Below are 69,089 nucleotides of genomic sequence, written 5' to 3'. Positions count from 1 at the left end.
TAGGCTAATAATATACAACTCTAGTAGTCCAGTTTCCCTAGAAAATAGACGTCTGGGCAGAGCCCACATGTTTGTGCCTTACTGGGAGGTACAATCCCAAGGCAGCAAGAGCAGAGGGGATGAGATGTGATTAGGAAGGGAGGAAATACAAACACAGGGATGCACAATCCACTGGAGTTAATTGATAAACTTGCTAACTTTAGCAGGTCCACGGAGACAATGAAGGTAAACCTGGTGGCAGACTCGTTAACACAATCCTGGAGTTTCCTTTTTTTTTTTTTTTTTTAATCCTGGAGTTTCGATTTGTTTGTTTATTTTTTTTTTAATTTTTATTGATTTATGATAGTCACAGAGAGAGAAAGAGAGAGGCAGAGACACACGCAGACGGAGAAGCAGGCTCCATGCACCGGGAGCCCGACGTGGGATTCGATCCCGGGTCTCCAGGATCGAGCCCTGGGCCAAAGGCAGGCGCCAAACCGCTGCGCCACCCAGGGATCCCGATTTGTTTGTTTAAAAGAAGCTCTATGCCCAACGTGGGGCTTGAACTCACAACTCCAAGATCAAGAGTCACAATTCTTGGGGTTTCTAAGTCCCCTCAGACATTCATTCGTAGGCATTTGCCTCTCCAAGGATAAAGGACCGTTTATACAACAAAACACTCAGCAAAATGAGGCAATGGACAAAGATAGGAAAGAAGAGAGAGAGTATAGTTTGGTTAAAGCAAAACACGCATGCCATGAACACACTAGCCTACAAACTACTGCAATTCAGTAGTTCTCAAACACTTTGGTTTCAGGACCTATGTACAATCTTAAAAATTATTGAGGAAACCAGAATTTTTGTTTATTTGGACTCTATACTATAAATATTTACTGCCTTTGAAATTAAAACCCAGAAACACTTAAAATTACTTATTAATTCACTAAAAAAATCTGTTACAGGTTAATGTAAATAACATTTTTAATGAAAGATATTTTTTCAAAAAAATAGTGAAAGAATGACATTGTTTTAAAAGTGAAAAGAGCAGGGGAGCCTGGGTGACTTAGTGGTTAAGCATCTGCCTTTGGCTCAGGTCATGGGGAGCCTGATTTTCCTTCTGCCTCTCTCTCTCTCTGTGTCTCTCATGAATAAATAAATAAAATATTGGGGATCCCTGGGTGGCTCAGCGGTTTGGCACCTGCCTTTGGCCCAGGGCGGGATCCTGGAGTCCCGGGATCGAGTCCCACGTCGGGTTCCTGGCAAGGAGCCTGCTTTTCCCTCCTCCTGTGTCTCTGCCTCTCTCTCTCTCTCTCTCTCTCTCTCTCTCTCTCTATGTCTATCATAAGTAAATAAATAAATATTTTTTAAAAAGTAAATAAAATCTTTGAGAAAAAAAAGTGAAAAGAGACATTTTTGCAAACCTCGCTAGTGTCTGGATGAATAGACTACAGCTGGATTTCTCATATCTGCTTTTGCAGCCAGCCTTTTGAAATATCATTAGTCAAGTAGCCTTTTGAAACCTGTATTGTACACTTGACATCATGAAAATACTTTTGGCCTTAGGCACCCCTTAAAATGGTCTTGGGAACCGCTTCAGAAGTTCCCAGACCATATTTGAGAACTGCTGCTCTAAGACAACATTTTTTTTCTTTTTAAGTAAACTACATCCAATTTGGGTCTCAAACTCAAGCCCCTGAGATCAAGAGTCACATGCTCTATTGTTTTAGTCATTTCAGAAGCCCCTAAGACAATAATTCTTAGCCCTTTCTCCAACTCAGCAGACCTGAAAAATAGGGTTTGTTCCTTTAAGTATGTTGATGCAAAATGAACAAACCTTTCAGAATCCCTAAAAGTAAGAAAGATAATTTTATTTGAGCCCAAGTTAGGACAGCGGCTTGAGAAACACAGTCTTCACAGGGAAGAAAGTGCTCCAGAGAATGAACAGTTCTTACAGGGCTATATACTTTTTTACATCTTATAGAAGTCAAAAGATTATAGATTAATATATAGGCAGAAATCACAAGTTTTCATGTCAAGGAATTCAAGGAGTAGGAGCACTGACCATATCTTACGAGTAAGATGGCTTTCCTTTAGGCTACTCATTTACAAAGGAGGTGTTCTATTATGCTGTGTGGGCCATAAAATAGGCTTTTGTTTATTTGTGTTAATCTTTATAAAGATTTTATTTTTGAGTAATCTTTACACCCAACACAGGGTTCGAACTCACAACTCCAAAATCAAGAGTGATATGCTCAGGGTACCTGGGGGGTGGTTCAGTTGGTTGAGTGTCCAACTCTTGATTTCAGCTCGGGTCCCAATCTTGGGGTCATGAGATGGAGCCCTATGTAAGGCTCTGTGCTCAGTGAAGAGTCTGCTGAAGATTCTCTCTCCCACTTTCTTTTGCTCTCAAATAAATAAATCTTTTTCTTTTGTAAGATTTTATTTATTCATGAGAGACACAGAGAGAGGCAGAGACACAGGCAGAGGGAGAAGCAAGGAGTCTGTGGGGAGTCTGATGCAGGACTCAATGCCAGAACCCTGGGATCATGACCTGAGCTAAAGGCAGATTCTCAACCACTGAGCCACCCAGGTGTCCCAATAAATCTTTTTTTTTTTTTTTTAAAGATTAGTAAATCTTAAAAACAAACAAAAAAGAGTCTCATACTCTACCACCACCTGAGCCAGCCAAGTGCTCCTGGTTTTTGGTTTAAATAAAATTTATGTAGTCATGCTGACTTAGAAATCTAAAATGGCTTCCCTTATATATCAGGCCTTTAGAGAGTTTTATCTGTCATCAAATAGCACAATGGCTCACCAAAGCCATGGATCTTGTGAGAGTAAGGGGAACACTTTCCTCTAGGGAGACAGATTGAAATTTCTGAGGGGTGTAAGCTATAAGCACATTTTGCAGAAGCTGCCCAGAGAATTCTGGTAGTTATTCTAGCCCAAGATATGCTTGCTTGAGAATCATTGCTCTAAGCTTCCTAACAGCCAACAAAGAAAGACGGAAACCCAAGCAGAGTCTTTCTTCCAGATACTAGGACAGAAAATAATTTTCTGGGGTGCCTGGCTGGCTCAGTTGGTTGAGTGTCTGCCCTTAGCTCGGGTCCTGGTCTTGGGGTCTTGGGGTCCAGCCCCATATTGGGCTCAGCCAAGAGCCTGCTTCTTCCTTCCCTGCCTTCCACTTGTACTCTCTCTCTCTCTCAAATAAATAAATAAAAAATCTTTATTAAAAAGATAATTTTCTCCTGCAGGTTCAAATGGAGAGGAAACTGATGTAATGAAATCTTCCCCAACAACACCATTATGGCAAAAGCAACGGAGAGTTTCATGAAGCTGGTTTTCATAGTGCCACTTAATGGCAGCCAGTAACCCCATAATCAAACCACAAGTCAATAAAATAATTGTATGGTAGTTGCCTCTGGGTAAGAGGCGATACATAGACACATAACACAGTTCTCTGCTGGTCGGATCAGTGGAAGGGGAAATTACACATCAGCTAATATATTCATTTTCTATTGCCGAGGTAACAAATAACCATACAATTAGTGGCTTAAAGCTACGCAAGCTTGTTATCCTAATTCAGAGGATTAGGAATCTAACATGGAGCGGCGCCTGGGTGGCTCACTTGATTAAGCATCTGTCTTCGGTTTAGGTCATAGTCCCAGAGCCCTGGGATTGAGCCCTGCATCAGGCTTCCTGCTCAGCGGGGAGCCTGCTTCTCCCTTTGCCTCCCCCACCTCACCTATCATGCTTGCCCTCTCTCTCTCTGAAATAAATAATTAAAATCTTAAAAAAAAAAAATCTGACATGGATCTTGCTGGTCTAACATCACCCTAGGTGTTATCACGGCTGAGTTCCTTCCTGGAGGCACTAAGGGAGAATCCATTTCCTTGCCTTTTCAGCTTCTAGAGGCTGCTCTCGTTCATTGGCTCCTTGTTCCCTTTCTCTTTGGAGCCAACAAGGTTGCATCTCTCTGACCCTTTTTTATTTTTATTTATTAAAGATTTTATTTATTCATGAGAGACACACACACACACACACACAGAGACACAGAGAGAGAGAGAGAGAGAGAGAGAGAGAGAGAGAGAGAGAAGAGAGGCAGAGACACAGGCAGAGGGAGAAGCAGGCTCCATGCAGGGAGCCCGATGCAGGACTCGACCCCGGGACCCCAGGATCACACCCTGAGGCGAAGGCAGACAACCACAGAGCCACCCAAGGCGTTGTCCCTCTAACCTTTTTTTAAAAGTAGGCTCCAGGGACGCCTGGGTGGCTCAGGGGTTGAGTGTCTGCCTTGGGCTCAGGGCGTGATCTCAAAGTTCTGGGATCAAGTCCCGCATCGGGCTCCCTGCATGGAGCCTGGTTCTCCCTCTGCCTGTGTCTCTGCCTCTCTCTCTGTCTCTCATGAATAAGTAAGTAAAATTCTTAAAAAAAAAAAAAAAAAGGCTCCACATCCAAGGTGTGTTTTGAGTTCACAACCCTGAGATCAAGAGTCAGATGCTCTGCTGACTGAGACAGCCAGGTGTTCCTCTATGACCTTTCATTTGTCTTCACATCTTTCGGTTTGACCAAATCAGGAAGGGTTCTCTGAGTTTAAGGATTCACATGATTAATGGGCCCACCTGGATCCATACTCTCGGGACGCTTGGGTGGCTCAGTGCTTGAGCATCTGCCTTTGGCCCAGGGTGTGATCCTGGAGTTTTGGGATCGAGTCCCACATCAGGCTCCTGTGAGGAGTCTGCTTCTCCCTCTGCCTATGTCTCTGCCTTCTCTCTGTGTCTCTCATGAATAAATAAAATATTTAAAAATAAATAAAGATCCATATTCTCAATCACATTTGCAAAGACCTTTTTGCCATGTAAGGTAAAATATACTTTAGAAATAAATAAATAGGGGCAGCCCAGGTGGCTCGGCAGTTTGGCGCTGCCTTCAGCCTGGGGCATGATCCTGGAGACCTGGATCGAGTTCCACATCGGGCGCCCTGAATGGAGCCTGCTTTTCCCTCTGCCTGTGCTTCTTTCTCTGTGTGTGTGTGTCTCTCATGAATAAATAAATCAAATCACTTAAAAATATATAAATAAATAAATAATAAATAAATAGGGAAACCTGGGGTGGCTCAGTTGGTTGAGTGTCTGCCTTCAGCTCAGGTGGTGGTCTTGGGGTCCTGGGATTGAGCCCCACATTGGGGTCCCTGTTTCGCAGGGTGTCTGCTTCTCCCTCTGCCTCTCCTCCCCGCTCATGTGCTCTTTCAAATAAGTAAATAAAATGTTTTTTGATAATTAAAATAAATAAATAAAATGTAAAAAAAAGAAAGAAAAGTAGCAGTACTGGCTAAAGCTAAGTGCAAAGCTGTATTATGATCTCCAAATACTTCTATGATTACATACAAGAGAAATGAGTGCACCAAAAGACATGAGCATAGCATAGTGCCCATAGCATCTTTATTCACAAGAGCCCAAACCCAGAAACAACATAAATGTCTAGTAACAGGAAAATCGACAATTTATTATTGTGGTGCATTCATACAAAGGAATACTATGCAGCAATAAAAAAGAATTACTGATATGTGTGACAATATGAATGAATCTCACAGAAATTATGTTCACTGAAGAGAAGTATCATACTGTATGATTATATACAACTTAAGAAAAAGCAAAGCTAGGACACTTGGGTGGCTCAGTGGTTGGACGTCTGCCTTTGGCTCAGGATGTGGCCCTGGAGTCCTGGGATCGAGTCCCACATCAGGCTCCCCTTGAGGAGCCTGCTTCTCCCTCTGCCTGTGTCTCTGCCTCTCTTTCTCTGTATGTCTCTCCTGAATAAATAAATAAAATCTTTAAAGAGGAGGGGAAAAAAGGGGCAGCCTGGGTGGCTCAGGGGTTGAGTGTCTGCCTTGGGCTCAGGGTGTGATCCCGAAATTCTGGGATCAAGTCCCGCATCAGGCTCCCTGCATGAGTCTGCTTCTCCCTCTGCCTGTGTCTCTCATGAATAAATAAATAAATAATCTTAAAAAAATAAAGAGGGGGAAAAAAAGAAAAACTAGGGGCATCTGGGTGGCTCAGCCTGTTAAGCGTCTGTTTTCCGGCTCAGACCCTTATCCCAGGTACTGGGATTGAGCCCCAAATGGGGCTTCCTACTTAGTGGGGAATTTGCTTCCCTCTCTCTCTCTGTAACCCCCACTTCCGCTCTCTCTTCCTCACTCTCTCTCCATCTCGAAAAAATAAATAAAATCTCAAAAAACAAAAACGAAAGAACAAACAAAACTAATTGATATTGATAGAAGTCTGAATAGTGGTTACCTCCAGTGGAAGTATTGACCAGGAAGGAATATAAAGGAACTTGCTAGAGTGCATGAAAATTCTATATCTTGATCTGGGTGTTGGCTACACAGGTGTACACAAATGCAAAATTTCATTAAGCTGAACCTTTAAGATTAGTACACTTTATGCGCTTTACTGTCTGCTTATTAGGCCTGAATGAAAAGAGACAAAACACATTTTGCAAGTAAGTGAATTCCAAGATCAGTTAAGGATAAACTGAACCAGATCCAAAAGTGCTTTCCTAGACCACAAACTTTGGTAGAAGGTGGCACATTACATCAGATACACAGGGGAGTATGTTATATAGTTTCTGAAAGTTTAGCCAAAATCATGAGACCCTTTAGCAACTGGAGAAACAATAAAAGCATGTTCAAGCAAAATTGTTGCTATTACATTCTTGATAAAAAAAGATAATTTCTTTTTTTTTTTTTTTTTTTTTTTTAATTTTTTTTTTTTTTTTTTATTTATTTATAATAGTCACAGAGAGAGAGAGAGAGAGAGAGGCAGAGACATAGGCAGAGGGAGAAGCAGGCTCCATGCACCGGGAGCCTGATGTGGGATTCGATCCCGGGTCTCCAGGATCGCGCCCTGGGCCAAAGGCAAGCGCCAAACCACTGCGCCACCCAGGGATCCCAAAAAAAAAGATAATTTCTTTAAAAAAATTTGGTAACAGGTTACTTATTTTCTGAAATGGCTTTCTCATTAAGAAGGTTGTTATTATCACTGACCTAGAAAAAAAGAAAAGACCTTCTTCAGACAATCCTTTAAAAATATTGTTTCTCTTGTAGGTCAATCATTTCTCAATAAAACTGGAAGAAGAATATTCTTTCTCTCAGCCAAGCTTTTGAAAGGTGCTGAATGGAGGGAGCAGGAGACCATTTCACAGGCAGAACCACATCCAGGTCACATAAGCTAAGGTGGGCAACACTGCATCTCCTTGTGAAGAGAAGATGTGCACAAATTTGAAGTTATTCCACTTCTGGTCAGGGTTGCTCTGTGAAAATCCTGTGGGCAGGACCATATGACATATATCTTCTCAGAAAAGAATCTGGAATATCTGCTCCAATTAGTCCCAGAATGGGTGTCATTAGAGAGCAAGCCTACAAATATTCCAGTTTGGAAAATGTTAAAGCACATGTAACCCCTTGAAGGCTGCTAGATAAGATAGAGGATATTAAGGTAAACCTCAGGTAATCAATGAATAATTTTTTTTAAAGACTTTATTTATTCATGGGAGACACAGAGAGAGTCAGAAACATAGGCAGAGGGAGAAGCAGGCTCCCTGTAGGGAAGCCTGATGCAGAACTTGATCCCAGGACCCCATGATCACGCCCTGAGCCAAAAGCAGATGCTCCACGACTGAGCCACCCAGGTGTCCCTAGATGTAATTGTTGTTCTGTGTTTTTATTTGCTAAATCTGGCAATGCTATTACGTTGGCCATGATATTGTCATGCTGAGTTACTGTGTTGTCATTTCTGCTTGGAAGAATGAAACTTTCTGGAGTGGGCTCCAACATTGCTTGAGGTAGGGTCTAAAATGCACGGTCCAAGTCCATGTTCCTCGGTGGAGTGATCCTCTGAATGGGGATATTTGAAAAATTATTGATAAAGTTGACATATTGACTGTCCTCTGAAGCCTAGTTAGGAGCCTCCTCGTGCTCCCTCTTGTGGCAGGAAGAGTAACTACTACTTCCATTTCACTGTCAAACCAGCACCACCTGCCTCCATCACCTGGTCTCCAGGGATCTTGCTGGTACCACATCCCCACGAGTCTCCCAACCTTTCTCTCAATATAGCCCCTGAGCAGCTGAGGACTATTGAAGCCAGAAATTGCCCTAGGACTCAGCATTTTGGTCTCCAATGAGTTGCCCTACTTTAAGAGTACCTCACTTTGGGTCACCTGGGTGGCTCAGCGGTTGAGTATCTGCTTTGGGCTCAGGGTGTGATCCTGGGGTCCTGGGATAGAGTCTTGCATTGGGCTCCCTGCAGGGAGCCTGCTTCTCTGCCTCTCTCTGTGTCTCTTATGAAAAAATAAATAAAATCTTTAAAAAAAAGAGTACCTCATTTTATTTATTTTAAAAGATTTATTTACTTTAGAAAAGGGAGGAGAGGCAGAGGGAGCCAGAGAGAAAGGTTCTCCTGCACAAAAGGGATGAGTGTGGTTGAGCCAGTGCATTCCCTGGGGGTGAGAGAGGAAGCCAGGAGAGGGTGGAGGTGAGGGTGAGATTTTTTGAGAAGTTGCTTGAAGCAATAGGGCCCTGACTTGGAGACCTGAGCCAGGAAGCTTTCTGGACTCCTCTGGTAAACATGGGGCATGGGGCATGGTGGGAGCTCAGATTCATAGCATAGCAGCTCTCTCTCCTGCGGATTGTTTTTGTTTTCTGAATTCTAAATGTCTAAAATGAGTGTATGAGGGAGCATTTGCCTGGCTCGGTCAGTAGAGCATGGGACTCTTGATATCAAGATTGTGAGTTCAAGCCCCACGTTGGGCTTAGAGCCAACTTAAAAATAAATAAATAAAATGAGTGTATGAGGAAGAAAGCTGTAGGTAACAGAAACCCATTCAGACTATCTTACTACAGAAACAGGTATAGGGATGCCTAGGTGGCCCAACAGTTGAGCGTTTGCATTTGGCTCAGGCATGATCCTGGGTCTGTGATGGAGTCCCACATCAGGCTCCTTGCGGGGATCCTGCTCCTCCCTCTGCCTACGTCTCTGCCTCTGTGTATCTCTTGTGAATAAATAAATAAAATCTTAAAAAAAAAAAAGAAACAGGTACATCTGTTTATCAGGATATCAGGATATTGACGGTGTCTCAGTGAATCCCAAGAGCTCACCAAAGACTAGAGCTACATATGCTGGACTTCTAGACCTGTACTATCCACTACAGAGGTCACCACATGTGGCTGCTAAAATTAAAATTAAAATTGATTAAGCGGAAATTGAAATTCATTTCCTTAGTCACACTAACCACATCTCAAATGCCCAATACCACATGTGGCTAGTGGTTCCCACACTGGACAGCAAAGATGTAGAACATTTCTTTATTGCAGAAAGTCCTACTGGACAGCGACTGTTCTAGATTATCTATCCAGTCTACAATAACCATTGTTCCAATCTGCTTCCGTGGTGCACAGGAGTGGGATCTCGGCTATGACATAAAGTTTTAAAATTATTTGCCCCTGCTTAAAACATTTTCTGTGGGTGGAGGGTCCTAGCTATCGCAGTTGGAAAAGCATGTGACTCTTGATCTGGGGTTCCTGATTTTGAGCCCCATGTTTAGAGATTACTTAATTAAAAATTAAGTAGAGATTACTTAAATAAAAAATATTACTTAATTAAAAAAATAAACTTTATGGGACGTCTGGGTGGCTCAGTTGGTTAACCTTCTGACTTTGTTTCAGCTCAAGTTATGATTTCAAGGTCATGAGATCAAGCCCCATGTAGGGCTCTGCACTCAGTGTGGAGTCTGCTTGTCCCTCTCCCTAGCCTCCCCCCTAAAATAAATAAATAAAAATTTAAAAAACCTAAAAAAATAAACTAAAAAAAAAATCTTCTGTGGCTACTCAAGGCTCTTATAATTAAATTAAGTGCCTTAATATGGCCTACAATGCCCAGAAGAAATGTCCTTCACTCCTTTTTCCAATATCATACTATCAGCCATTTTGGAAGACACAACCTCGGGATGTCTGGGTGGTTCAGTGATTGAGGGTCTGCCTTCGGCCCAGGACATGATCCTGAAGTCCCAGGATCGGGTCCTGCTTCGGGCTCCCTGCCTGGAGCCTACTTCTCCCTCTGCCTGTGTCTCTGCCTCTCTCTCTTTGTGTCTCTCATGAATAAATAAATAAAGTCTTAAAAAAAAAAAAAAAAGGAAGACACAACCTGTCTTCCCTGGCAAGTTATTGGCTCAGAACTATTGACTCAAGCTGGGCAGATCAGAGTGTTAGAATGGATGGTGTTCTGCAGCTGATCTTGGCTGGCTCTGCCCTCACTCAGATAGATCATTATTTCTCATAGTTCTTTACAGAAGAGCACCTGCTTTGTATCTTGGTTTTGGAATTCGGTTAGCTCCTTTGGTAGTTGACCTATCCTAGAAATGATCTTAAATTTCTGATCACTGAAGTCCACTGCCTGGATTAAGTTAGTACAGAACTGTCTAAGGTATGACAGGCTCATTTGTACTTAGCTCCAATTAGCTCATAGCAGAAACCATGTGGCTTTCTGATCCCGTTTTGCTGTTCCACAGAGGACGTCTCTTAAGAGATTTGGCTATAACCAGGGATTCCAACTTGATTTTTGCCCTACTTTCAGATTGATTTAAAAAAATTATTTATTTATTCATGAGAGAGAGAGAGAGAGAGAGAGAGAGGCAGAGACACAGGCAGAGGGAGAAGCAGGCTCCACGCCGGGAGCCCGACACAGGACTCGATTCCGGGACTCCAGGATTGCGCCCTGGGCCGAAGGCAGGCACTAAACCGCCTAGCCACCCAGGGATCCCCTATTATTATTATTATTTTAAAAGATTTTATTTATTTATTTGAGAGAGAGAGAGAGAGAGAGAGAGAGAGAGAGAGTATGTGTAGCTGGAGGGAGAGGGAGAGAGAATCTGAAGCAGATCCTGCACTGAGTGTAGAGCCCAACTTGGGGCTTGATCCCATGACCATGAGATCATGACCCGAGCTGAAAACCAAGAGTTGGCCTCTTAACCAACTGAGCAACCCAGGCACCCCTAAATTATATCATTTCTAAATATTATCAATGAATAAAACAAAGATCACCAAAGTTTGAAAGAGCTTTTTTAGCTGAATATGTTTGACAGAAGAAGAAATTCACTGGGAGGGTTGCTGAGTGGGAAAGGTCAAGAGTTTTGTGTATTAGGAAGGGGTTTTCATGGTAATATGCTAATTATGAATGAAAAATGAACACTTTGGATAGAATGGGATGAATCCATGGGTCTGACCCAGTTGGTTAAAACAAGTCCCATTGTTCATTAATCAGGAAGGAATCTTCAGTTTGGTCCCATAAGGGTCTGGCAACTGGAAGTCACTCGAAGTCTACACCTGTTTATTAGCTTCAGCTATTGGAACCAGTTGTGGAGAAATACAATATTCAGTTTTGCTCTCTCTTAGACAAGTATTGCTCTAAATGGAAATCTTCCTTTTTAAGAGATATACCTCAGGGACCCAGCAGACTCAGTTGGTAGAGCATGTGACTCTTGATCTCGGGTTATAAGTTCGAGCCCCACATGGGGTTAAAGTTTACTTAAAAAGAGAGAGAGAGAGAGAGATACCCTAAGTATGTTTCCTGCCTATTTTAAGATACTATTTGAGATTGCTAGTGTGAGAGCCGACCAAGACAAAAAAGAAGAGGGAAGACGGTGATAGCTATTTCTTTTCTTCTTTCTTGCTAATCAGACCCCAATTTTGTTCAGCTACTGGGTAGGCAGCAATATGTTCATGGATGTGGGTCCCCTAACTCTGCCAGGAGTACATGACTATGGCTCTGAGCCTCTTGGGGTTGACGCTGTTCCTCTTTACCAGAAATTGGTCAAATTCTAACCCATGGAAAGTCTGCTGGGGCTTCTGAGAAAGACTTTCTTCTCCTATTGAAAAGAGAAGTCTTGGGACGTCTGGGCATCTGCCTTCAGCTCAGGTCGTGATCCTGGAGTCCTGGATAGAATCCCACATCGGGCTCTGTGTATGGAGCCTGCTTCTCTCTCTGCATATGTTTCTGCCTTTCTCTCTGTGTGTCTTTCATGAATAAATAAATAAAATCTTAAAAAAAAAAAGAAAAGAAAAATCTTTTCAAGCAGAAAGGATCATTTTCACATGGCAAAATAATACTTCCCGGCATTGTGGTTGAGGAGAGCCATGTGACTAATTCTGGCCAAAGAATTGTGAATTCTGGGCTAAAGCTTTAATTCTGAGACCTTCTGGTGCTTACTTTTTCCCCTCACTCCAATAACCAGCAACGTTCCAGTATGGCCCCATAATGAGGATGATACTGAGCAGAACCCTCAGTGGACATGAAACATAAGCAAGAAGTAAACTTATGTGTTAAACTACTGAGATTCTGGAGTTGTTTATTACTACAGCATAATAATCTAGCTCTGTAGATTTCAAAGTGAGGCCTGGGGACCTTTCTAGGTTCCCAAACCCTTTTAGAGGGGCTGTAAGATCAAAACTACTTTTATAATAATACAAAGAGGGAAGCCCGGGTAGCTCAGCAGTTTAGCCCACCTTCAGCCCAGGGCGTGATCCTGGAGTCCCGGGATCGAGTCCCTCATCAGGGTCCCTGCATGGAGCCTGCTTCTCCCTCTGCCTGTGTCTCTGCCTCTCTTTCTCTCTGTGTGTCTCATGAATAAATAAATAAAATCTTAAAAAATAATAATACAAAGAGGTCATTTGCCTTTTTCGATCTCCAGAGTATTTCAGAGACTACATAATGTGTAATGATAATTAAAAATTTATCAATTTCTAATATGGCCATTGTGGATAGCAGTAACCTACCTAAAGAGAAGCTTTTTGAAGTTACTTTGTTCTTCCTTCCTTTTCCTACTTTCTTTCCATACATATATGCATTTCCCTAAAACATTTGTTTTATGACATATCACACACAAGTCTATCATTATTTATTTGCTTTTTATTATTTTAGATTTTATTTATTTATTCATGATAGACACACACACACACACACACACACAGAGGCAGAGATACAGGCAGAGGGAGAAGCAGGCTCCATGCAGGGAGCCTGATACAGGACTCGATCTCGGGTCTCCAAGATCACACCCTGGGCCAAAGGTGGTGCTAAACCACTGAGCCACCTGGGCTGCCCACAAGTCTATCTTTAAATTACTGGGCCATCCAGAGCTTTGTATTTTATCCATAGGGGAGCATCTTTACCATCACTTTGGGCTTCTGAAGCACTAACATAATTTACAAAGAGTAGATGGCCAACACATCTGTTGAAGCAGAGCAATGTTCCTGTGGTCTGTGCATCCTGAAACGCTTCTGCAGTGTTCAGGGCCCCAGTGGTGCTCCCAGCCAGCACATCAACCACTTCTGGCTGTCAGATCGCCAGCATGCCCACTGGAATCCACACTGTTGGAAGCTAATTTTGTATTATCTGATTTGTAATATCGTAGGCTCTCTCTGTTACAGGATAATTCCTATTGTTCCTTTCCCTACATTTGGGGGGGGGGGAGTTTACACCCTTGTGTTTTATTTTTCCATCTCTGTGTAAAGGTTTCACCCACTTTTCAAAATCAAAACATGTTTTGTTTTTAAGCCTGTGCCCATTTGCCCTCTGTGTTTCCTGAGTACAAAGATTAAAGATTAAAGGTTTTATTACTCAGATATTTTAGAAGGTAAAGTAAGGGGCACCTGAATGGTGCAGTTGGCCAAGTGTCTGACTCTTGGTTTTGGCTCAGTTCATGATCTCAGGGTGGTGGGATCCAACCCAGACCCGGGTCCGTGCTCAGCACAGAGTCTGCTTGAGATTCTCTCTCTGTCTCCCCCTCCCCAACTTGTGTGTACGTGCTTGAGTGCACATGCCCTCTCTCTCTCTCAAATAAAATAAACACATAAAATATTTTTTAAAAACTGATTATTTATTCATAAGAGACACACAGAGAGAGGCAGAGACTTAAGCAGAGGGAGAAGCAGCTGCCGTGGGGAGCCCAGTACAGGACTTGATCCCAGAACCCTGGGATCACGATCTGAGCCAAAGGCAGATGCCCAACCACTGAGCCACCCAGGTGCCCCAAATAAAATCTTTTTTTTTTTAAAGACGGTAAACTAAAAGTATGAATTATTGAGAATTACTAGGTAAAGCAGGTCCTGTACATCTATTTGCTTTTGGTAATAGTTAAATAGCTTAGACCAAAGCTGGAACAAAGGTATCTTTGGAGTGCTTGGCTGGCTCAGTCAGTAGAGCATGTGACTCTTGATTTCTGAGTCATGAGTTTGAGCCCCACGTTGGGTGGAGGTATCCTAGATCATCCTGAGATTTTCCTGATAAATTCCAATTACTCTCTGATATTTGGGTATTTAAATGGTTATTACATTCCTTAGGTAACACCACTGAAAAGAATTCTGGAAACGACTTCAAGATTATACAGGAAGATTCTCACCCAGGGAGTTTGCTTGAACCATTTCAATATAAATACTACTTGTCTTAGATCAGTAGAAGGAAGCTCTGAAATATGAAAACTGGGTGAATTACAAGCCTGTAACTCCCCTACATTTGGGTACATTTTGATACAATTGTCAGCAAATTTCTACACAATTTTGGTATTGTTCTAGAGGGTTTTGCCTATTCTCATAGAAAAGTAGCAAATAATTCCATTGAGCAGGATTATGTTATTTTTCTCTGTGGACTAAAATAAACCATGCCTGTATCTCATTTTACACTCAGTGGTGGATAGGCTTTTGGGATAATGTCTTTCTTCTTCTACCACAGAAAAGAAACACATCTTCCACTAAAAATGACTAAGGCCAAATACCCATAAAAATGTCTTCTTACTTCAGTAAGGACCATCAGGTAATAAAATGCCTGAAACGAGAAGCAAATCTTCCAGTTTTATTATGCCACGTTTTTCAGACTTATTTGTTCAAACAAGGCTTTCCTGAGTTATATGAAGTTTTCACTAAAGAAAGGAGTTGCTGAACTATTTGGTTTCTAATCAGCTAAAATGTCAGAGCTTTTTATTTTTTTAAGATTTTATTTATTCATGAGAGACACAGAAAGAGAGAGAGAGAGAGAGAATGAGAGAGAGAGAGAGAGAGAGAGAGACAGGCAGCGATAGGCAGAGGGAGAAGCAGACTCCATGCTGGGAGCTCGATGTGGGACTGGATCCTGGGGTTGGATCCTGGGATTCCAGGACCACGCCCTGGGCAGAAGGCAGGTGCTAAACCCCTGAAGCACCCAATGTGAGAGCTTTAGGACAAAATTCTTAAAAACAACAGCAACGACTCTTTAGTAGGAAACAGAAAAAGCCACCATGGAAATTATCAGGGATGACCTCCTAGGTGTGTACTTGTGTCTGTCTGTGCTTTCTTGGTGTGTGTAGCCTTCCCAGGCTCATCTTTGGGGACCACCTGACTTCAAACAGTTAGTAGGGGAAAAAATTATGTAAACTATCTCACTGATTTGTTTTACTTTGTCACTCCTAGGGGCACTTGGGTGGCTCAGTTGGTTAAGCTAAGCATCTGATTCTTGGTTTTGGCCCAGGTGGAGATCTCAGGGTCCTGAGAGGGAACCTGGAGTCCGCCTGTCCCTCTCCCTCTGCTCCTCCCCGCTATTCTCTCCCTCTCTCTCCCTCTCACTAAATAAATAAAATGTTTAAAACAAAATAAATAAAATATCCCTCTTAGAAAATGTAAAGGGTGTAAGCGGATCACACTGCTCTAGATAGTTCCCCTTGAGACATCTGTTCAAAAAGAAAAACTTTTCATATATATAATTTTCCTTTTTTGTTGCCCTACAGAGAAAGTCAGAAGTCTTATCAATGGTTTTACTTGTATCTTTCTGTCAGAAAATGTAAATGAATCTGAAATACATATACATTTTTGTCCTGTGCGGGTTCAAATCTTCTTTGCATGAACAAGTGAGGCATAACAAGTTTCGTCAGGTTCTTTTGCATATTTGTCAGGAAGCTCCTATACTGTTCCTCTTTCCCTTCTTCTTTTTCCTTTGTCTTTAGAGCTGAAGACCCTATGGTGTGCACCCTTGAGAAAGGCAAAGATGCCCGAATGCTCTCAGAGCCTTTTTTTTTTTTTTTTTAATTTTTTTTTTTTAATTTATTTATGATAGTCACAGAGAGAGAGAGAGAGGCAGAGACACAGGCAGAGGAAGAAGCAGGCTCCATGCACCGGGAGCCCGACGTGGGATTCGATCCAGGGCCTTCCGGATCGCGCCCTGGGCCAAAGGCAGGCGCCAAACCGCTGCGCCACCCAGGGATCCCAGAGCCTTTTTTTTTTTTTTAAATTCATTTATTCATGAGACACACAGAGAGAGACAGAGAGGTAGGCAGAGGTATGTCACATTTTTCATGAACCGGGTACCAGAATTTGGGGATGCTCAATGTGTTCCCCTGGGACATTTAACCAATTTGGAAGTGATTATGGCACAATGATGGGACAAGTTCCCACTGTCCCCAGACTCCTCACTCAGTATCTGTTCAGTTCCCTGGCCCTGCCTGCTGGGAGGCGTTGCCCTTTCTGCTCAGACCCAGAGGTCTGTGTGGCCCTTCAGCAGCTGGTGAAAACAGCTTTTCTCTTAGCGTAGCCCAATTAGCTCACCAGTATTTACTCTCCCGGTTCTGTTTACCATGACAACCTCTCCTAGAGACACAAAACCTGAGTGGGCCCCATAGGGGCACTTCCTATCCTGTCCAAGGAAATAATAAAGCAGTTATTTCTTTCTTGAAGCCATATATCTTTAAGGATGGGTGAAAGAGAAAAGGACATTTATTCCCTCCCACTGTGTTCTAAGCTAAGTTGCAGGTGATTTGCAAATGGAAATATCATTTGATATTTGCATTTGATCTGCAAGGGCTCTTTCTTTTCTTTTCTTTTCTTTTCTTTTCTTTTCTTTTCTTTTCTTTTCTTTTCTTTCTCTTCTCTTCTCTTCTCTTCTTTTCAAGATTTTATTTATTTATTCATGAGAGATACACAGAGAGAGGCAGAGACATAGGCAGAGGGAGAATCAGGCTCCATGCAGGAAGCCCGCCCGATGTGGGATCCCAGGACTCCAGGGATCATGACCTGAGCCAAAGGCAGCCGCTGAACCACTGAGCCACCCAGATGCCCCAAGGTCACTTTCTTCTCTTCTTGTTTTGAGTGATAGGAAGTAGCAGTCTTTTCATGCCTGGAGGTCTCTGCTTAGGATGGTGTGGGTTTTGTTCTACAGAACAGCTAATTGGGGATGAATAAAATTTAGTTCTTGGGATGCCTGGCTGGTCAGTCGATAGAGCATGCAATTTATGATCTCGGAGTTGTAATGTCGAGCCCCATGTTGGGAGTAGAGATTACTTACCAGAAAAAAAAAAAAAAAAAAAGGACAGAAGTTAAAAAAGAAAGAAGAAGAAAGAAGTTCAGCTCCTGCTCCTTTCCCCAAGCCTTGAACCCTGCATTGGTTGCATTGGTCTGGAGAAAAGGATGACTTTCTCTACTTAGCACTGCAGGATGGAAGTGGCCCAGGTCTAGTCTAATGTCTGAACACCATCCCTCCACGCTGTTCCTCAGGCTCAGTAAACACTTCTGAGACGAGGGATATTTTCAGCTCTTCTTTCTGGGCTCTGTAGACAGGGACCCAATCAAAGTGCAAGGCCAAGACAAGAGCTTAGGCAAACTGTCTCCTCCCTCCTTCTCAGGTTCTTGCTGGTTTTGGGCTGACAAATCCTTTTTCATCTGGGAGTTTATCACCTCAGAGGAGGCTGGCCAATCCTATGATACTCACTGCAAAACTAATCACCCTGCCCACCCTGGTGGTCCCACCTTGTAACATCCTTTTACCACATTGCTGTGTTGCTCTGTAAGAGTCCATTTCTTTTTTGAATTGGTCAATATACATTCATAGTAAGCAATTAAAATATAAAAGAGGATCCGGGGGAAAAGTGAGTTTCCTTCATATACCTGACCCCAAGTTTTTCAGATTCCTTCCCCAGAAATAACCACTGTCACTAGTTTTTTTCTTCTTCCAGATATTTTATAAACATATTATCTATATATCTATATCTATATCTATATCTATCTATCTATATATCAGTAATTCATTCCCCACCCCAAACCCCAAATAATAGCATAGTACCCACATTGTCCAGCAATTTGCTTCTTCCTCCCATTAATAATAGAGCTTGGGTATTCTTTGTATCTGTGCATTTAAATCCACTTCCTTTTTTTAACCTCCTGGTATAGCTGTAAGACGGTGTTTCTCATTCTGGGGCGATTGCATTCTGTTCCTCTATTCCTATCCCCAGGGATATTTGGCAGTGCCTGGAGACAATTTTGGTTATCGCAACTGGAAATTGTTATTAACATTTAATGGGTAGAGGCCAGGAATGCTGCTAAATATCCTTCAATATGCAGTCCCCCCACAACAAGGCCTAAGATACCAGTGATGCTGAGCTTGAGGAATCTTGTGTTATAATAAAGTTGATCAGATCTCCTATGGATAGGCACATATGTGACTTTTAATATTTTGTTATATAGACCATGCTGCAATGACAGTAGTATAAATTGGAGTTCTTAGTTGCAGATGATGTAATCCACTTTAGTTTAATCAGAAAAAAAGATTATGATGAGTGGTTATCAAATTTCAGATAGGATCAAAGTCAAGCTTGGATGCTTTCTACCCAGTAACACATACCAAGTTAAAGGTCCAACGATACCACAGAACTTTTCTTTCTTTTTTTTTTTTTAAGACTTTATTTGACACAGAGAGAGTGAGAGAGCACAAGCAGGGGTAGTGGCAGAGAGAGAGAGAGGGAGAAGCAGGCTCACCACTGGGAGGGAGCCCAATAAGGGGCTCAATCCCAGGACCCTGGGATCATGACCTGAGTGGAAGCAGATGTTTAACCGACTAAGCCACCCAGGCACCCAGAACTTTTTTAAAAAATATTTTTATTTATTATTCATGAGAGACACAGAGACACAGGCAGAGGGAGAAACAGGCTTCATGCAGGGAGCCCGATGTGGGACTCGATCCAGGGACTCCAGGATTACGCCTTGGGCCGAAGGCAGGCATCAAACCGCTGAGCCACCCAGGGATCCCCCAGAACTTTTCTAATAGAAATAAATTCCAGTGCTGTGCTTCATGCCATTGACATAAATTATACTAGGGATGTTATAACCTCTGTAAGAGCTACCTACCTGTGAAGGGCCAAAGGCTTGAGCTACTATGCTGGCCAGAATATCTGAACTTTCCACACATGGTTGCTATCTCCAGTTTGTGGGTTCCAGGCTGCCCTATTTATTTATTTTAGAGAGAGAAAGAGAGGGCATGAGCAGGAGGAACAGAGGAGAGGGAGAGAAAAACCCAAGCAAACTCCACATTGAGTGCAGAGGCTGATGTGGGGCTCAATGCAGGGTTCAATGTGGGTTCATTGAACCCACATTGGTTCAATCTCACAACTCTGAGATCACTACCTGAGCTGAAACCAAGTCAGAGGCTTAACCAACTGTGCCACCCAGGTGCCCTGGACTGGGGTGATCAAGAGACAGGCATGAAATTGGGAGTGTTATGGCTGGACATATACATCAGGGAGCTGAAGGCATGATGTGGATATGATTGTCTAGACCCAGTTTTTTTTTTTAATTTTTGTTTTTTTCAAGATTTTATTTATTTGAGAGAGTAAGCTAGCCCAGGAGAGAGCACAAGCAAGAATGGGGGAGGGCAGGGGAGGGGCAGAGGGCAACGGAGGAGCAAACTCTCCACTGAGCAGAGAGCCTGATGTGGGGCTAAATCCCAGGACCTGGAGATCATGACCTGAGCCAAAGGCAGATGCTTAACTGAGTCACCCAGGTGCCCCTAGACCCAGTTTTTATTTTATTATAAAGATTTTATTTTTTCTTGAGAGACAGAGAGAGAGAGAGAGAGAGAGAGAGAGAGAGGTAGAGACACAGGCAGAGGGAGAAGCAGCACCCCACCCCCCAGCCTGATGTAGTACTCCATCCCTAGGGGTCACGCCCTGAGCTGAAGGTAGATACTCAACAGCTGAGCCGCTCAGGCGTCCCAAAGAGTAAGATTAAATTATACTCGGAGCACTTAGAACAGTGTTTGATACTTAATAAGCCTTATCATAGTATTACACTATTTCTTTTTAAAGATTTTATTTATTCATGAGAGACACAGCGAGAGAGGCAGACACATAGGCCGAGGGAGAAAGAAGCAGGCTCCTTGCGGGGATCCCGATGTGGGGCTCAATCCCGGAACTGTGGAATCATGCCCTGAGCCAAAGGCAGATGCTCAACTGCTGAGCCACCTAGGTGTCCCTATAGTATTACACTATTATAAATATATTTTATATCTAAAATTATAATTATTAAATGTTAGTTATTAAATTGCATATTTTGTATACTAATGCATCCTCAGTGCCCAGAACAATGCCTGGAACACTGTAGATGTAGATGTTTATTAAATATTTGTAGAATGAATGAATGAATGAGTCATAGGCTTCCCTTTGTCTTACTCCAGAGTCACGCTGTCCTTCCAATGGGGTGGGTTTCAAAGTGTTCAAGAACCAACTGGTCACAAACCAGGAATTGTAGAAGTTTGTGGGCAGGCCTAGGGCATAGCCCTCAATTGTTTCTTTAGGAAAAAGTGTTAAACCTACAAAGGAATCTGGAACCCAGGTCAAGGGTGATTTGGGAAGGAATATCTGCATGGCACGTGTAACAGGAATAACTCCATTTGTCTTGTTTTATTTTTTATTTTTTAAAGGTAAAGGTTTTTTTTTTTTTTTTAATTTTTATGATAGTCACAGAGAGAGAGGCAGAGAGAGATAGGCAGAGGGAGAAGCAGGCTCCATGCACCAGGAGCCTGATGTGGGATTCAATCCCGGGTCTCCAGGATTGCGCCCTGGGCCAAAGGCAGGCGCCAAACCGCTGCGCCACCCAGGGATCCCATTTGTCTTGTTTTAATACTTTTCTTTTTAAAGATTTTATTTATTCAATCATGAGAGACACAGAGAGAGGGAGAGAGAAAGGCAGAGAGAGAAGCAGGCTCCATGCAGGGAGCCTGATGTGGGACTTGATCCCTGGTCTCCAGGATCAGGCCCTGGGCGGAAGGCAGGGGCTCAACTGCTGAGCCACCCGGGGATCCCCAATACTTTAAAAATTTTTTATTTATTCATGAGAGACACAGAGAGAAAGGCAGAGACACAGGCAGAGGGAGAAGCAGGGAGCCCAAAGTGGAACTCCATCCCAGGTGTCCAGGATCACACCCCCCGCTGAAGGCGGTGCTAAACCGCTGGGCCTGCCCTTGCAGTATTAAATTTTTAATACTTTAAAAATTTCCTTCTCGGGATCCCTGGGTGGCGCAGCCGTTTGGCGCCTGCCTTTGGCCCAGGGCACGATCCTGGAGACCCGGGATCGAATCCCACGTCGGGCTCCCAGTGCATGGAGCCTGCTTCTCCCTCTGCCTGTGTCTCTGCCTCTCTCTCTCTCTCTCTCTGTGACTATCATAAAAAAAAAAAAAATTTCCTTCTCTAGGCCAGGCTGATTCGAATGCAAGTTGCAAGTTAATTTGAATTCTACTCTGTGTCCTTGCTCTCACAGAGAGTGAACAGGCTTCAGGACACTACAAATTGTCCATGTAATCAACAGAAGCAGTATTTTGGGGCAGCTCAGGTGGCTCAGCGGTTTGGCGCCGCCTTCAGCCCAGGGTCTGATCCTGGAGACCCTGGATCTAGTCCTCATCAGGCTCCCTGCATGGAGCCCGCTTCTCCCTCTGTGTCTCTGCCTCTCTCTCTCTCTCTCTCTCTCTCTCTGTGTCTCTCATGAATAAATAAAATCTTAAAAAAAAAAAAAAAAGAAGCAGTATTTTGCAGCCACACAGACCTAGACTGGAATCAGGTCGAACCCTTAGCTACCCTATAATCTGGATTGTGCTTGGCCTCCGTCGCATGCTTTCTTGCCTATAAAATGGAGGATACCTTTTCTTCACAAGATGGTGATGGGAACATAATCAATTAGCGTTGCTTTATAAAAAGATTATTTATTTGAAAAAAAATTATTTATTTGAGAGAGAGAGCGGGCACACCGCAGAAGCAGGAGCAGAGGTGGGAGCAGGGAAGAGGGGCAGAGGGAGAGGAAACCTCAAGCCACCCCCAACTGAGCGAAGAGCCAAGAGAGGGCTCAATCTCACCACCCTGAGATCACCACCAGAGCGGAAATCAAGAGTCCAATGCTTAGCCAACTGAGCCACCCAGGCGCCCCTGAAGATTTTATTTTTAAGTCACCTCTACACCCAACGTGGGGCTGGAACTCATAACCCTGAGATCAAGTCACACACGCTCCACTGACTGCACCAGTCAGGCGTCCCTGATTGTACATTTTGAAACCACTTACACTCTCTATAAATATCAGTTATCACTGACCCTCCACGTTGGTTCCTTGGTAGGGCTTTAGGAAAAAAAAAAAAAGTTCTGTATCAGTAAAAGAAGTAAGGAAGACCCTAATCTAATCTCAACGGCTCTGAGGTCCAGGAGGGCCTGGGCTTTCCCGTCCCACCCAAGTCAAGGGCAAAATCCAGAAGAGGTCTGGTGGGCGATCAGGGCTGGGGTCCCGGTTAAGCTCCTTTCAGGTCGGCCGTCACGATCCACAATTGCTGGCAAGGACCAAGGGAGACGCAAACCAGAAAGGTGATGGCAGGGGGAACCTGCGACGCGGGGCGTGTGTTGTCGGGGGGGAGGAACGTTTGAGCCGGAGAGGGAGGTTGGCGCCGCAGGGACCAAGCATCTGGTGCAGTGGAAGGGCACCGGGGCGCAGGAGCTCGCCGTCCTAGTGAAAGTGGGGCCCAGTGAAAGGGGCCAGCGGGGAGAATTTCGGTTCCCGCCCGGCGACTCCCTGCTTCGACTACACTAGCGTCCGCAGACGCCCTGGGCCCCTCGCTCCACCCCCAGGAGGGCGGGGTTAATCGGACCGTACCATGATGCCCTTCTAGGGGTGGAGGTGAGTCTTGGGCCAGCCCTGCAGGGAGAGCCAGAGTACTTTGCTAGGAAAAATAGGGTTATGTATGTTGCCTGCAAGTTTCTTAATCGCTATGCTTCCCCTCTGTCTAAGAGGATCCTCGGTACTCCCTGAGGGGTTGCAGAGTCCAGCCACGCTCCCCCCTTCCCTCTCCACACTTCGTGCATTCCTCCGCGGTACGTAGGCGGGGGAGGCGTACATAAGCCTCGACGCAGGAGGCGGGGCCGCTCAGTCCTCGAGGCGTCGGTGCTCTGTGGTGTTCGAATCTTGTTGCTTGCCGGCCTGTGCGCGCGTGCGCGGACATGGCCTCCAACGGTATGTAAGGGCGCGAGGCGGCGGCGGCGTGCCAGCCTGGGGCTTCGGTCCCTCCCAGCTGGGCTTTTTTTTTTTTCTAGTGGGACCCGGGTGGCGGATCGCGTGTAGGGTCTTCTCGCACCGCTGTGGCGGGAAGCAACGGGCGGGGTGGAAGGGGGGGGGGGAAAGGCCTGTGTCGCCATTTTGTTTCGCTTCTCCGGAGCCTTGCGCGTGGTAGGGGATCTTGCCGTCTCAGTGCCTTTACTTGAGGTGAGATTTGACAGGGACGTTTCTTGGTAATTTGAAACGTGAGGCACGCATGGAAACGCTCGGTCCCGAAGCCCTCCCCCCCCCTTCCCAGCCGCGAGCTCGGGCCCCGCTTTGTCGCAGTGCTGCATCCGGGCACTCGGTGCGCGCACGCGCCCTGCTGGCCCCTCCCCCCTTTCTCGCGGCGCGAACCCCCCTCCCGCCTCGTGTTAGCCCTGCTTTTTGTCGCGATACTCTCCGCTGCAGGCTCCGCAGCGCGCGTCCGGTGTGGGCCTAGCCCCGGGGGTCCCTCGGGAAGGGGCGGGACCGCCTGCTTCCCGCCTCGGTTGCCACGCGGCCGGGGGCGGAGGCTCGGGATCGGGGCCGTGCGCCCGCTTAACGGTTTGGGGGAGGCCCATAGGGGGTCGTCTAACGGACTTGGGACCGGGCCCGAGGGTATTCCCGCCTAAATTTCCGCTTTCCGAGGTGGGAGCCGAAAGGAAAGGCCGCCCGAGGCCACACCCTCTCCCGATCCTTTGCCCTTTTCCTGCGGGGGAAGCGCCTCGTTTCCTGTACTGAGGAGATGATGAGTTGATTTGGGTTGGTGCGCCTTCATTGGGGGCGATTTAAAAGCCCTTTCGACATTTGGTTTTCCGAGACTCCCCCAACGGCCCCGAAGAAGGCAGTGCAGATGAGCAAACGGAATCGTTTGGAGCCACGGGGCTTGGCACTTGAGTCCCAGTTGATTGACCTCCGAAAGCGAACTCTGTGATGATCTCTGTTATTTGGGGTCGGAGAGTTCTCTTGGTTACGTGGCTTTGCACTAAAAAAGCCCACGTTGTCATTCTCCAAGATTAGGCAAAGGGTGAAGAATGGCCTCATTTGAGACCTATCTGTTCTTTGGGCTTGGTTGAGAGAGTGGAGGCCACATCCCCCTCACTGCTGCCTTTGGCTTGCATCAGAATCTGTCCCCAGTTTGTGACTTTAGCTCGACTGTTGAGGATACTTTCCCCTAGAGTAGGTAAGAAAATAAAATAAAATGTATGTAGGTTTGTGCAGTTCCTGACATCAGTTGAATTTACAGAACATTGTAGTTTACCACCAAGATTCGTTTTTTTGTTTTGTTTTGTTTTTTGTTTTTGGTGAGACTTCTTGGTATCCATTGTGAGAAAACTTGATTATGACCTGCCATCTTGTCCTTCCTGTCTTGAGGGAATTTCTGCCTTTTCTTGCAACATAGTTGATACTATCCGAAGGCCCCAGGGCTTGAGTTAAGAAATTCAATTCTGTTCTACTCCCAAGGATGGCTGAAAGTAATGTAATTGTATTTTCTTTTGCAGACTATACCCAACAAGCAACCCAAAGGTGAGTTGTTTCAGGACTTCCAGTTCGTAGGGTGGCAAGGGTGGCTAAGGTATCTTTTCTTGATTCCACTGGTTTTCTTTTTTTCCAGCTATGGGGCCTACCCCACCCAGCCTGGGCAGGGCTATTCCCAGCAGAGCAATCAGCCCTATGGACAGCAGAGTTACAGTGGTTACGGTCAGTCAGCAGACACTTCAGGCTACGGCCAGAGCAGCTATGGTTCTTCTTATGGACAGACCCAGAACAGTGAGTCTCTTTTAGTGGGTTACCCCGCCTCTTCCTGCTCTTTGAATGTTGCTTTTCTTAAACATTGGTGAAATGTTGAAACTGTATTTCTTTATTTGTAGTCTGTAACCCTTGAACTTTTTTTGGAGTTTGAATCTTTTCAAACAAATATTTAACTGGTTTGTAATTCTGGTTCCTTTTATTTCTGACTTTTAATTTTTCTGTTTATATTCTCCTCCCCATTTCCCTTCAGCATGACAATGAAATGTGGAGAGGAGAGTATTCCCTAAATGGAGAAAGTTTTAGTTTTTTTTTTAAGATTTTATTTATTTATTAATGAGAAACAGAGAGGAGAGAGAGGCAGAGACACAGGCAGAGGGAGAAGCAGGCTCCGCGCAGGGAACCCGATGCGGAACTCCATCCCGGGTCTCTAGGATCACACTCCGGGCTGAAGGCAGCGCTAAACCACCAAGCCACCTGGGCTGCCCAGTTTTAGGTTTTTCATACAGGGAGGAAATGATTTGCTTTGAAATGATTTGAAGTCAGATTACTATGTATCATGGTGATACACAAGCGGTAGAATGTACCTTGAGATCCTAAATGTACATAATGTGGGTTTCCCTATTTGTACTACACATTTCTGAGAGGGTTAAAATGCTTAATGAATAGGAATCTCTTGGGATGGGATGCCTGGGTGGTTCAGCGGTTGAGCGTTTGCCTTTGGCTTAGGGCGTGACTGACGAGTCTCACATTGGGTTCCCTGCATGGAGCCTGCTTCTCCCTCTGCCTACATCTCTGCTTCTCTCTCTTTGTGTCTTTCATGAGTAAATGAAATACCTTTTTTTTTTTTTTAAAGGAATCTCTTGGGTTATGAATAGTATGGTCCTGGAGACTGGCTTTGGGATAGGTGTGATGAGATTGGAACTCTGAAGTTGGTGGAAGTTAAGAATATTAGCCTTAGGGTGGGAGGGGAAGGGCATCTTTGAGCAAGATTTAAAAGATTTCCAAGGAGCTTCCAAGAGGCTGACTTTTCAAGTATGGGTAACAGTAGTAGTACATAAAGTTTTCTTTAACTTGTTTCTTGCTTTTTTCCTCATAGTCTTTATGACTTCTTTTACTTGTAGCAGGCTATGGCACTCAGTCAACTCCCCAGGGATATGGCTCAACTGGTGGCTATGGCAGTGGCCAGAGTTCTCAGTCATCTTATGGGCAACAGTCCTCTTATCCTGGCTATGGCCAGCAGCCAGCTCCTAGCAGCACCTCGGGAAGGTAAGGAGTTTGAGGGGGAGGTTTGGAATATGGTTAGAGGTGAATTGATAAGGAATGATGTGATCAGCAACAGGAGCAATTAGGTGGGGGGAGAGGGAGGAGTCTTTGTAATGGAGTGGGGTAGAGAATGGAATGCGCCAAAGATGAAGTCTTGGACATGCTGGCATTCTGATTCTGTTTGTTTCTCTTTCCTTAGTTATGGTAGTGGTTCTCAGAGCAGCGGCTACGGGCAGCCCCAGAGTGGGGGCTATGGCCAACAGTCTGGCTATAGTGGACAGCAGCAAGGCTATGGACAGCAGCAAAGCTCCTATAATCCCCCTCAAGGCTATGGACAGCAGAACCAGTACAACAGTAGCAGTGGAGGTGGTGGCGGAGGGGGTGGTGGAGGTGAGGGGTCTTGAGCTTTGCATCATTCCTACTTTTTGTAGAGATTTATATATACTGCTTGGCCCCTTACTCTAAAAAATTCTTAAAAGTTTTTTTTTCTTGTTTCTTAGCTGTCTTTATTTTCATCATTCTTAATCTTTTGGTACTGTTTAATGCCACGTGTGTTTTTCTTTAAAGAATCCTTTGTTTTCTGACAGGTAACTATGGCCAAGATCAGTCCTCCATGAGTGGTGGCGGCGGCGGTTATGGCAATCAGGACCAGAGTGGTGGTGGCGGTGGCTACGGGGGAGGCCAGCAAGACCGTGGGGGCCGCGGCCGGGGCGGTGGCGGTGGTTACAACCGCAGCAGTGGTGGCTATGAACCCAGAGGTCGTGGAGGTGGCCGTGGAGGCAGAGGCGGCATGGGGTAGGTGTTCTTGTGAGCTAGGGCGTAACATCAGTGGGGAGTGTGAAGGGTTGCATGAATCTCCCTTGAAGCTCAGTTCCTTAGTGCATGGTTAGTTTTTTTTCTAGGGATTTGTGAGGGCTTAGAGTTTGGGGTATTGATGGTCTCTTTGTACATTCCCATTTTTTTATGAGAATTGGGGAGCCTGAACTCCCACCCACACCTCTGAGTAGAGATTTGAGTACTGACACTTGTATTTCCAAAGAAAAAGGGAAAATATACATGGGTGTATGTGGATTGGAGTCATTGATATCCTAGGCAAAAAACATGGAAGTAAAGTCTTCTTTCTCTGCAAGGGAAACCGATGATCCCACTCCTGGTAATAGGGAAACTTGTTTACACGTATTCCCATGTGTCCTCTAAAGGAGTTGCTAATGCTTAACCTCATGACTTCAGCTTCCAGGAATTGGCTACTCTTACCGTATATTGTAGTCATTTGAATCCATGAGCTTGATTTGCAGTAATTTGACTGGCAGTAATGATTTTGTGTGTGACTTGGTTTATGGGGCTGTCTGAAGTGTGCAGACCTTTTGGACAAAATACGCTTGACAGTGGTGTCCCATCTCTTTGCTCCACTGTCCCCCTCCCCTGGTTACTTGTCCAGCTGGACCTTCTCTTTCTTCCCCTTCCCGCTGTAGTTGATTGAAGTAAAGCCTTAGATTTGATGTTAAAGCATTGGTCAAATCTGTTGGTAAACATGATTTGAAGGACCCTCCTCTGTCTCCCTTTGAAAGGGGAGAAATGTCAGTGTGTTACTCCTTTTTGGGAAAAAGTAGGTTTTTTAAATGAGAGTTTGGATATGGTAAGTATTCAGAGGTGGGTGGGGGCAATCTCAAAAACCATACGAAAATAAGGAAAACTCTGTTGTGTGCGTGTGTTTAATGCAAAACTTTAAAAAGAAAAACAACTGTTATGTGACTGTTAACTTGCTCTGCATTTTATGTGCCACAGGTATGAAAGGTGACATTGCAAAATACTCCGCTCTTCTCACAGTGTAGAAGGGGTGACCCCGGGGGTGGGGGGAGATCAAAAACAGCTCAGTAGTTAGGATAGGGCTTAGCTAAGTTTGTCTTGCTTTAAGGGGAAATTGCCTTTGGTTTTGACTTTTTATGGAATGGGGTTGGGTCTGCTTGCTGCTTTCAAAGCAAAAACCACAAAAATGTGTTCAGGGCTACCCCAGCCTGGTGTGAAATGTCTTCTGGGTGAATTGGGGGTAGGGTTTTTAAACCAACTACTGGGTTGTCAACCACTCACGACAAGAGGAAAAAACATCTGCTACATCGGAAGAACGACCAAGGAAAATGGGTCATTTTTTTTTCCAGAGGAAATAGATCTATAACCTTTTAAAAAGCAAAATCCTTAAAAACTGTGTGAGAAATTGCACACGTGTGTGTGACATGCTCAAAGGTCAGACAAGGGGTGGTCAGGAAGGGAAATGTATTTTAGTAGCCACTTGTATCTTTTTCCCAAAACACCTACCCATGTTTGGGGAATGTTAAACAAAATCAAAAAAACGCCCTTTTGTAGCCGTTGGAAGCTTCATGTCCTTTCTTCTAACTTGTCTTCTCCAGCGGAAGTGACCGTGGTGGCTTCAATAAATTTGGTGGTAAGTGAACAGAGTTTCCAAAATTCCCAACTCCCAGCAATGCTTTGTCTGATTGTTCATTTGCAGATGTTTTAGCGTGTTTTAAGTGTCAAAAGGTTTTGAAGTGTCCAGAACCACCTCCAGAAAGGGGTGGGGGAGAATGCCACCTGCTGCCAGTTGTGTGCTAACCTGGAGGCAGGGGGGTAAGACTTGGCAGTCGTCTGGTGCCAAATTGGTTTGACCCAGGTTACTAAGAGGTGTTTAGTAGGCCTCTGACAGGAGTGTTGCCACACCTGGCACTTAGTGACCACCATTTTGAGAAACTGGAGAGTGTGTGCTGGAACACGTGGTGCCAACTTGGCTTTAGGATCCTTTTGATCATTGTGTCCAAGGCTAGTGTGTGTGTGTAACAACCTCCAAATGTTTTAATTCTGGAAGGGGGATGTGAACTATTGCCCTGCCCTGAGGATGGTGAAGTTGGTATATACGTATCTCTATATATTAAATACTGAATGGTGTCAATGCAATCCTACATATACGTACTTAACTCAGATGGGCAAATAGAAACTAGCTCTGGGAAGGAAGGTGTGGACAACTACAAAGAAAGGTTGGGAGCATGTGTGGCTCATGGGAAATAACCAGGTCTTAACAGCACAAACTGAATTCATGGAAAAATGGCAAATTTGAGAAGTCTCCCAGTAAGCTGGAACTTTTCTGGTTTGGTTAACTAACAAAAGGTTTCTTGATTTTTCTCAACATTTAAAGCCAAAGGCTTGGGTTCATGATTTAGGTGACATTGAGTGTGGGTACAATATTTATATATGGTGAATTCAGATAAACTTTGGTCAAGATGGTCTCTGGAAAAAAAATAGAGGCTGCATTATGGAAATAAGATTTCTGGTCTGTTCCCTGGGACATGCTTTAAAAATAAAATAGTTATTATGTATGTTTTTTTATTTTCATGTGGTTGGGGAAACAACATGGTTTTAAGAATGGTTTGTAAAGATGAAATTAAAACTTGTTCCACAAGGGATAAATAAGTGTCTTTGGTGTTAAAAGTTTGGAGAAACTGGATGGATGCATATCACATTGCTGGTGGTGAGCCCATTTCTCTCTGGGGTGAGAGAATAGGGCCAAGCTATGAGTTGGTTTTGTTAACTGCAATGGGTCTCCCTGCTGGCCCCCCAATCTGTGCTGAGGACATTTCCCAGCCTGAGCTGGGGGAGGCAGAATTTCCTGGACTGTGGAGTTGTCCCTGTGGGGACTCAGTTACATACAGATCTTAAGGGGCCTGTGTCTTCCCCAGCCCTGTCTAGGAGTTTCTCTGGGTAGGCAACCCAGGACAGGGTTTGGATGAGGCTGTGAGCATTTACTGATCATTTTGCGAGAGTTTGGATTGGTGTTAAATTTTTTCCTTGTCTGTCTCTCCTTCTTGACTAACAGCTTCTCTTTCCTTGTTTGTTTTTTTTTTTTTTTCATGTCACTTAAGGCCCTCGGGACCAAGGATCACGTCATGACTCTGGTGAGTCTACAGCTGGCATGAAAGAATGGCTAATGTGGCATCAGGACTTATGTTGGCTGTTCTTTGACACTTGAGGAATCTGAAAAAGCAGGTGTGGGCGGGTACCTGGGTGGCTCAGGTTGTGATCACAGGTCCTGGGCCCGAGCCCCACAATGGGCTTCCTGCTCAGTGGAGAACCTGCTTCTAACCTCTTCTATCTGCCACTCCCCTTGCTTGTGCGTGAGCGCTTTGTCAGGTAAAAAAGTAAAATCTTTTCATAAAAGGAGGTTAAAGAAGGAAAATGAAGGGAAGGGAGTTTAGGTGTTATAATTAGCAATGATCTATAAACAGGCATGTATCAGAAATAATCTCAGTGGGTTATTTCCCCAGCAATTTAGTAGGTTTGGGAGGAGCCTGATAATCTGCATTTCTAACAAGTCTGAGGAGATGGTGATACATCTGTGTATAGACCATGTTCTCATACTGCAATGGATTTTAAAAATGTGGATCATGACCAAATTAGTAAATGAAAAGACCTATTATAAAGGGAAGGATTTGGATTTCCGTGTAAAAGAGGTTTTTTATCTTGTTTGCAGTTGAAAATTGACAAACGCTAGCGTAATTATTGTGTGATCTTGGGCAATGAACTCCTGAGCCTCTGTTTCTTTTATGGATGTTAACAATTTTCAGAGGAGTGTTGTAAGACTAAATTTAAATTTGTGAAATGGCTAATATACAGGCACTCATATGATAGAAGGGAGGTGGTTTTCTTTCATTTGACTTTAAGATTTGTTTCTTGAATTTTATTCTCTTAATAAAGATTTTTATTTATTTGAGAGAGTGAGTGAGCACAAGGAGAGGGAGAAGCAGGCTCCCTGCTGAGCTGGGAGCCTGATGGCAAGGCTCCATCCCAGGACCCTGGGATCATGACCTGAGCTGAAGGCCAGACATTTAACTGAACCACTCAGGTGTTCTCTTAAAATTTCTTTGTAAGCTTAATTAATATCCAGTGTTAAAGTTGGATTTAGAGTCACTTGTTTTGCCTTTGCTTGTTTACAAATTCACATTGTTTTTTGTTTAAGCAGAACAGGATAATTCAGACAACAACACCATCTTCGTGCAAGGCTTGGGCGAAAACGTTACAATTGAGTCTGTGGCCGATTACTTCAAGCAGATTGGTATTATTAAGGTACTGTGGAACATAGTGGCTGCTTTTTCTGTTGGTGCTTCAGGTTTTTGGACTTCCCATGTTAGTAAAAATAAAAATCTTAACTATTGCCAGCCTAATTTGTTGAGGAAAGAACGCTAGCTGTTGACATTTTCTAAAAGAAAGCACATCTTCATACAGAAAGGCACACTTGAGGGATACCTGGGTGGCTCATTGGTTGAGATACCTGGGTGGCTCAGTGGTTGAGCGTCCTGCCATCGTTCGGCTCAGGGTGTGATCCTGGAGTCCCAGGATTGAGTTCCGCATTGGGTTCCCTGCATGGAGCCTGCTCCCTCTGCCTATGTCTCTGCCTTTCTCTCATGAATAAGTAAATAAATAAAAAGAAAGGCACACATGATAAGGAGTGTCCTAAACTTTTGAACTTGTAGATTATAATCTTTAGTTTTAGCCGTCAAGTGAGATCATTATGATGACTTAAAATTCCAGTTACATGTGAGAAGGAAACAGTAGAAGGTGGGTAGTGTTATCTTCTGAGACTCATGTTATCTCGTGTTTCTTTTTTTCAGACAAATAAGAAAACAGGACAGCCCATGATTAATCTGTACACAGACAGGGAAACAGGCAAGCTGAAGGGAGAGGCCACGGTGTCGTTTGATGACCCACCTTCTGCTAAAGCAGCTATTGACTGGTTTGATGGTGTGTATGAGGAGGCTGGGGGGGATGGGTTGCACAGGGCAACTAGCCTTAGAAAACGGGTCACATTTTGAAGGTTCCTTTTAGGTTTTCAATAGTTTTTACCTGCTACTTTAGTATATACAGTTGATCCTCGAACAGCATGGGGATTTAGGGCCGCTGACCTCTTGTGCAGTTACAAATCTGCATATAACTTGACTTCCCGAAACTCAGTCATTTGACTACTGTTGACTTGAGCCTTACTTGATGAATTAGTAAACTTGTTTTGTATTTTGTTATTAAAATATAAACAGGAAGTTCATTTAATATGCCGTATTTGTTGTAAAGTTCACGTATAAATGTGCACAGTTGTAACCTGTGTTCAAGGGTAAACTGTTGTCTTTGACTTAGGTGTTTTCAATTATGAATGTTTTCAGGAAGGTGTAGAGTCTTGATTGTACCAAACTAAATAGTATCTTTTTACATCGTTATTTCATTAGGTAAAGAATTCTCTGGGAATCCTATCAAGGTCTCATTTGCTACTCGGCGAGCAGACTTCAATCGGGGTGGTGGCAATGGTCGTGGAGGCCGAGGGCGAGGAGGTGAGGACCTACTTTGTGCTGTTGGTAAAAAGAGGTGATGGGTAGAGTGGAGAGGATGGTAAAGGGCTTGTGTAGGAAGAGGAGATTGGGTTAAATTAAACCTGGAAGGGGAACAGACCCATATTTCTGTCTACACTAGGACCCATGGGCCGTGGAGGCTATGGAGGTGGTGGCAGTGGTGGCGGTGGCCGGGGAGGATTCCCAAGTGGAGGTGGTGGTGGTGGCGGCCAACAGCGAGCTGGTGACTGGAAGTGTCCTAATCCGTGAGTGAAACTTTTTCTTTTAGTCCTTTAAATGTGGTGTCTTTTGATACTAGGGCAGAGTCAGGGATCTTCTAGAGATGTCAAGGCCACACTGATGGAGACAGCTTTGGTTGAAAGCATACCTAATTAAGGCTGTTAGAGTGGGTACGATATTGGACCAGGTCCAGTAATCTGTTTGTTCCTGTTGCTGCTCCTGAGAAGTGTTTTGGCCTGAGGTCCGTTTCCTCACTCTGCTCTTAGGTCACTGGAATCTTTTCCTAATTGTTGGTTTACTCCCACTTTTCCAAATTTTCTGTCTTTTTCCTCAGTATATGTGAGAACATGAACTTTTCTTGGAGGAATGAATGCAACCAGTGTAAGGCCCCTAAACCAGATGGCCCAGGAGGGGGACCAGGAGGCTCTCATATGGGTAAGAAGGGACAGAACTGGTAGTAAGAGGTTGGGATCACAAAGCCCTTAAATTTTTTTAAAGATTTTATTTGTTTGCTTATTGGTGGGGGTGAGGAGGCTGGGGAGAGGGACAAGCAGTCTCCACATTCAGTGTGGAGCTCGAGGCAGGGCTCTATCCCACAATTCTGCCTGACTGAATTCCCACAATTCTTCTGAGCATCCCATCCCTGGGATGATCTGAGCCAAAACCAAGTCAGATGCTTAAACTGAAACACCCAGGTGCCCCAGAAAGCCCTTATTTTTAAGCAGGGAGGTTTGAGGAGGGAAGGTAGGACGGATTTAGGGGTATATGATCTCCTGTTTCTTTTGTCCTAGGGGGTAACTATGGAGATGATCGTCGTGGTGGCAGAGGAGGCTATGACCGGGGCGGCTACCGAGGCCGAGGCGGGGACCGTGGGGGCTTCCGAGGGGGCCGGGGTGGTGGGGACAGAGGTGGCTTTGGCCCTGGCAAGATGGACTCCAGGTAAGACTCTTAAATTGAAATGAGCATTGAAGAGAGGTCATATGATAGGAAGGTTTCATTTTGAGGGCTAGTTTGTAAGGCTGAGATTATAACCATAGTGGGGTGTGGAAGGAGGGTAGGAGGATTACCTTGGGGAACTTCTTTGTAGATCTCACTTGCATTGTAGAGATGAGACTTTCCTAGGGGAAGATGGGGTTTGGGGGTTGGGTGGGTGGAGAGGTTGGTGACTCAAACCTAATTAGATACTCTTTTTTGCAGGGGTGAGCACAGACAGGATCGCAGGGAGAGGCCGTATTAGCTTGGCTCCTGAGGTTCTGCAACAGCTTTTCTTCTTGTACCCAGTGTTACCCTCATTATTTTGTAACCTTCCAACTCCTGATCACCCACGGGTTTTTTGTGTCGGACTATGTAATTGTAACCATACCTCTGGTTCCCATTAAAAACCATCGTTTTAGTTAATTTTTTTCCTCTTCCCCCTCTTCACTCCACTGGAGGATTGATACCTGGGTCAGGAATGTGGGCAGTTTTTCTCTTTCAGATCATCCTGCCTAGCAGGAACCGGAAAATTTTGTTCCTGCTTAGCAGGAACTGGAATAAAGTGTTTGATAACTTGGTCCAGGGTAGAAAAAGTCAAGTGGCATCTTTGAAAGTAGAGATTAAAACTTCTTGTTTGGCAAAAATTGGATGTATGAATGGGGTAAGTGAATGTGTGGTGTCATGACTGTGGCTCAAAATATATGTTCAACTGTATGCGAGTTTTTCTTTTCCCACGTTTATTTACATGCTGGTCTTGGTTTACTGTTGTATCAGTTTTACCTTTTTTAAGATCCTTGGCTTTTTGACAGTTTTCTAAGGATGGGGCTCATATAAAGCCCCGATGTGGGACTCGATCTCTGGATCCCGGGATCATGTCCTGAACCGAAGGCAGATGCTCAACCACTGAGCCACTCAGGCGTCCCTGGGGCAGTATTCAGATTGGCTGGCACATACCTAGCCAAATTGGGTCTTTGGTAGGACGGAGTGTATACCTACGTCATGGCAGATGATGGAGTTGCATGGGTTAGTTATATGGCTCTCAGAATCAGAAAATGGTAGAACCAAGATTGAGGCCTAGCCTTAGGACTTAATTTTCATTTCTTAGCATTTTCATTCTGAAATCAGTGTTCTCCAGGGGACAAACTCCTGTCCAAAAACCTTTGCTTAGGTCTTTCTTAAGAGGTTGCTAAATTTGAGGGAAGAGGGACAGGAATCAATTGGTGGTAAGGAGAGGGAAGGTTAGATGGTGAATGTGTCATGCCCCCCCCTCCCCCCCCCCCCCCCCGTTTTCTTGAGGTGGAGCTTGGGTAGGTAGGTGCTGTAAGAGGACAGTGTGTCATCACTTTCATATCCTGCCTAGACTCAGGGCTGTGATCATGGTATTTTTTTTCCCCTCTAAATTCTATTTGACAGCACGAGCAGGGGGAGGGGCAGGCAGAGGGAGAGGTAGCAGGAGGCTCCCTGCAGAGCAGGAAGTTTCTTGGGACCAAATCTCAGGACTCCCTGGGATGACCTGAGCCAAAGGCAGACACCTCACCATCAGAGCCACCCAGATGCTCTGATGGTATTTGGAGGTTTTTAGGCTTGAGCCTTGATGGTGGATAGCCCTCCCTTTTCAGTGAAGGGTTTTGGAGATAAAGGGTAGGACCAATGAGTTAAAACCTTAGACATTTCCCCTAAACTTTACCATATGCCTTTCCTCACCCCCCCTCCAATTTTTGATTTTCAGTTCTCAAGTATGAATTTAAAGGACTTAACTTTACCTGCCAGTGAGTTATTGAGCATGAATATTTTAGTCAATACAGAACGGAAAATTACAGGCAATAGCAAAATATTTTGCTGTCAGAAGCATAGCTTGTGGAGTCATTGGGACTCTTTGGGAAGTGCTTTCCTCTCTTGAAAGTTGTCAAGTATGTTGAAGGTGTTCTCTGGGGAAGGTTGCTTCATCAAACTGGGTGATGAGACAGGGAAGCGATTGCTTTGTCGAAAGAAAAAGTTGCTTTACTGTCTCTGAGTGGGGGTGCTCAGTAATCCAAGAGTAGTATGTGAATGGCTAAGGTTCTCCCAGGCAGTCCTTTGGTTTGGCTGTTGAATTTGGTACATGTGAGAAGCCTTCATTTAGAGCCAAGGATGTGCCTTTACTATTTATTATTTGATCTGCTATTTTTTTGCTCTGCTTGCTTAAGTGATTGGTTTGAGTAACCTTATCCATGTTAAGTTTGTTTCTGCTGCACCTGCTAGAGTTCTGCTGTCTAGGGTTCAATTATGGTTTCTTGATCCCTGTTGAAAGGGATGAAGGAGGTTGGAGCTCCTTGTGAACTTGATTACTGACTTGAGACTTACCATTACAGTCATATCTTTAAAAGGGTTTAGTGGGTTTTTTTATTTTAAAAAAATCTTTTTTTTAAAGATTTATTTTTATTTATTTGAAAGAGGGATAACAAGAGCATGAGCCCCAGGGGGAAGGGCAAAGGGAGGGAGACCAGCAGATTCCCCCGGAGTGAGAAGCCAGATGTAGGGCTCAATCCCAGGACCCCGAGACCGTGACCTGAGCTGAATTCAAGAGTTGGACATTCAGCTGTGATTGAGCCACCCAGGTGGCCCATGAGTGGCCTTGCTTTTAAAGGAAATAGGGTCCCAGGTTTCTGGTGAGTTGGTAGATCCAGTTTGGGGGCTTTTCTAGGACAATGGATGGAGATGGAAATACCAGCAGAGGGAATTGGTTCGGTTCCGAGCAGCTTGTTCTGGTTGCAGGTGAGTTGGGTCAAAATATGAGACCCATGGGGTTTTGGAATTTGGACCCTCTTTCTTTTTTGCATAGCCTGGCCAGCAGCAGCTATTCTTGTTTCTCTGGTGAGGGTTTTAGGTTTTTTAGTCCTTTATTTTCTAAAGAATACATTAATCTTACTGAAGTATGGAAAACCATTTGCTTTTTTATTTTTATTTTTTTAAAGATTTTATTTATGACAGAGACAGGCAGAAGGGAGAAGCAGGTTCTGTGCAGGGAGCCTGACATGGGACTCAATCCCGGCTCTCAATGATCCCACCCTAGGCGGAGGGTGGTGCTAAACCGCTGGGCCACCGGGGCTGCCCACAGTTTGCTTTTTAAAATTTTATTTTTTATTTATTTTTTAAATATTGATTTATTTATTAATGAGAGGCACAGAGGCAGACCGGCAGAGGGAGAAGCAGGCTCCCTCTAGGGAACCCGAAATGGGACTTGAACCTGGAACTCTGGGATCATGCCCTGAGCCAAAGGCAGACGCTGAACCACTCAGCCACCCAGGCGTCCCTTTTTAAAATTTTGAGAAAAAGCATGAGCAGGGGTAGAGGGAGAGGGAGAAGCAGACTCCCTGCTAAGCAGGAAGGCTGATACTCGAGGCCTAATCCCATGACCCTGGGATCTTGAGCTGAAGGCAGACACTTAACTGAGGAATCCAGGCGCCCCACACAGTCTGCTGTCCTGCAGCATCATCTGACAATTTTGTTTTGGGATCAGGGCTGGCTAACTAAAAAGAGGGGAGGTGTGTTTGCTGCCTGCTTTGATGTAGTCTTTAGTTTGGGTCCAGCCCCTCCGAGTAAACACATTGCATCTTTGTTTCTGCATGTTTCTTCCCACTCCACTGCATCCTCTTGGCCCTTGATCATTTGCTTTGGGTTTTGTCACTAGATCTCACTTTGACGCTAGTCTGCAAGAGAACCTAACCTTGACTGTTAGCTAGGGTTGGGGGGGGGGTGTCCCACCTGCAACCATTTCTGTGCAGTTTTTACAGAACTCAGATTGTTTCCTTCCTTTGAGCCCTCAGTACTTAGCCTCCTTCCTCCTATCTTTATTATTTTAAAATTTTATTTTTAAGTAATCTCTACACACAATGTGGGGCTTGAGAGTCCCCAGGCATCAAGAGTCACATGCTCTTCTGACTGAGCCAGCCAGGTGCCCCCTTCTTATCTTTAGCTTTTTATTTAGGAGTAATTTTAGACTTCTAAGGTATTAAAAATAATCTCTTTCATCTCTCTGTGAACTTAAAATCTTAAATGGTGCATGCCTAAGAGCTGAAGTAACGTCAAGTGGATCTTGCCAGCACATGGACTTTAGGGCTTGTAGAAATAATTGGGCCCTTGATCCATAGTGTTAATAGTTAGAAAAGCTTTTGGGCGGGGGGGGGGGCATGTTGGTGGCTCAGTCAGTTAAGCATCTGCCTTTAAGCTCAGATCATGATCTCTAGGTTCTGGGATTGAGCCCTGTATTGGCCTCTGCTCAGCGAGGGAACTGCTGCTCCCCTTAACTCTCCTCTGCTCCTGTGAGCACTCTTTTTCAAATAAATCCTATTAAAAAAAGCTTTTGGAGGCTGTCCACTCTAACCCTCATTGAGGCAGGAATAGATGAGGGGAAAAGTACTTAATGATCAGGAGTTTGGGTCTGGGAATAGTGCTCTCAGCTCTTTGGACAGTGGTGTGTTTGGGGCTGTAGTGCCGGGGAGAAGGGCTTTTTTTTTTTCCTCAAAGATGATTCTTAGAGTGAGGGCATGTGTGCTTTTGAGTGCAAGGTGGGAGGGAGGGGCAGAGGGAGAGAATGGCGTGCAGACTGTGCTTATAACTCAGAGGCTTCACCCCTGAGATCATGACCGAGATCGAGTTTGATGTCCAACCGACAGCCATCAAGGGGCCCCAGAAAGAAGGTCTTTATTTTTCTCAAAGATTTTATTCATGAGACATAGGCAGAGACCTAGGCAGAGGGAGAAGCAGGCTCCCTGTGGAGAACCTGATGGGGGACTTGATTCCAGGACCGCAGGATCATGACCTGAACCAAAGGCAGATGCTCAACCACTGAGCCACCCCGGTTCCCTCGGAAGGGCTCCTTTAACAGAACACTTCAGAGCCACTAGGTGAGGAGAGGAGAGGAGAGGAGCTGGAAGTATTGGGTTAAGGATTTGGGATTCTCTGTGCTGCAGTGGGAACCAAATTAGGTGGCTTTAAGTGTAGAGCTCTGGAGGAACCTCAGTGGGATGAGTATGGGAAGAATAAACATTGAGGGGAACAGGAGCCAAGCATTCCAGGTAGCATCCTGCACACACCTCGGTGGCAGTGTTGCACAATTGTACCAGTGCCCTGTAGCTGATTCCATTGTAACTTGTTCACTTTTGTGTCCTTAGAGTTTAACTGTAGCGCCTTCAGGGAGTGTCTGATAGAGATTGTCCGGACTTTTTAAAGGTTTTTAATTTTTATTTTTCCAGAGTTTCAGAGAAGGACAGCCTATTTACTGTCTTCCTAAGTAAAAAAGTACATGTACATCCTGATATGGGATGGCCTCTACAAACCTCAAACCGGGAGCCAAATCCTCTCTAGCAATGTGTCTAAGTTGAACACATGAATTATTTGGGGATTTTGTTAACATGTGGATTCTAATTCACTGTGTAGGTCCAGGTGGGACATGAATTCTGTGGCAGTGTTGAAGTTGCTTGTTCAACTGCACATTTAGTTTATAAATTTTAGAGATTCTTTTTCTGCTATTTCCCTCTACCTTACCCCTGTGAAGGGGGGAACTTTGTAAAGCTTTCTGTATAAATAGTGCTAGCTAAGCTAAATGTCACTCTATGGAAGGTTGAGTTCTGCTTAAAGATTTTGCTAAATAGCACAGGTTTTGCCTTTTCTCAGAATTCTTTGTTCTGGGCTTAGTATCAGGCATGGTACTGGGTAGGGGCATATTCAAGTTTGCAAGGAGACCAGTAATAATTTTCTTTAAAGACCATTTTTAAGTAATTTCTACACCCAGCATGGGGCTCAGACCTAAAACCCTGAGGTCAAGGATGGTGTGCTCCACCAACTGAGCCAGCCAGATGCCCGTTATTTTTTCAGTCTTCTGTTGATTGGTGGTTAGTGCAAATGTTGATTAAGGTGTTTTTTATGTTAAGTCACTGGGGAGCTTAGGAACAAAAACATCTTAGAGGAGGTATTAACACTAAGGTGTACTGGCTATGGACCAGTTGTTGCTGGTGATGAGTTATATCCTATTATCTCTATAAGATGGGAATGCTGAGGGACAGACTGGCCATAGGCTCATAACTGATGTGAAGTGGAGCAGGGATTTGAGTTTCTATCCTTTGGCTGTAGAACTTGTGTCTTTGACCATGATGATGTGCTGTAGTTAAAGACTTAAGCAGAAATAAGTTCTTCAGAGCATGGGTGGCATAGTAAAGTGTCCGACTCTTGCTTTGGGATCAGGTTGTGATCTTAGGATTGTGAGCCCCTGTGTGGGGTTTGCTTGAGGTTCTCTTTCTCTCCCTCTGCCCCACCCCCTGCTCTTGCTCTCTAAAAAATAGTCTTAAAAAAGTTCAGTTGTCCTGTGCCTCCTCTCACCCCAGTATCCCCAAGGAAAAAAGCTCCCATGAAGTACTAAAGGAATAGTTTCTTAGAACTATTTCTTTTGCTTCAGGCCTGCATTTTTTTTTTTTTTTTTAAGATTTTATTTATTTGGGACGTCTGTGTGGCTCAGTGGTTGAACGTCTGCCTTCAGCCCAGGGCATGATCCCGGGGTCCTGGGATCGAGTTCCACATTGGGCTCCCTGCATGGAGCCTGCTCCCCCCTCTGCCTACGTCTCTGCCCCTCTCTGTCTCTCATGAATAAATAGGTGGTGAACCTGATGTGGGACTCCCATCTCAGGACCCTGGGACCACAGCGTTGAGCCAAAGGCAGACAGTCAACTGCTGAGCCACCCAGGTGTCCCTGTAACTGCTCTTAGGATATCTGTTGTGTAAGAAAAGTGTTAGCTTGGCCCTATCATCTGAGAAAGTTTCATGTGTTTTTTTTCTTCCCCTAAGAATTTTATTGAAAGTGAGAGCCCTAGCAGGGGAGAGGGGCAGAGGGAGGAGAAGCAGACTCCTGGCTGAGCAGGGAGCCCAACATGGGGCTCAGTCCCTGGACCCCAGGATCATGACTTGAGCTGAAGGGAGACTCAGTCACCCAGGAGCATCTTCATGTGGAGTTTTTTTTTTTTTTTTTTTAATTGTTAGACGCTAGAGATACACAGTAGCTATCCATTGATTACTTTTTGCATGCAAAACACTTGTACAGATTTTGAAAAGCTTGCTTTTTTATGAGGGCTCAGTCTTGTGTAAAATAGACCCAACATGGTTTGCTTTACTACAACAGTCCTGGGAAGTACCACTGGAGTCCAGACAAAGATCAGCCTGTGGGCATGCTAGGACATGTATGTTTCAAGGTGTCCAGAGTTAGGGGACAGCATGTCCTAGGAAATAGGATATGAGCAAATATTGCTGGAATCCTGGGATATGTGAAAGGAAGATAGAGGTTGGAATCCTTAAAGATCAGGCTGAAAGGACTGTTTGGATGTCCTAATGTTAGAAATGAGTGTTCTTCTGCGATCAATTTTGATCACACCAGCCCTTTAAGGTAGACTACAGATAGAAAGCTTGTTGCATGTAAGACATTAGGGATAAGCCAGGTGGCAGCAGTGAGCTTGAGAAAAGGTGGTTAGATGTAAGTTGGATGATCTAGCTAGCACAAACATTATTAGTCTTGGATATTAGTCGTTCTTTTTTTTTTTTTTTTTTTTTAAGTAGGATCCATGCCCAACATGGGGCTTGAACTCAAAACCCCGAGATCAAGAATCACATGCTCCACTGACTGAGCCAGCCAGACACCTCTGGATGATAGTCTTAGAAGTTAGTTGGAAGAGCTAGTATCCGCAAGACTGATTAAATCGGGGCTTTGTGGAATGTGTTAGGATTTATTATTTATTTTCTAGTTAAGATGATACTGCCTTACGTCAAGATACAGGGATGAAGAAGGGTGACCTCTTTTGCAAAGTCCTTGCAGAACATATAAGTGAACACATTTCAGCATTTTATGGGGAGGCTGGCTAGAGAACAAGCCTACAGGAAACAGTGGTTTGACTGATGGCTCTTTTTGGAAAGCTCTGCTTTTTCAAGTAGCATTAGTAGTAGTTAGTCCCATGTGATGGCAGGGTGGCCTTCATGGTGGCCACATCTTACCTTAGTAGCTTCCTCTTGTAGCAAACTCCCTGTTTTCTCATGTTGCACTGGTGACCCAGTAGATCAGGATAGGGATGTGTTACACTGACTTAGAAGGGCGTGTATGTGGGGCATAACACTGCATTTGCTAGTTCTTGTGTCCTCTAGGTGAGAGATTCAAAGTGAAGTCTGCACAGTTCATTGTGAGCTGGTGTATCATTGTGAGTGGTGCAGAACCACTCATGGTGCACCTGTATGCCTGGATCCCCTGTATCTGATGATCTAACCCCTAAGAATAGAATACTGGTCTGGTGTACCTGCTTGTTGCTTTCTCTACCTACCTCCATCCTGCTTCAAAGCCAGAAAGAATCTGGGTGCAAAGGTATGTAGAATGGGATCCTGGGATCCTGGTTCCCCAACAGCTTTTGCAAGGCTCCTTAAGTGCTGTTTCTTGGAGAAAAATACTATTTCCCTTTAGGCAAAAATTAAATCGAGAAGAAACTGCTCCTAGACTCATTCCCAAAGTTTTAGTTTGTGGTTGGCTTGTTTTCTGGGCAAAGTATAACCTGTAACTCCTCTAGGGGGTGGCAGGGAGCAGAAGGAACAATTAAGCCAGCTGAAGTCAGTGCCACAAGGAATCCTAGAATTCTGCTTGATTTCTTGTGCTCTTCTATGTTTAGAGGATACTCTGTCTCTCCTTGAAAATTTCAGTGCTCTAATTTTACTTTTTTTTTTCCCTAAAGGAAAAAGTGAAAGAAGATATGTAGACTTCGTTTGTTGTCAAATGTCTCTGACATAGCTGGCCTGTTACAGTTCCAGACCCTTTGTACATACCTCTTTATTTTGGCTATGGTCTCAAAGGCAGACTCTGGGGTAGCACTGGAGGAGCTTCCAAATGGTAAATGAGGGGCTAATCCATGGTGACTGAGGCAGAAAGGATGAAGTGTTTGGGGCCCTGCTGCCTAGGAACAGGCAGTGAAGTACAGCTTCACTTGGCCTCGGCAGCATTTACATACATGGCTTAGCTCTGCATGTGCTTCCAGGCTAGAATTGGGAAAAATACACAAATATGAGTGGGCTTTTTTTTTTTTAAGATGATTTATTTACTTATTTGAGAGAGAGAGAGGAGTGCATAAACAGGGGGAGTAGGAGAGGGAGAAGGAGGCTCCCTGCTGAGACCCTGGGATGGTGACCCAAGTGGAAAGCAGTCGACCGACTGAGGCACCCAGGTGCTCCCCAAGCTGGATTTTCATGTATTGTGTGTGTATAAAGAGATTCGGGGTGAGTCGGCTGGAACTGCGAGGGATTGTATGCAGGGCTGCTGCTGGGGAAAACACCTCAGCTTTTCTCCAGGTCGGCCACCAGGTAGGGCTGGGTGTTCCTCAGGGCCGTAAGGAGAAGATCTTTGCAGGTTGTGTCCCAGGCTGGAGCAAAGCTGAAGAGCTTCCTCATTTTCCCTGGGTTGGTAGACTCTGCCCGCACTGCCTGGTACTGCTGCTCTGACAGGACTTTCCCATACAGGGCATCCAGCACCTCATCCACCTCTGTGACACGTGTGATGAGGGCGGCCCGGTGCTGGTCCACAAAGTGTGATGCTCCTGGTAGAATGGAAGAGGGCAGCTGAGCCAGTTCCAGGGTGGATACTGGGGCCATCCTGCTGAGCACTGTTTTCTTCGGAAATTGGCTCTGTAACTCTAAAGGGTGGGGCTCGAGGTGGGCAGCCCATAGGTGCTACAGATACAGTGGGTTGAGTATAACTTTCTCTTTCCCTTTCACCCCCCCCCCCAGGTGTGGCCCAAGTGTGTAGGTGGGTAGGAAGGGTATGGCCAACCTTGCTCTCCCAGTGTTCCCTGTCTGTGTGGGTGAGTGTATGTGATGGGGTGTGGCTGGAGAGATTGGGAGTGAAGGTCTCACCTGGTTTTCCTACCATCTGTTAAACCTGGAGCTCAGCAGGTGCTCCCCCCCCAACTAGGCGTGGCCCAACAGGTGTGTAGGTGGGTAGGAAGATAAGGCCCAGCTTTGCTCTTCCAGTGTTACTGGCTGTGGGACACAGCTCCAGGTAGTGCTGGGGTGTGGTGGGGTGTGGCTGGAGAGGCTGGGAGTGAAGGCCTCACCTGGCTTGGCTGCTGTCTGGTAATCCTGGATCCCAGCAGGCCCTGGAGTGTGGCCTGTAAGGAAATTAGTCAAGTGATCCCTTGCCCTTACTGCTGTCTCTCCAATCTCTCTGGGGTCAGGGGCCCCTTGGTCCGGAAGCCAAGGTCTGGGCAGAGCAGGGGAAACTTCCCTTCCTAGCAGGAGGAGCTTTTTTAATTTTGGAGGATAAGAGGAACAGAAAGTGAAAGAGCCCTAGGGACAAACGTTGAGGTGGGGGCATGGGGGCTAGTATAGTGAGAGGGTATAGGAGGAGGCACAGGGATCTGGGCCCCTGCAGGGTGTGGAGGGGTTGTGCTTACCTTTGTGCGAGATCTCCTGCAGCTGCTCTGCTATCTCCTGCATGCCAATGTCCCGCAGCACGACCGCAGTGAGTTCTGCACTGTACTCTTCCAGATAGAAAGAGACGAGCTTGTCTGTGAGATCCATGGCGTCCATAGGCAGCAGCGTCCCCCGAGGGATGCGCCCGTAGCCTTCACGCAGGGGCACTGAAAGTAGCTTCATCTTGAATTTCTTGAACTCCTCTGCAGTTAGGTTCTCCAGTGCATCCAGGATGGCGTCGCGAGTGCGCCCCATGGCTCTGGGGTCCCCTGCTGCTGTCGTTCACCCGGGATGTCTGTGGAGCAGGAAGTCTGCTCCGGGGTGGGGCCTGGAACTCCCCGCCTTCTCCCGATTCCCGCCTTTGCCCCAGCCCATTGCCCGGTGGCAAAGGGGCCCCAACTACCCCATTGGTTTCCACCCACCAAGGTCTCCAGACTGAATAGTCTAGCCATTGGGGGGCGCCAGGATTGCATCCTCAGCTGATGTGTGAGGTGGGACCTGGGAGACTGGGCAGAGGGGCTTGTGGGGCAGCACCTGCATTTCCAGACTCCTACTAACTGGCACAGACCAGGAACCTGGTTTATTGAAGTACCAAGGTTTAGAACCTTAGAATTCTAGAATGCTAACACACATTTTCCCTGAACCTTAACATCCTCTCTCACACATCACAGAATCTTAGAATCCTAGAATCCTAACAGCTAGAACCTTGTAGCTTACCAAATTCCACATAGTGGAGAGAAAAGGTGTAAAAGATGGAGAGTAACTGCTTTTTCTCTGTCCCTCAGTTTCCTTATCTGTAAAATGGGATCATTAACAGTCACTCATTCTTCTTAGTAAATATTCCAGCATAGCATTGGCTACCTGATGGCCTCTGAAACCTTGCCAGATATTTGGCAGCACCTGGGACAGCCAGGATTGGGTCCCAGGAGCTGAATTTCTAGGGAAGTGATGATGAGACGTCTACTTGTAATGAATGGTTGAGAAACTTCTTGAGGGAAAGTCATGAGTGGAGAGCCACTCTGGGCCCAAGAGATTTGATCTAGAAGAGCAAGTGAAAGGTGGCACGAGTAGGTATTGGAGCCCAAGCTGTGCCTGAAATCCTTAACTTGCCTTTGACATGGCTGGGAAGGCCCTGTTGGTCTGGTCCCTGTGGGCCTCGCTGGGCTTGTCTGGTGCCACACCCTGTTCTCCCTCTATCTGAGGGAGTTCCAACCACACTGGCCTCTCATTTCCTCAAATGTGCCACACTCCTTTGCTTCTCTAAGCCTTTCAACATGCTGTCCCCTTGATCTGGAAATCTCTTCTCTCCCTCTTTGCCTGATATATTCTTGAGACTTTAGGTCTCCAGTTAAATGTCACTTCCGGGCATCCCCTATTAGAATGTGAGTTTGGTGAGGGCAGTGACCTTGTCTGTCTTGTTCATTGCTGAATCCCCAGCATCAAGAGAATACTTGATACCCAGGAGGTACTCAGTGAAGATTCGCTGAATGAAGGAATAATAAATAAGGCCGTGTTACCAGCAGCATGTTGTATTGGAGAACTTCCAGCAGGGTAGCAGGACCTAGTCCCCATCTTTGTGCATGTTGCCGCACATGGTCCGGGTGTATTACGTGCCAACATCCTCACCATGGGTGGCATCGTGGTCCAACAGCCAGTGTTCCTTGGCTTATGGCTGTTTATTTATTTATTTTTTTTGAGATAAAAGTATTATAAGGAAAATACACAGCAAAACAGAGCTGGAAAGTGGTATGGGTAGAAAGAAAAAAATCACAAAAGAAGCTGCTCAGTTACCAAATGAGCTGTTTAAACATGGCTTCCTGCTGTGAAGGAGAGTGATTTAACCCTTATCTTTCCCACCTTTCCTGATTCAAAAAAATCTGCTCTTAGGGCTGGGCCCCGGGAGCCCTATTTTCCAATCTGTTCTCTTCCTGGAGTTTGGGAAAGGTTATATGGTTCTCAGGCTTTCAAGATACAGAAGACAATATGGAGAAGGAAAGGATGTTCTAGCCCTTTGGTCCAGTGTTATCCCCAGCCCTATCCCTCAGTATTTGTTGATGCCAAAGAGACGAACCCCGTGGAATTGGGGTAACTTAGGCAGCAGTACGCTAAGCAATGAGGCTGTGTTGATGAAGTGAGCAGCATCATACTTGGTGTAGAAGCTGGCCAGGAGGTAGAGTATAATAGGAGAGCTGCTGAGGAATTGGTGGGAAGAGGTAAATTGGAGCCCGTAGTCCATCTGTTCCCAGTGTGTCAGTAGCTGAGCCTTCCCTTGGTCAGGGGTCTCAAGGGGTGGCCCTTTCACTGTATGTAAGAAGACATACATAGCCAAGCTATGGATGACGTTGGTCAGGGTCCAGACAACAGGTATGCTGAAGAAGGGGATGCTGAGTAGAACCACATGCAGCAGTCCTACCAAGATGATGTAGGCCAGCCAGATGCCCCGGCTATTCATCACGCGAGTGTTGGGGTTTACTTCGCTGTGTGCCACCCCCACATTCATCCTGCGGCTTCCCCAGTTATGGCTGTTTATTCTTGTGCCTCTTCGCTGGTCTTTATCCTTTTAGAATCTCCAGCTCATTTTGTACACAGTGGCCAAAAGGCTACATCTTTCTAGCCCACATATTGATCTCATCCCACCCCTGTTCAGAAACCTTTGACTCCCCAGTGCCCTCAGAATCAAGTCCAAGCTCCTCGGGTACACCTTTAAGCTCATTGGCCTCTGGACTTCTTTCCACACGTGCCACCTGTTCTCTGCTTGGTCTCTTTTCCTTTCTGGACTACTTGATGAGATACTGCTTGTCCCAGCATCAGGAGTCACTTCATTGAAGAAATAATAAAAATTTGAGCTCCCTCTAAAGGAGTCTAAAGACTGTGATCTTTTACATGCATTATTTTGAAGCCTGGCAACAGTCCTTTTTGTAACTAGTAACCCCATTTTACCAGTGAGAAGACAGGCTCAGAGAGATTAAAGGACTTGCCCAAGGTCATATAGCCAAGAGGGTCATATAGGTTGTTTGTCTAGCTTTTGAATTTGTCCTCTGTCTACTCCTTGTTGACTTTTCTGTCCTCTATGCAGAACGAATTATTCCTTCACATGTCTGGAGGATGCCTTTACGAGGCCTTTATCTTACAGTGTCTGTTCACTTTGTTTTCCCACCAGACTGAGAGCTCCTTGAGCACCCACTGTGGTCCATAGCGACTACCACAGGGCTTGGCATAGATCCAGCCTTTATGGAATGATCCAAAAGAATCCTAGCATCTAGAATCATAGAAACCTGCTCTTTTAACATTGGTAGAATATTAAATGCTTTTTAAAAAAAGATTTTATTTTTTTTTAAAGATTTATTTATTCATGAGACACACAGAGAGGCAGAGACATAGGCAGAGGGAGAAGCAGGCTCCCTGTGGAGAGCCCGATGATGTGGGACTTGATTCCCGGACTTGGGATCACATCCTGAGCCGAAGGCAGATGCTCAACCACTGAGCCACCCAGGTATCCCATCTTAATTTTAGAGCGAGTGCACCAGCAGGGGGTGGGGGGAGGTGCAGAGGGAGAGGGAGGGGAAAGAATCTCAAGTAGACTCAAGACCATGTGGAGCTCTCTCTCCCGATAAGCTCTCTCCCGTGAGCTCTCTCACGTCCCGATAATGACGTGAGCCGAAACCAAGAGTTAGATGCTTAACTGACTGACCTGCCAGAGCACCCCAGTGCTTTGGATTTTTGAACCATGGAATTTTAAAAACGACTGCCTGACTTAACCCCCGTATTGAGCAGGGACCCCTTAGCTACATGGCCATTTTTCTGTAACTCTTGAATCCATGTTTGGATGAGATGGCCGTGGCCTTGAGGATGGGCTTCTTACAGCTGGTGTTCTGGGGGTGATGGCACTGAGAATGTGTGCCATGGTGGTGTGACACTGTATCTTCCCTCGTCCTTGCATATCATCACCGAGGACCCTTCTGGGCCTAGCTTGTCCCTGGCATCCAACTCCAGTCACATTTCTGCTCACACATTCAGACTGGGACACGGAAGATCAGGCTGTGATTTTCGTCTGACATCTCAGAGCAAGAGCTATCCCTTTGGTGGGATGTCATAGGGAGCCAAGGGACAAGGGGCTGGAAGGACAGCTATTCCTTTCATGGAAACAGAAGCTTCACTAGCCAGTGCACCCCAGTGAGAACAAGTGACACTTTTTGGCAGGTGGATGTGCTCTATGAGCATATTGTAGACTCTGAAGTCAGAAGGGAAGAAAGGCTTTCGAGAATCTATTTTATTCTGTTTAAAAAATAAATTACTTTTTTTTTTAGAGAGTGTATGAGTGGGTTGGGGAGATCAGAGTGAGAGGGAGAGAGTCTGAAGCAGGCTTCGTGGCCAGCACGGAGCCCAATCTCATGACTCCGAGATCATGATCTGAGCTGAAATTAAGAGCCAGAGGCTTAACCAACTGAGCCACCCAGGTGCCCCTATTTTGTTCTAAATAGATGTATTAAGGATCTTCTAGACACCTGTCTGCATGATAAGTGCTGGTGGGAGACAGTAATAATAGCTTTCATTCTTTAGAATTTACTGTTCTAGGCACTGTACTATAAGCACTTAACATGTATAATCTCATTTAAACCTCCCAACATTGGGATGCCTGGATAGCTCAGTAGTTGAGCGCCTCCCTTCAGCCCAGGGCATGATCCTGGAGTCCCAGGATCGAGTCTCACGTCAGGCTTCCTACATGGAGGCTGCTTCTCTCTCTGCCTGTGTTTCTGCCTCTCTCTCTCTCTTTCTCTGTCTCTCATGAATAAATAAATAAAATCTTAAAAAAAAAAATAAACCTCCCAACATCCCTGTGAGGTGTGTGTATTTATCCCACCTTACAAAGGAGAAAACTGAGGTTTTCAGAAATTGCTTTGGAAGCCAACAGTGGTAGTAAATGAGGAAACACAGATTGAACCATTTGACTCCTAGGCCCAAATTCCAACCACCATCTTAAATGTTCCCGCTCTCCTCAAAAATTGACAAATGGCTTGGAGAGATTATGTATATGGAAATTCATGCCTCCTCCAGACTGTCCACAAACATCTTAGAAAGGTTGATGTTACAATAATAGTAATGATAATATTGCCTCCTCTTTGCAGAAAGCTCTAGAACTTACAAAGTACATTCAGAAGATTGTGGAATAGTGGGAAAAGCAGGAGATGAATGTGTCAGACCCACCCAGCCAGATTTGATTCCCAGATCCTCTTGGTTGTGTGACTTAGGGAGGTCACAGCCCCTTTCTGGGGTCCACATTCTATAACATTAATTCATTCACCTCATCAGCCCAGAGAGAAGCAGGACCCCAAGAAGGGCAATGATTTGGCCAAGATCCCCTAGGGAGGTAGGGGCAGAGCCTACTTGTTTCTGGACACTGCCAGTGTGATTTCCATTTGGGGAGGTGGGGAGTAAGAACTTTGGGCAGCTCTTTGGGAAAACATGATAATCCCTTCTCCCTCAACACCTCCATTTCTGGGGGGAGTACTAAGAGATTTAAACTTTGATCCCTGGCAAGGAAAAAACTTTCAGGTGGTACTTTAGGCCCACCTTTGCCCCCTGGACTAGAGCCAGAGCTGTTGGTGGTGCTAAGATGCTTCCTGGGTGTGATTCTCTCCACCCAACAAAAGTAACCCTTGATAGCTGGAACCAGATTGCTTCTTCTGTGGCCAGGACCACAGACTGCCAGAGGATTGGGCAAGCCACTTAATCTCACGCCTCATGGCCTCCATGTAAAATAGGAACAATGCTGGGTTATTACATGAGATTATAAATGAGATTATGAGGTTATAAATGGATTAAGAATGTTTAAATGCTTGGAATAGGCCTGGCATATGGTAAGTGATTTGGTCATTTTAAAGTTTTTGAGTTTCAGTTTCCCAGTCCCTAAAGTAGGGATGATGTTATTGACCTTACAGAGTTGTAGGGAAGATTCCTTGGAATACTTATTTTTTTTAATAAATTAATTTTTTTATTGGTGTTCAATTTGCCAACATACAGAATAACACCCAGTGCTCATCCCGTCAAGTGTCCCCCCTCAGTGCCTGTCACCACCCCCCCGCCCTCCTCCCTTTCCACCACCCCCAGTTCATTTCCCAGAGTTAGGAGTCTTTATGTTCTGTCTCCCTTTCTGATATTTCCCACACATTTCTTCTCCCTTCCCTTATATTCCCTTTCACTATTATTCATATTCCCCAAATGAATGAGAACATACACAGTTTGTCCTTCTCCGATTGACTTACTGCACTCAGCATAATACCCTCCAGTTCCATCCACGTTGAAGCAAATGGTGGGTATTTGTCATTTCTAATGGCTGAGTAATATTCCATTGTATACATAGACCACATCTCCTTTATCCATTCATCTTTCGATGGACACCGAGTCTCCTTCCACAGTTTGGCTATTGTGGACATTGCTGCTAGAAACATCGGGGTGCAGGTGTCCCGGCGTTTCATTGCATCTGAATCTTTGGGGTAAATCCCCAACAGTGCAATTGCTGGGTCGTAGGGCAGGTCTATTTTTAACTCTTTGAGGAACCTCCACACAGTTTTCCAGAGTGGCTGCACCAGTTCACATTCCCACCAACAGTGTAAGAGGGTTCCCTTTTCTCCGCATCCTCTCCAACATTTGTTGTTTCCTGCCTTGTTAATTTTCCCCATTCTCACTGGTGTGAGGTGGTATCTCATTGTGGTTTTGATTTATATTTCCCTGATGGCAAGTGATGCAGAGCATTTTCTCATGTGCGTGTTGGCGTATGTCTTCCTCTGTGAGATTTCTGTTCATGTCTTTTGCCCATTTCATGATTGGATTGTTTGTTTCTTTGGTGTTGAGTTTAAGAAGTTCTTTATAGATCTTGGAAACTAGCCCTTTATCTGATATGTCATTTGCAAATATCTTCTCCCATTCTGTAGGTTGTCTTTTAGTTTTGTTGACTGTATCCTTTGCTGTGCAAAAGCTTCTTATCTTGATGAAGTCCCAATAGTTCATTTTTGCTTTTGTTTCTTTTGCCTTTGTGGATGTATCTTGCAAGAAGTTACTGTGGCCAAGTTCAAAAAGGGTGTTGCCTGTGTTCTCCTCTAGGATTTTGATGGAATCTTGTCTCACATTTAGATCTTTCATCCATTTTGAGTTTATCTTTGTGTATGGTGAAAGAGAGTGGTCCAGTTTCATTCTTCTGCATGTGGATGTCCAATTTCCTTGGAATACTTATTAATAAAAGTTGTAATAATATTGATAGCCAATATTTATTGAATTTTTCTATGGGCTTGGCATTGTTCTAAGAGCTTTATATGAATTAGCCTGTTGAATCTGCATAACAATCCAATAGACTTTTTTCTTTTTTTAAGATTTATTTATTTGAGGGATGCCTGGGTGGCTCAGCGGTTGGGCGTCTGCCTTTGGCTCAGGGCGTGATCCTGGAGTTCCACATGGGACTCCTTTCATGGAGCCTGGCTTCTCCCTCTGCCTGTGTTTCTGCCTCTCTGTGATTCTCATGGATGAATAAATTCAAAAGATTTATTTGAGAGAGCACACTTGCCAGTGGGCAGGGTGGGTAGGGGATGGGGGAGGTAGAAGGAGATGGAGAATCTCCAGCAGACTCCCTACTGAATGCACAGCCTGACATAGGGCTTGATTTCATGACCCTGATGAGATAAAACCTTGAGTTGGATACTCAGCTGATTGAGCTACCCAGGTGCCCCAATCTAAGTCTTTTTTTTTTAAAGATTTTATTTATTAGTTTGTGAGAGAGAGAGAGAGAGAGAGAAGCAGAGGCACAGACAGAGGGAGAAGCAGGCTTCCTGCAGGGAAGCCTGATGCAGAACTTGATCCCAGGACCCTGGGATCACGATCTGAGCCAAAGGCAGACGCTCAAACACTGAACCATCCAGGTACCCTGCCTCTAAGCGTCTTAATAAAAATCCTTACATGATTCCCATTTTACAAATGAGAAAATCAGGTTAAGTGACTTGCCCAAAGTCACATGAGGAAAGAGTGATGTCAAGATTTGAGCCTGGTGGTGGCAGTCACTACCTTATAGGCCCTTGGGTGCCAGCACACTGTCTCTGGTATTTATGTATGTATGTATGTATGTATTTATTTATTTATTTTAAAGATTTAATTTATTTATTCATGAGAGACACAGGCGGAGAGAGAAACAGGCTCTGTGCAGGGAGCTGAGTGCGGGACTTGATCCCAGGTCTCCAGGATCATACCCTGGGCTGAAGGTGGCGCTAAACCGCTGAGCCACCTGGGCTGCCCTCTGGTATTTATTTAAAATAATATCTAGTTTAATCCTCATAACAACCCTACAGGGATGGTATTATTATCCTATTTATCTTCATATTGTAGCTGAAGATATTGGAATTCAGAAAGGTAGGTGATCTTCCTGAGAGTAGCCAGCATGAGTTTGTGACATCAGCATTCAGGACCTGCTTTTGCTCTGGTCCTGATTGGGGGATTTCCACCTTCTTTCAGCATTTATCCAATACAAGGAACATTCACCTTCTATGGCATTTCGGACTTCAGCCATTGGGAAACTCTCCCTTAGGACAAGCTGCCCCCTTTGAGCCTCTGGGCCCCAGGGATTTCATAGAGTTCTATCTTACAGCTAGCAACACAAGTCTTTATTTCCTCCTCCCCCAGATATGGTTCCTCCAACTGGCTGTAGACATGCAATGTCCCTCCCATGGGTCAGAGATCAGATCTGGCCCATCTACAGCGAGAGATGTCATCTTCTGTCCTGGGCACCCACATCCTATTGACCATAACCCTCAGCCTCAGCCTGGCAGTGATGGAAACTCCAGGTGAGATCAACATTCAGGATGTTGACTTTTTGAGTGGAAGTAAAGTGGTTTGTGGTTTCAGAGATGAGCTCCAGATACACTCTAATCCCTACCCTCTCCTGTTTGGGGAAATCAAACTCCCCTGGGTTTCTCAGGGTTCTGGTAAAAAGCTCTAGTAGCTTCCTGAGACTTTCAATATCCTGAGGGTAAAATCTGTAGTCATTTGTGTTGTCAGTTGCTCTGATCCAAAAGAATAATAAAACTTATCTCTTCCTCAGGGGCCTAAATGATTATAGCCTGTACAAGGTTCCTAGGTTAAGCCCAAAGGTGCCAGGAAGCCTGGGGTAGCTTCCTAAATGGGCCAACAGGCAACATGTAAGAGCCTCATGTTTAAGAAGAAATGAGCTTCAGAACCTGGAGACAAGCCCAAAGACTTGTCATATTTAGAGTTTACTCATGCTTTTGAAATGCAATTCATTGTTTATCTAGACGCTGCTTTGGGATTTAACATTATTAGAAGGAATGGGAGGTTCAGTTCATAAATACAACTTTTGTATGTAAATACAAGAATGCTCTGCTTTTTCTCCTCAAAGTCTGCATTTTCCTAGGATTTTGATCAAGCACATGAGAGTTAATCTATATTTCACCAACGAGACTTAATAAGACCATCTTTCATATTAATTATAAGATCATCAAGATGATAGAGCTGTGCTGTCCTATGTTTTTTATTTTTTTTTTAAGACTTATTTATTTATTTATTCATGAGAGACACAGACTGAGAGAGGCAGAGACACAGGCAGAGGGAGAAGCAGACTCCATGCAGGGAGCCTGATGGGGGACTTGATCCTGGATCCCGGGATCACGACCTGAGGCAAAGGCAGGCGCCCAACCGCTGAGCCATCCAGGAGTCCCCGCTGTCCTATTTGATAGCTACTATAAATATGCAGCTCTTGAGCACGTGCAATGAGGCTAGTCTAAAATGAGATGTACTCTAAGTATAATATACATACCTGATTTCAAAGACTTAGTATGAAAGCATGTAAAATATTTCATTAATAATTTTTTTAAAGTAAGCTCTATGCTCAACATGGCGCTTGAATTTATGACTCCGAGATCCAGAGTCGTATGGTTTACCCACTGAGCCAGCCAGGCACCCCGCATTAATAATTTTCATATTGGTTACACGTCAAATGATAATATTTTGGATACATTGGGTTAAATGAAATACATTCTTGAAATAAAAAACAAAAACAAAAGCAAAAACCCAAAGATTTGAGCTGAGGTGTGTAGGGAGCTACCTGGCTCCTGCAGAGATTTAGTTACTTGCTAAAGAGTTGGAGTGAGAAGATCTTTAAGCAGGGGAGTGGAACAGGTGCTTTCTTCTCTTTGATAAGCAGGGAAAGGAAGTCTCCCTTGTTGCTCACCTCTAGGGTGTCTGGCTACCCTCATGGGGCAGTTAATTTGGCTCTCATACTATCATTCTAGGGCACAGGGAGCCAGATGTTTACTTTTTGCTAGGAGAGATTGAATAAGTCTGTCTTTGATCCAGAACACCTCGTGTGCACATTTGGGATAAAATTAATAAAAATGAACATCAAAATCCAAGAGAGGCAAAAAAAAGAGTCCAAAGAGGGAGATTATGACTGAAACCTAAGCAGAACCTCAGAATGTGATGGAGGGAGGGAGAAATGGACAAATCCAGGGAAAGGCTAAGAAAGTGTGTCTGAGAGGCCAAAAGAGAAGAACCCAGTGAGCTTGTGTGTTTATTCATTCACTGAGTATTTTTTGAGCACCTGCAGTGTGCGCATGCTTTATTCTAAATTGGAGACAAGCAGTGTACAAAATTTATATATTCTGGTAGGAGAGATCAGTAAAAAAAAAAAGCAATAAGTAAAATATTGCTTGTCAGATGTTAATAAATGTTATAGGAAAAATAGAGCAGGGAAAGGAGATGTGAGAGTTAAAATCAGGGAGTTAGGAAAAGCCTCACTGAAAAGGTGACCCCGGGTAAAGATTGGAGGGAGAATAGGATGGGAACCATGTTTGAAGGAGTGTTCCAGGTGCCGGGGTGGGGGGGGGGCAGGGGGAGGACAAGTCCGAAGGCCAAGGCTGGAGTTGGAGTGAGCAGGTGGGGAGGGCTGAGAGGAGAATGAGCTCAGCTTCAGTAGGGACTCGTAGGCCACAGTGAGGACTTTGGTTTTCATCCTGAGTACAGTTTAAACTGAGATTTGAAGGCTAAGCGTGTAAAAGCTCAAAGCTCTCAGGGCAGAATCAGCTTCTGGGCTACAGGCTATGGGTTCAGTCCCTTCATTTATTCATCTGTCCCTCTATCACTCATTTCCCAAGCACTTAGGGAGGCCCACTTTGCCCCAGGGTCTGTGCTGGGCACTGGAGAGACCTTCCCCTCAACTTTGGGAGGCAGAAAACCTTTCAGAGTGGGCTGAGGTCCTGTCCGCCTGCAGGTGGAGCTGGTACTGTCAGTGTGACCTGGGAGAGCCATAAACTTGGGGAATAAGTGGGTGACAAGCTGGGGAAGGGCCACAGGCAGGGAAGGGGGAGGCTGGGGAATGTGGAGGTGGGGGTGAGGGAGAAAGGAGAGACTCCTCCTAAACGTTTCTGTCTTTTCTGTGGTATGGGAGGCCCTGTCTTCCCGCTTGTTGTGATTTCTGGCTCCAGGCTGAGCAAGGGAGGGGACAGTGTGATGGGCCAGGACAGGTGGCCTTGACATGTGATGCTTGCCCGCTGACCACTCAGTCTTCACTTTTAGAACCGTTTCCAGAAGTGATGGCAAAGTGTGGGCAGGACAACTAAATATAGTCCTGGGGCCAGGGCTCAGTCTGGGAGGGTCTATCTACTATTCACTCTGTGCTTCCACCCGTGGTGTCCACTGCTGGCTTCGTCTGTGAGTCCCCTGCCCTTGCTCTGAGCTTGCTGCTTGTCCTTTGCCTGTCTTCCCTAAGGCTAGGCTTGACCTTGAGTGGGCCTCCTGGGAGTCTCTTTTTGCCCAAGATCTCCAAACAGCCCTGTGAGTCCTGTGGGTCCTGTGGCCCTGGAGATGTGGGGGAGGGGAGGCCTGGGGATCCTGGAGAGGTAGGAGGGTAGCTGGCGGGGGCTCTGGGGAATTTGAGGCAGGGGCTGCGGCCTGAGGCTGAGCCAGGGGAAAGTCAGTGGTTAAGACCACACCCTGGACTCGTGTTTAGGAACTGGGTTTGAGACAAGGTCCCCCTTAGCCGCTATTTTGGGGGATGGGGCTGAGAAATGCAGCTGATACTTCTTTGGGGATGGAAACCGAGTCCCCCTTTCCTCTTGGCCAGAACCAGAGCCCCTTTCTGTCTGAGACGTGACGTCATTATAGGCTGGGGATCCTCCCAATCTGGTCCGGCCCGGGGCTAGTTCGTGGCTCCGCTGAGCCTCCCTGACGGGCCTCTCCTCCACCCAGGTCCATCATGTCGGCCGCGCCGGGCCTCCTGCACCAGGAGCTGTCCTGCCCGCTCTGCCTGCAGCTGTTTGACGCGCCGGTGACCGCCGAGTGCGGCCACAGTTTCTGCCGCGCCTGCCTGAGCCGCGTGGCTGGGGAGCCGGCGGCGGACGGCACCGTGCCCTGCCCGTGCTGCCAGGCACTCACGCGGCCACAGGCGCTCAGCACCAACCAGCAGCTGGCGCGCCTGGTGGAGGGGCTGGCGCAGGTGCCGCAGGGCCACTGCGAGGAGCACCTAGACCCGCTCAGCATCTACTGCGAGCAGGATCGAGCGCTCGTGTGCGGCGTGTGCGCCTCGCTGGGCTCGCACCGCGGCCACCGCCTGCTGCCCGCCGCCGAAGCCCATGCGCGCCTCAAGGTGCGGGATCGCGGCCTGCGGCGGAGGGGGGGGCGGTGGGACCGGATTGTTGGCCGCAGCGGGGTCGGGCCGCTCTTGGGGTCGCCGCGTGGACCTGGATTCGGAGCTTCTGGGCCCGGGCGCCTGGAGGTGCGGGGAACTCCAGGGGGCGGGGCGAGGCCGCTCGGGAATGGGGACTGGCCAGCGGAAGGCGGAGTCTGGCGGAGAGGCCAGCCTGGAACAGGGACTCAGGGGCGGGCGCTGGGGAACCCGAGCGGCCGGAGATGCGGGGGCCGCGGCCTCCGGGCAGAGCGCGCTGAGCCGGGAGGAGAACACGTGCCTGCGGCCGGGCGGGCGAGCAGCTGGGCGGAGGCTCCGGAGGCTGGGACTAGAGGGGCAGTGTTTGGGGTCGGGCGGCCGCCAGGCTGCTTCGCTGAGGTCCACGTTCTGCTCCGAGCCGCAGAACTGGCTTGTGTAGGCCCGAGGGGCACAACGTCCAGCGGGGAGGGCAAGGCCGGCCTGGCGACGCACCTCCGTGAGCATGCCCAGGTTGGCACCGCGACCCAGAGCCAGGCTGCTTTTCTGGATGGGGCTGGAAGTCTGGAACGCTTCCAGAGCCCACACACAGTTGTGCGCACCTCAAGGTTCGTGGTTCCCACGGGGGCCCAGAAGAGACACCCAGGCATTAGCAAATAGAGACGCAGACACACGCCGGCTCACCCAGGTCAGACGTGTGGCAAATCACACGCAGTTGCTGCAGGAGAGTATGAGTCTAACACAGGCCCAGGAAGGTCCATCAGGGAGCATTTGTTGGGCTTCGGAACAATAAACGACAGGTGTGGGGGCGGGAGGAGGCGGGCTCTAGAGGGGGGGGGCGCTAGGGACTAACCCCCGGGGTGGACCTGCCCTCCTCTTCTCCCGAATAGGTGGGTTGTGCTTCAGCGGCTTATCTTTACCCAGGAACATCAGCGTTGCCCTGCTCTTCTGCTTGCCCCCCCCCCCCAAAGAGGGCATGTCACTGTCCTCAAGCTGGTATTTGAGGCCCCCGGACTCCCCCCACGGGGACCCAGACTCAGCGACCCTCCCCCTCCTGCCTTGCCCAGTCCTGCCTAGGCCAGTTGGTGGTCTCCTAGACCAGTGTAGGAGATTCCTCTTCCCAGGAGCTTTCCCAACCCAGGCTCACCTATGCTGGTAACCCCAGAACTCCCAATCTGGTCCCGAGAGAGAGAGAGAGAGAGAGAGAGAGAGAGAGAGAGAGAGAGAGATCTGCGAAGAGGGAATAGAGTCTATGACATGGAACAGAGCACCAGGTGACCCAGGAGCCTTGAGGGGGCAGGTGGGGCGGGATACTTTCTGCCAGGATCTGCATTTAGTCCAATCCTAAACCGCAGGGAGGTGCCGGCAGGAATTATGAAGAAGGGACCCAAGGAAGGATCTGAAGGAGGAGACAGGAAGGCTGGGGCGCCGCTGAATGCCTGGGTCCTTGGCCACGAAGAGGGGGGCTGGGTCCAGAGACTGTGCACCAAGACTCAAGCAAGAGTGGTCGAACGAGATCTGCCGGGGGCGGGGGCCGGACGTGACCGCCTGAAACCTGCATGCCACTGAGGCGCAGCAGACTGCTTTGGGGTCGCAGGCATAGTGGGTCAGGGGCTGCCGGAGCGGAGCGGGCCCCCGCGCAACATTCTGAGAGCCTTTGTGCAGCGGCTCCGCCCCCAGCTTCAGTTTGAACTTCTGGAGCTCTTCTGTGGTCAAGTCGTTCCCCGCCGCGCCCCCTCCCCCAGCCCCTGCGCAGCCAGGAAGGCGTCATGCTTCTTCCTCATGGCTTAGCCCTGTCGCCCCAGAACCTGTGACGGCTCCATGCTGAGAACCACCAGGTCTGCCCTGTTCTGCAGCAGGCCGGGCGTGGCCCCAGAGGACGTCCCAGGAAGGAGCGTGACCTGGGGGCTGGCCAGGGGGCCATGACCCCAGTGGTGCAATCCTGGGGCTCCCGCTAAAACCGGGAATCATCCCCAGAGCCTAGAGGGTCTCTCAGTTTCCCTTAGGGGAGTGGGGGGAGGCCGCGGATTTGTCACACCACCAATGAAGTGAGGCAGACTGCTCCCATTCTGCCAAAGAGGAAGCTGAGGTTGGAAGGCACAGGGGTGGGACTGGAACCGTCTGATCATTTTTCCCTGCAAAGGGATGGCTTTGTCAGGAGCTCTTAGGAGTTTCCCTACACCTGCATTTCAGGATTCACAAACTGACAGGCCCAGGGTAGGATCCAGCCCACAAGTGTGTTTGGTGACATAGCGGACTTTTCTTTTTCTTTTCTTTTCTTTTCTTTTCTTTTCTTTTCTTTTCTTTTCTTTTCTTTTCTTTTCTTTTCTTTTTTTCTTTCTTTTCTTTTTTCTTTTCTTTTCTTTTCTTTTCTTTTCTTTTCTTTTCTTTTCTTTTCTTTTCTTTTCTTTTCTTTTCTTTTCTTTTCTTTTCTTTTTTTCTTTCCTTTTTTGTAAGCTTTACCTCCAACCTGGGCTGGAACTCACCACCCAGAGTTCAAGAATCGCGTGCTCTATGGACTGAGCCAGCCAGGTGCCCCAACACAGCAGACATTATTAAATGGCCTGCCCCACAGCCCTTGGGTGTGCAGGAGGGTTGACGGGGTGTTTTGCTATGGTTCTGCCTTTTTCTTTTTTTTAAGATTTTATTTGAGAGAGGGAAGGAGAAAGAGAGAGAGGGAGAGAGAGAGAGATCATGAACAGAGGGGGAAGGACAGAGGGAGAAGCAGACTTTCTGCTGAGCAGGGAGCCCAGTGTGGGACTTGGATCCCAGGACCCTGGCTGGGACCATGACCTGAGCCGAAGGCAGACTTAACCACCCAGGCACCCTATGGTTCTGCTTTTAAGGATGGGGTAAAGCCCAGGGAGAGGAGGAGGTTGCATTTCTTCTTCATACATTCTACACTCACCCAGAGAGGCTGCTGTGTGCCAGTGCTGTACCTCTCTGTTGGAGGACACCAAAGCACATTTGTGTTTGTCACTGTCACAAAGACCTGTGCCAGGGGTGCTAACTGCTGAGGGCATGGGACTGGGAAGGGAAGCCAGGCAGGACTTCCCTAAATAGACAATGGGAGGGTAAGTCATGCTAGACATTAGGACTAGTGGGAGCAAGAGCCTGGAGATCTGCACATGAGTTTGGGGAATGCTGAGATGCTCACCTGGCTGTAGGGGGAGCTAGCATTGAGGCTGAGCCAGAGAGGGTAAGTTTGGGGTGGGAGGTGTGGGAGGGATCAGCCCCATCACCTCTTTGTACCTCACCCCCCCCCAGACACAGCTGCCACAGCAGAAACTGCAGCTGCAGGAGGCATGTATGCGCAAGGAGAAGAGTGTGGCTCTGCTGGAGCATCAGCTCATGGAAGTGGAGGTGAGGGGCTCAGCACAGCAGGGCCTGGGGACTGGGCATGGGGCTGGGGGCTCGCTCAGCCCAGTGCTTTTGCCTGTCTGCTCCCACAGGAGACGGTGCGTCAGTTCCGGGGGGCTGTGGGGGAGCAGCTGGGCAAGATGCGGGTGTTCCTGGCTGCACTGGAGGGCTCCTTGGACCGTGAGGCAGAACGTGTGCGGGGAGAGGCAGGGGTTGCCCTGCGGCGGGAGCTGGGGAGCCTGAACTCTTACCTGGAGCAGTTGCGGCAGATGGAGAAGGTGCTGGAGGAGGTGGCCGACAAGCCACAGACTGAGTTCCTCATGGTGAGCACTTGGATGACCTTCCCTCTCTGCTTCTCAGCCAGGGTTCAGGGCCTAGAGACCACATCCCATTGTCAGACATGGACTTTGACATCCAGAGAGGGACAGGGACTAGGCCAGGTCGCACATTGAGGGAGACTGGGCCCCACGACTGCTGTTATGGTTGTTTAGGTTGTGCAGTTTAGGACAGTGCACAAGGACACTGAATCTAAGTGGCACCATTCATGTCACAGACGTTGTAGGTTTGTATGTTTATTCGGACAGTCCTTCTACCGGGTGGAATTGGTCTCTTGAGGAAAGGGGGCATGTTATATAGTTCACACAGAGATAAAGGGCTAGGGTTGGCTTTACATTCTGGGTTTATTTTTGCTTTTCTGATTCTTTCTGGCCCCACACTTAGCATCCCCTGTGGTCCACCCATCCTCAGAAGTTCTCAGTGTCTCCCCTCCCTGTCTCACCTCCATTTCTCTCTCTCTCTTTCCAGAAATACTGCCTGGTGACCAGCAGGTGAGATCAACGTGGTCTACCCCTTTTCCCAACTTGCTGTAGTCTTCAGGGACACTGGCTGGCTCACCCTCTGATCCCAGACAGCCTGTACACCCCCATTCTGTCCACTGCAATCTCCCTGCGTTTGTGTTGAGCACAGAAATGAACCTGAGCTGGTCCTCCTCCTCAGGGATCTCCCAGACTGGTGCTGGGGATGGATGTGGGTGGGGACACAGGCGTGAGTATGTGCTCTGTGTGGCTGCAGTCATGATGGGCAGGGTGTACTGGGCAGGCTTCCTAGAGGAGTGAACATTTATGTGGGGCGCTGGAGGAATGATGGGAATTGGTGAGGTGAAAAGTTGGGGGAAGAGGCCCTGTAGGCAGAGGGAAGAACCAATGCCAAGACTGGCAAGAGGGAGGGAAGATGAAGCCGGTGTGGTGGGTGAGGGCAGACAGAGGGCTATGGAGCTTGAATCTTATCCCCACAGAATGTTCTTCTTAAAAAAAAAGAAAAAATTAGGGCACCTGGCTGGCTCAGTTGGTGGAGTGAGCGACTCTTGGTCTTGGGGTTGTGAGTTTGAGCCTCATGTTGGATGTAGAGATGACTTAATAAGTAAATACATTAAAAAAATTGTGGTAAAACGTACATGATGTAAAATTTGCCTTTTTAACCATTTTTTAAGTGTACATTTTAAATTCGATGGTGTTAAGTACATTCATGCTGGTGTGCCACCATCATTGCCATCTCCCTCCAGAACATTTTCATCTTTCTGAACTGAAACTCCAACAGAGTTGTAAGCCAGGTTGTGATGCAGGAGAGAACCTGGAACCCTACCACGACCCCTGTCCTCCTCTCTTTGGGGTTAACACCTCCTGCCCTGCCCCTACCCTATGCCTCCTCCAGGAAGTCCATCCACAGACAGCTCCCACTCCCCCACCCCCTGCCCCCAGGCTACAGAAGATCTTGGCAGAATCACCACCGCCTGCCCGTTTGGACATCCAGCTGCCTGTCATCTCAGATGACTTCAAATTCCAGGTGTGGAGGAAGATGTTCCGGGCTCTGATGCCAGGTACTGGGAGAAGCCACCTCTGGGTTCACGTTTGTAACTGTGTGGTTGAGGGCAGGTCCCAGCGACGTAATGGGGCCTCTCAGTCCCAGAAGTCATCAGAGAAGGTGCCCATTGCCCCTTTACCCTTGTCATCTGGGCTCAGAGAAGGACCTTGGAGGGCATGGGGCTTACGGGTGGGTGACTGATGTGGTGATGACTTTGCTTCCTGAAAGGAAAGCTGCTGCTGCTGCTGGCAAGCAGGGGAGGCTGGGGTCTGGGGTTGAGCCTTGTGTGATCCTTGGTCAGTTCCTGCCCCATCTGGACAGCAGAGATGATAACGGAATTGGAGGCCGAGGATCTGCAGAGCTGGCACCTTGGGGACGGGCCGAGGCCAGGCACTGACTCTGGTGGCCTGGCTCTGGGGAGGCCCCTGAGAGCTCCGCCTCTGTTCCCTGAGAGCTAGGTCACAGTGAGGAGCCACAGGTTACAGAACTCTAGGACACGCGCACGTGGCTGGTATAGCCCTGCCTGGGGGGAGGTGTGGGGGGAGGGGGCTCTGTTTTCCAAGGCAGGACTAACCCCAGCGAGAGATGGGCTCGAGACCGCTGAAGTCATACAGCAGAGTGAGGCAGGGGCCCGCCTAGTTCTGGGCTTCCGGTCTCTCCTGCTTTGTGACCGGGGCCTCAGCTACGGACTTAAACGCTCACATGGCCCTAATCCTCCCTACTTGGAAGGAGGCAGTTATGGCCTCGTTTTCCAGCTGAGCCCGCTGAAGCTCGGAGAGGTACAGGCTTTGGGCCAAGCCAGTAAGCAGAGAGGGATTCACCTCCTCGGGCTGCGTGTGTGGGGGGTGGTTAGAGCAGACCCGCAGTCCCCTCAGCTCGTTGGGAGAAGCTTGCAAGGGTGTAGCCACGCAGGGCCTCACCACTTCCCCTCCTGGCAGTTACGAAGGAGCTGACCTTTGACCCGAGCTCTGCGCACCCGAGCCTGGTGCTGTCTCCCTCGGGCCGCCGCGTGGAGTGCTCGGACCAGAAGGCGCCGCCGGCCGGGGAGGATCCGTGCCAGTTCGACAAGGCCGTGGCGGTGGTGGCGCAGCAGGTGCTGTCCGACGGCGAGCACTACTGGGAGGTGCAGGTGGGCGAGAAGCCGCGCTGGGCCCTCGGCGTGATCGCGGCCCAGGCCAGCCGCCGCGGCCGGCTGCACGCCGTCCCCTCGCAGGGCCTCTGGCTGCTCGGGCTGCGGGACGGCAAGATCCTGGAGGCGCACGTCGAAGCCAAGGAGCCGCGCGCGCTGCGCACCCCGGAGAGGCGGCCCACGCGCATCGGGATCTACCTAAGCTTCGGCGATGGAGTCCTCTCCTTTTATGATGCCAGTGACCCCGACGCCCTCGAGCTGCTCTTTGCCTTCCACGAGCGCCTGCCCGGGCCCGTGTACCCCTTCTTCGACGTATGCTGGCACGACAAGGGCAAAAATGCTCAGCCGCTGCTGCTCGTGGGGCCTGATGGCGAGGAGGCTTGAGCCGCAGGCTGGGCTGGGGAGGGGTGTAGGGTCCTGCAGGCCTGGAAGGAGATGGGGGCAGGCATGGGTTGCCAGGGCTGAAGACAGGGCCAAGGGGTTGGGGACTGGAGACTCCAAGAGTTCTGAGAAGTTGGGGGTGGAGTTTGTGGGGAACAGAGCTCTAAGGTCAGGTCAGTGAGATAGTCCCAGTTTGGGAACCAGGAGGCCCAAGGGTTCCAGGAAGAAATTGAAGTTGAGGGAAGGAGTGAAAAGGGTCAGGGGTCTAGTGGGGAAGAACTCTGTCGAGCAAGGAGCCCCTTCAGCCTCACGTCTCCTCCTTCTTGGCGGCCTTGGAACAGGGGATCCAGACTCAACCATATGGAAAGATCTTTCCCTTAGCGGTTCTCCAACCTGGGCGTGCATCCACACAGCTTTTTCAAAGCATGTCATGGTGACTTGTTAAAGCAGAGTGCTAATTTCTGGTTCACTGGGTCTGGGGGCAGACCAAACCTTTTGCTTTCCTAGCAAGTTCCTGGGGACATGCTGTTGCTGCGGGTTACAAGTGAGATCACCTGGAGAACCATGGCCTTAAGGCACCACAGTCTGCTCTGGGTGCTCTCTGTTACATAGACTCACTTATCAGATAGCTATCAGCTCTCAGGAGTAGAAAACCCACACTATCTTCTTCTGGAGATTCAACACCCATTTAAAAACTGCCAGAGCCCTTGTGCTGAGTGAATAAACTGACCTCCAACTACTTCCCTTTGCCTCTGGAGTATATGTTTACTGAGTGTCTTGGACATCGAAGAAATCCCCCAAGTTGCCAACCAAGAGAGAGAGCCTGATGCTAATCCCAGGATGGGCCCTGCTGCTTGTGGAGAATAGAAGGCTCCCCCCCTGCCCAACCGGCTCCTCTTGCTCTCTGGGGATGGCCCCTCACTGCCTACTCACTGGTTCACACCTTCTTTGGTTTTAGCTCAAAGACACATTTCTTGGGCTCTGGAGTAACCACTGAGGCCCAGAGTGAGAGTCCCTCTTCATTAGCAGGAGAGGCCTTTGGGAACTCAGGGAGGTGGGACTGGAGGCTGTTGCCCCTCCTGTCCTGGGAGAAGATGATGGTGTGGGGCCATTAGCTCTCCCTTGTAGGGGATGCAGCTGCTGATGTGTGCAAGGGCCTGGAGACTCCTGGAAACATATGCCTATATGGGAATCTTCTTGGGAGATAGAATGAAAAGAAGGCATGGGTGGGGTAGAAAGGCCTCAAGATCTGGCTGGGGGACATTCCTTGCTGCCTTTCCTGAAGAATAGCTCTGGGACACCCAAAAGAGGATTAATTTGAGAAGCTGTTTCATGCTAGAAAGTAAAGGGTTGATTGGATGTAAAATCCAGCAGCATTGATAGAGACAATTATATATAGAGATTCTATTAAATCCGTGTGAAGGGACAAATCACCTATCTGTGGGCCTTGTAACCTCCTTCTTGTCCACCTGGTTTTCAGTCTTGACTCATCCCATCTTTCCAAAAACATGAATGTGCTCATGGGATCCAGTTGCTCAAAACTTGCAACAACCCCTGGTTGCCTGCAGGAGAAAGCCCTAGATCTTTGGTTCAGCATTTGAGATCCCCTTCTCTTCCCCAGCCTCTTCCTGTGGCCCTGCCCTGCATCCATGTACACTCTGGACCCACTTAACTCTTGGGCTTCCTGCACTGCTGCCACATAAGTCTCTGTCACAGATTTTTTTTTTTTTTGCCTCTGGCTCATCCCACAGGAGTTTCCCTAAGCACCACTGTCTCCTGTCCTCTCTAGATCCCAGAGCATCCTTACAAGGGGCATCCCAATGCACTCCTTGTAAGGGCCTGGCGGTGTCCGAGGGCCCAGCACCCCTTCCTGAGGAACTGCATACTCTGAGAAACAGGTGCCAAGGCAGCGCTATGTGTGCGAGGGTTTTGTGACAGAAGATGCCCACGTGGGAGCAAATGGGGCTGTCACATTGTGATGCCAGTCTGACCCCAAGTGAGGAGGGAGGGGGGGAGGGAAGGTTGGGGGCAAGTGATCCTGACAGTGGTGGGGATATTTATTTATTTATTTATTTATTTATTTAAACATTTATTTTTATTGGTGTTCAATTTGCCAACATATAGAATAACACCCAGTGCTCATCCCATCAAATGCCCCCCTCAGTGCCCATCACCCAGTCACCCCCACCCCCTGCCCACCTCCCCTTCCACCACCCCTAGTTCGTTTCCCAGAGTTAGGAGTCTCTCATGTCCTGTCTCCCTTTCTGATATTTCCCACTCATTTTTTTCTCCTTTCCACTTTATTTGTGGTGGGGATTTTTTTTTACCAGCTGCCTGTGCAGGGAGCACTGTGTGTCCCCAGTGTGGGCCTACCTTTGTGTCCCCATCCACCCACGGCAGCTTGCTTGCACCGACGTGGGGGTAGATCTCACGGTTCTTTAGCTGGTGCCCTGTCTTTGCCCCCCTTTGTTGGAGTTCTATCAGGAAGATTTCTTTCCACGGCTACCGCTGCAGGTTCTTTCAACAGAAGGTTACCTTGGCTTGAGCTGTGTGCCCTGAGGGAAACAACTCTGTGAGCTGACCTCAGGCTGACAGAGTGAGAGGGGAGTCCCTGAGGCAAAGGCTGTCATGATGGGGCAACTTTGTCTAGTCAGAGTGTTCTTTGTTGGATGGTGGCCGCCTGACCCTTCCGAGGCTTATGAGGCCCACAGATAGGCCCATCTGAATCTCCCTAGTGATGTAGGAAGCTGAAATGGGAACACAGAACTGGGTCCCTCCAGCACTTGTGTCTCCAAAGACCACAATCTTCTCCTTTAGTACTTTCCCCTCATGGAGACTCTGGGAACCCAGAGCAACTGGCTGCTGAGAGGTTTCCTATGCCTTCTGACTTTCTTGTATACAAGAACACACTGGCACCTGCCAGTGCTACACTGCCAGCAAAATTCTTTGTTAAGAGCTTGTTATTTGATATCTCATTTGTCCTCATAGAGCTAGGCCTCACAATGACTAATGCCACTATGAGGCTGTGTTGCCTATTTAAAAAAAATTATTTATTTCTTTATTTGAGGGAGAGAGAGAGAGCGCGAGAGAGAGAGCGAGAGAGAGAGAGAGAGAGGGAGAGAGAAAGAGAGAAAGAGAGGAACAGAAAGAGAGAGAGTGCTTGAGCACATGAGCAGGGTATGGGGGTGGGCAGAAGGAGAGGGAGAAGCAGACTCCCTTCTGAGCAGGGAGCCCCAAAGTGGGGTGATCCTAGGACCCTGAGATCATGACCTGAGCTGAAGGCTGACCCTTAACCAACTGAGCTACCCAGGTGTCCTGGCTCTGTTGCCTCTTTCCCTGAGGTTCAAGGAATCCCTGGGAACATGATGGTATGGCTGTGAATGACCTGAATCCACAGGTGCATGATGCATCTTGGAGTATCAGCTTTACACCAAGATTATTATTATTCTTGGTGGTGAGAAAGTTGTATTATTCTTGCTGGTGAGAAAATAAGTAAACATTGCAAACACTCATATTAAAACAAATGTATTATGGAGTATAGAATTTGCATGAATTTTTGAGTTTATTTATTTATTTTTCTTTTATTTTTTATTTTTTTATTTTTATTTTTTATTTTATTTATGATAGTCACAGAGAGAGAGAGAGGCAGAGACACAGGCAGAGGGAGAAGCAGGCTTCATGCACCGGGAGCCCGATGTGGGATTCGATCCCGGTTCTCCAGGATCGCGCCCTGGGCCAAAGACAGGCGCCAAACCGCTGCGCCACCCAGGGATCCCGAATTTTTGAGTTTAAACCAGAGATGTCCACAAACTTTTGCATTTGTACTAGCTGTTTGGATCTAGACTTCTAGACCCTCAGGGATATGGATTCCTAAAATTATTTTAAAAAATGAAAAAAAATGCACAAATACACTTAATAAGATCTTACAGATAAGAGGAAGTTCTCTGACCAGGTTTCCCTCCCCTCCCCATTCCTAATTTCTTCTCTTTCTCCCTCATCAGAAATAATGTCTGTTGTCAGTTTGGTGAGTAGTTTTCCAAAGCTTCCTATACATAGGAAATAGAAAATATGTAGTATTGGGATCCCTGGGTGGCGCAGCGGTTTGGCGCCTGCCTTTGGCCCGGGGCGTGATCCTGGAGATCCGGGATCGAATCCCACGTCGGGCTCCTGGTGCATGGAGCCTGCTTCTCCCTCTGCCTGTGTCTCTGCCTCTCTCTCTCACTGTGTTCCTATCATAAATAAATAAAAATTAAAAAAAAAAAAGAAAATATGTAGTATTATATTTTACTTCCTATATAAATGATTTCATACTCTACATGAATATGACATATTCTACAACATACCTTTTTCATTTATTCATATAGTTAGGAGATCTATCTGGGTTACTTTGTAGTATGTACCTCCTCCTTTTATTTTTTTTTAAAGATTTTTTTAAAGTTATTTTTTTAAAGATTTTTTTTATTTATTCATGAGAGAGAGAGAGAAGAGACAGAGACACAGGTGAGAGGGAGAAGCAGGCTCCATGCAGAGAGCCCAACGTGGGACTCGATCCTGGGTCCTCAAGATCAGGCCCTGGGCTGAAGGCAGCGCTAAACCGCTGAGCCACCAGGGCTGCCCCTGCCTTCTCCTTTTAAAACTGCTGTGCTGTATTCCACTATATGAATGTGCCATTTCTTACTCAATCATTCTCTCTCTTTTTTTTTAAAAAAATATTTTATTTATTTATTCATGTGAGACACAGAGAGAGAGAGGCAAAGACAGGCAGAGGGAGAAGCAGGCTTCCCAAGAGGAGCCCCATGCAGGACTCAATTCTGGGACCCTGGGATCATGACCTAAGCCAAAGGCAGATGCTCAACCACTGAGCCACTCAGGTGCCCTTAAAAGTGTATTAATTAAATACTACAATCAGTAATGTGGGTATGACAAATATAAAAAGGACATGTGGCTGTGGCAAAAACTGTGAAGGTGGTATGTGAATAAATGAAGTCTGGAAACACTTTTTAAGGTATTTGAAATATTTTGGGAGGTTCTCTTTCAAGTAGAAGTGGCAATGTGGGTGGAGGGGGTCTATGGGGATGACCAGGTGTTGGGGGAACGGGTCATCTTTCTTCTCCAGGTCTCAGTGTCATCTGTGGTGAGAAGGAGCTGGCCTAGAGTTTTCTGAGATCCAACTGTTCTTCGCTTGGGTTTCCCTGAAGCAAATCTTAAGATCCCAGGGAAAGCAGACTTACTCATGAAGTGCAAGAAACGCCCACAGGCTGTGGGGAAGCGAGCCAGGGAGCCAGG

General features: G+C 46.7%; 4 protein-coding genes across 8 annotated transcripts; 2 read left to right on the top strand and 2 right to left on the bottom strand.

Moving 5' to 3' along the window:
- The first annotated feature begins 23,186 nt into the window (after positions 1–23,186).
- On the top strand, positions 23,187–34,532 carry FUS (FUS RNA binding protein). Of its 3 annotated transcripts, none has more exons than XM_041749597.1 (15): positions 23,187–23,302; positions 24,868–24,892; positions 24,981–25,135; positions 26,242–26,383; positions 26,580–26,770; positions 26,968–27,175; positions 28,786–28,820; positions 30,289–30,321; positions 31,386–31,489; positions 32,035–32,164; positions 32,641–32,742; positions 32,882–33,005; positions 33,314–33,414; positions 33,771–33,918; positions 34,177–34,532. In XM_041749597.1, exons 1-15 carry the CDS (start codon positions 23,290–23,292, stop codon positions 34,214–34,216), a joined length of 1,551 nt encoding a protein of 516 aa, XP_041605531.1. In that variant the 5' UTR covers positions 23,187–23,289; the 3' UTR covers positions 34,217–34,532. The 3 variants fall into 3 exon arrangements, with proteins under 3 accessions (XP_041605531.1, XP_041605532.1, XP_041605530.1); XM_041749598.1 differs by having other exon boundaries at positions 26,239–26,383; positions 26,580–26,746; XM_041749596.1 differs by having other exon boundaries at positions 26,239–26,383.
- Positions 34,533–43,025: 8,493 nt separating this feature from the next.
- LOC121486198 (apoptosis-associated speck-like protein containing a CARD) lies at positions 43,026–44,746 on the bottom strand. 2 transcript variants are annotated; one of them, XM_041747006.1, is made up of 3 exons: positions 44,400–44,745; positions 44,061–44,114; positions 43,026–43,544 (listed from the first exon to the last, which is right to left on the bottom strand). In XM_041747006.1, exons 1-3 carry the CDS (start codon positions 44,671–44,673, stop codon positions 43,285–43,287), a joined length of 588 nt encoding a protein of 195 aa, XP_041602940.1. In that variant the 5' UTR covers positions 44,674–44,745; the 3' UTR covers positions 43,026–43,284. The 2 variants fall into 2 exon arrangements, with proteins under 2 accessions (XP_041602940.1, XP_041602941.1); XM_041747007.1 differs by lacking the exon at positions 44,061–44,114 and having other exon boundaries at positions 44,400–44,746.
- A 1,438-nt stretch (positions 44,747–46,184) lies between these two features.
- LOC121486199 (ORM1-like protein 2) lies at positions 46,185–47,014 on the bottom strand. The gene has a single exon (XM_041747009.1). It carries the CDS (start codon positions 46,916–46,918, stop codon positions 46,460–46,462), a length of 459 nt encoding a protein of 152 aa, XP_041602943.1. The 5' UTR covers positions 46,919–47,014; the 3' UTR covers positions 46,185–46,459.
- A 9,005-nt stretch (positions 47,015–56,019) lies between these two features.
- On the top strand, positions 56,020–64,543 carry TRIM72 (tripartite motif containing 72). Of its 2 annotated transcripts, none has more exons than XM_041750925.1 (7): positions 56,020–56,124; positions 56,662–57,058; positions 60,341–60,436; positions 60,526–60,756; positions 61,238–61,260; positions 62,191–62,309; positions 63,232–64,543. In XM_041750925.1, exons 2-7 carry the CDS (start codon positions 56,669–56,671, stop codon positions 63,804–63,806), a joined length of 1,434 nt encoding a protein of 477 aa, XP_041606859.1. In that variant the 5' UTR covers positions 56,020–56,124; positions 56,662–56,668; the 3' UTR covers positions 63,807–64,543. The 2 variants fall into 2 exon arrangements, with proteins under 2 accessions (XP_041606859.1, XP_041606858.1); XM_041750924.1 differs by having other exon boundaries at positions 56,074–56,247.
- The last annotated feature ends 4,546 nt before the right edge of the window (positions 64,544–69,089 follow it).

The sequence above is a fragment of the Vulpes lagopus genome, chromosome 3 (genome assembly GCF_018345385.1).
Source record: "Vulpes lagopus strain Blue_001 chromosome 3, ASM1834538v1, whole genome shotgun sequence".
NCBI classification, from domain to species: Eukaryota; Metazoa; Chordata; class Mammalia; order Carnivora; family Canidae; genus Vulpes; species Vulpes lagopus.
The sequence above is the reverse complement of the archived record's forward strand: the minus strand, read 5'-3'. Positions and strand labels throughout refer to the sequence as shown.

Coding starts and splice junctions, on each gene's coding strand:
- FUS (XM_041749596.1), top strand. Junction 32,165..32,640: donor AGCTATTGACTGGTTTGATG/GTGTGTATGAGG, acceptor TTATTTCATTAG/GTAAAGAATTCTCTGGGAAT. Junction 33,415..33,770: donor ACCAGGAGGCTCTCATATGG/GTAAGAAGGGAC, acceptor CTTTTGTCCTAG/GGGGTAACTATGGAGATGAT.
- LOC121486198 (XM_041747006.1), bottom strand. CDS start 44,673: ATGGGGCGCACTCGCGACGCCATCCTGGATGCACTGGAGAACCTAACT. Junction 44,115..44,399: donor GCAGGAGATCTCGCACAAAG/GTAAGCACAACC, acceptor ATTTCCTTACAG/GCCACACTCCAGGGCCTGCT. Junction 43,545..44,060: donor CCAGACAGCAGCCAAGCCAG/GTGAGGCCTTCA, acceptor CCATTCTACCAG/GAGCATCACACTTTGTGGAC.
- LOC121486199 (XM_041747009.1), bottom strand. CDS start 46,918: ATGAATGTGGGGGTGGCACACAGCGAAGTAAACCCCAACACTCGCGTG.
- TRIM72 (XM_041750925.1), top strand. CDS start 56,669: ATGTCGGCCGCGCCGGGCCTCCTGCACCAGGAGCTGTCCTGCCCGCTC. Junction 60,437..60,525: donor ATCAGCTCATGGAAGTGGAG/GTGAGGGGCTCA, acceptor CTGCTCCCACAG/GAGACGGTGCGTCAGTTCCG. Junction 61,261..62,190: donor TACTGCCTGGTGACCAGCAG/GTGAGATCAACG, acceptor CCCTGCCCCCAG/GCTACAGAAGATCTTGGCAG.